Source organism: Amborella trichopoda, chromosome 3, assembly GCF_054954075.1.
Source record: "Amborella trichopoda isolate Santa Cruz 75 chromosome 3, AtrichopodaSantaCruz75HAP2 v2.0, whole genome shotgun sequence".
In the NCBI taxonomy this organism is placed as follows: domain Eukaryota; kingdom Viridiplantae; phylum Streptophyta; class Magnoliopsida; order Amborellales; family Amborellaceae; genus Amborella; species Amborella trichopoda.
Genome location: NC_142338.1, coordinates 39,836,417 through 39,896,688, shown reverse-complemented (window position 1 = coordinate 39,896,688; position 60,272 = coordinate 39,836,417). Strand labels below are relative to the sequence as shown.

The window sequence follows — 60,272 nt, the reverse complement described above, 5'->3', positions numbered from 1 at the left end:
CCAAAGAAACCCTGGAACAACAAATGCGAGAAATATTTGCTGAAGCAGGCCGCAAGCCAGTCTCCTCAGAAGAAACAGTCCAATAATCTCCCAACCGTGCCAATAGATATTTGCCGTTGGAAGAAACAGACCCAGAGGAAGAAGATGAAGAAGAAGACCCCAATGTTTTCAGCCAAAAACCATAACGAAGCCTGACCCGATGTAAAAAGAAGCCTGACCCAATAAAACAGGTTCTCATCGACATAAAGATTCTCAGCCGTACCATATCACTTCATAATCATATCAAGTTACTATTCCAGGATACTTCCCGTACTGGACCACTGTGCTGCCGACATAAAGTTACTATTCCAGGATACTCCCTGTACCAGATCACTGTGCTGCCGACATAAAAGAAAAATCCACTACTGTGCCACCGACATGTCACGACAAAGATGTCACTATTCCAGATGCTTCTTTAAATCAGATCAAGCATCTTTCTTTTCTTTTCTTTACTTTTCTTTTTCTTTATGCCTTATCCTTCTTTTAGTCTCATCCATGTCTCCTTGGCGTTTTCCCCTCCTTCGTCTATAAAAGGAGGTATCGCTCCTCCTAACCCTCAGGTATCGGAGCTCTCTTCTCCTCTCTGCTTCTTCTCTTCAAGTTCTCTACTCTCCTCTTCCCTTCAAGCTTTCTGCTTTCTTCTTCTAAAATCTTCTTGTCTCAGTCTTCAAGGTCTTTCCTTATAGGCCTTCACTTCTGCTCAACTGCTCCACCTCTGCTGTCTTGACCTCACAGCTCACCATGCCAGTTTGAACATATCTTATGTTTTCCAGGTCCTTTATTTTCCCTTTGCTTCATCATAACCAGGTTCTCTCTTATCCTCTTCTTTGATTTTCTCTGTTTTATTATGTGCAACTGTAACTTCCATTCACTCCCATCGTATTGTCCTCACAAATGGAAGTTGTTCTCCAGTTATTGTATATGTAAGATGTAAGTTTATGCTTTCTGTCTTTACTCTTGCTTGGCGTGTATTACTACAGTCTGTACTGTTTAGAAGTCTTTACTTTTTATACAGTTGGTTTGATATGTAATCAGTAATACAGTGAGTTTATTAATATGCAATTTAAAATTGTGTTCAATATTAAAATAGGAAATTACACACACACATCGTGGTTCGTAATCGATATTTCTATTATACCTTTTATTGTAATAATCCTATTTTGCTTAAATTATTATCGTATTTTACAATAATTAATTAAATATAATAATATGATCTTTGCTTACCTTTTATAAAATACAAGTATTACTGGCTCGTGAAAGAACACTGAAGATCTTATTTGTACTGACTGCAAAGCAGCCAAATATATTCTGCAAAAAGATGTTCAAAATCTTGTTTCCAAACAAATATTTGCTCGCTGGCAAGCGATTCTCTCTGCTTTTGATTTCACTATTGAATATCTCCACGGTTCTTCTAATTCCTTGCCTGATTTTCTTACCCGTGAAATATATATATATATATATATATATATATATATATATATATATATATATATATATATATATATGGGAAAAGATGAGATTAGCCCACTAGCTCATATGAGCATATGAGCCCAACGACCCATATTGAATCTGGGCCGATCTAACAATCACGAATGTCTGGTAGATTTGAATTTTATTTATTTTTTTACATATCAAAATTACTTGAAATTTTAGGTGTATACTCTTCTCATCAAGGTACACCTAATAAAAATATAAAACAAATTATCCATGAAACAAAATTATCAAAATACCCCACAAATATTTTCAAGGGTGTTTTGGTTAACTCATTTATTGTAAAATAATTTTTTAATATTTTTTGAAGATTCACTTATTTTTTATGAACACATGCCTAAATTTTCAAGTTATTTGGATTTGTAGAAAAAATCCTAAAATTTAAATACTATCAAACATCCGTGATCTTCAAATAGGCCCAGAATCAATCTGGGACGTTGGGCTCATATGTTCATATGAGCTAGTGGGCTAATCTCATCTTTGCCCATATATATATATATATATATATAGGAGTGGATTCGATACACCAACTAGCTGACTGCTACAGTAAACACCAATTGCCCAGATTGAAACTGGGCCGATCTAACGGTATAGATCTCTTTTCGTGTTTAAATTTTAATTTTTTTTTATAAATCCAAATCACATGAAATTTTAGGTATATGTTCTTCTCATCAAGGCGCATCTAATAAAAATATATATAAAAAATAATAATTCGCAAAAATAACATTGACCAAAATACCTCTAAAACTTTACAAAGGTATTTTGGTCAATTTTTTTTATGTAAAATATATTTTTTATATTTTTCAAAGATTACCTATTTTTTATGTACACGCGCTCCAAATTTCAAATCATTCAAATTTGTATAAGAAAATTAAAATTCAAACACTACAGGATATCCAGGATTGTCAGATTGACCCAAATTCGTTGGCCTTTACTGTAGCAATACGCCATTGGGCTGACAAGATCTTTTTTCTCTCTCTCTCTCTCTCTATATATATATATATGTATATCTAGGAAGATACTACAAAATGCCTATGGTGAAAATAAATGATGATTTCGCCTACCCTCATCATTGTTCAAAGTTCATCTCACGGTCATGATTGTCTGATAGTATTACATTTTTTTTTCTTCTAAAAATCAGAATGACTTGAAATTTATATTGTGTATTCATAAAAAATAGGATAATTTACAAAAAATATCAAAAAAATATTTTACATGAAAACATTGACCAAAATACCCCCAAAATGTTTTTGGGATATTTTGGTCAATTTTATTTTTACGAATTATTTTTTTTATATTTTTATTAGATGAGCCTCACTAAGATGTACACACACTTCAAATTTTAGGTCATTCTAATTTTTAGAAAAAAAAATGAAAAATGAAACACTACCGGACAATCGTGACCATACGATGAACTTTGAGCGGTGATGAGGGTAGGCAAAATCACTGTTTATTTTTTCTTAAAGGCGTTGGAAAGACTTATATATATATATATATATATATATATATATATATATATATATATATATATATATATATATATATATATATATATATGATATCATATCACCATGCCATTATAATATAATGAAACCACAATTTTAGAAAACCATATTTGTGATATTTGAGTGACCTAAAATTTTGCACACACACTCTTTTAATCTCAATAATCAATCTAAAACTAAATAAATTAATTTACCCTCTATATGTGGTCCAATGAGTCATCTCCAATAATAAATCTAGACCATCCATTTAGTGAATTTAAAGATCTATGCCTTTATGAATTCAAAATCAAGCTTTTATTTTTAACGTTGTTAATCTAATGATAACACAGGTATCTAAAAAAATTGGAAAGAAAAAGATCTTTCTAACGCCTAAATCTAAGTATCTCACCAAAATAGACGGCCTATATTAATTGGATTAAAAAACACTTTCTAGATTTTGTTTTCAAAAGTTTATTTTTTTTAACATAGTTTTTGAAGATTGTTTCATTATATTATTATACAATCATTGCGTGAAAGCACTATATATATATATATATATATATATATATATATATATATATATATATATATATATATATATAGAAAGAGAGAGAGAGGGAGAGAGAGAGAGAGGTTATGTTAGGGTGACCTAGGATGAGAAATCTCAAATATCCTACGGTATTTCATACACTTTTATCTTTCTCATTTTCACATATTTTATATCCATCCAATTTAGCTTTATGTAATTGTTGATATAATGAGACCTATATTGAATAAAAAAAGAATTAAAATCATTGCTAGACTAGATTTCTTTCTCACTAAGCACAATATCATCTAGATGCAGTGAATGCATAGAAAGGAAAATCTTAAAGTTTGCAAACATAACTGCTAAGATTTGCCTTCCCCAAAATATTTTTGGTTTTGATGTTCTCGAGTTGCTGTGGTAAAGATACGGTGGGCTTTACCAGCAGGTCTATCTTTTTCCTTACCACAAACTTTGCTTGCTTCTGAAATAGAATGCAATAAAGTTCGAGTGTGGATTCTATTATGATATTTTTGTTGCATTTATTTGATTGTCTAATTTTTGTAATTGAAGTGCTACAGACGTTTTTTCATTTATTTCCTTTGAGGCCTAAGATTTACAATTTTCTAGCACATGGACTCTAGAAATGATAGTTGTCTACTATATTTTTACTTATCTCTTCTTTGTCTCTCATGTTGGGAATGAAAGTTGGACAAGGTGATCTAGTACGGTGTATACAATTTTAATTTTTCTTCTTTTTTTTTCCATACCGTTTAAATCACTTACAAAGGTTCAAGTACAATAAAACTCACTAAAAAATATGTAAATAATTCTCACATGCTACCACTAATTACAATATTTTTATCAAATAAATAGAACCAATACGATGCTTATGGAATAAGAAAAGCACAAGAAAGAAATACTGTAAAACACAAAGTAAAAGATGTCAGAAATTACCTCATTCGAGTTTAGTACACTTATACCGGGTCTCCTCCTTCAATGGTGCACGGGATCAATGATCTATCTCAAGTCTACCAAGTATGGGAAAGCTTAAGGCTAAAACCCTTAATCATTATGAGAGCATGGAACAAGATGCTAGACTTCATTGTTTACGATCCCCCTTCTTGGCTTAGGTGGGGCATGACCCTTTCTCTTTCCTAACTAGTGGGAGATGAGAGAGGGATCTCAAGTTTAAAAACCTTAAGGGTGGCGTGCCACCCTTCTAGAGAGATAGAGACTAGAGAGAGAAGAGAGAGAGAGAGGTGTAGAGATATGGGGAGAGGGGACTCTTATTTATAGATTTTTCATGGGCTAGGCTTTCCTTAAGGTTAGCCATCCTTATACAGATTTAATCCAAACAATTGATCATACAAGCCTTATAGGGTGAAAGATCTGAGCTATCCAATCCTTTGATCAACCATCATAATTCAAATGAAGGTGCTAGATCCTTATCATCCAACTTCCTAAACCTAATCCCATAAAATATTGAAAATATAAAGTAATGTCACACTTTCCTTTCTTATGAACAAAATTTCCTATTCATTTCATCTTTGATTTTTCAAACTTCTTAAACATCCAATATTTTAAAATCAAAAGCAATTTGGTAGCCTTGATTAACATGGCAAAACAAAATGGAAAGAGCCCCCTTTATGTGGGGCGTGCCAACTATGGGGCCCTATGTGGGCTCCACACATATCAAGAGGGTGGTCCTGGCAGGCCCCCATAAATATTAAAAAATTTATAAAATCAATAAAATCATTTTTAGAAATATGGAAGTAAACTATATTTTCTTATGAATATTAAAATACTGAAAATTGAATATTCTTTATTTTATAAATCTATTTTGTAAAAATAAGATATCCAGATACTCATACAAATTCAAATAATCAATCTAAACATTATTTAATATCAAAATAATCTCAACTAAATAATTTTGATGGGAATCAGATCCGACAAGGTCTAGGAATTATAAAATCATTGGAGCACTACTGATTCACAAAATCGAACCGGAACGGTTAATTAAACATGGGCTCGGTGTTGTGTTTATGTGGCCTTTAAAGACCTTATGAGTATATAATGAAAAACATTTATTATAATGGAACATAAACTCAATGGGGGTGTGGTCCTTCGAGGATTATATTAAGCAAATGATGTTTGCTGATACCAGACTGTGCTTGACGATTTAAGTCATTCGGCTGGAAAACCTAAGGTACCTGGGTATAAAGATTAAACCGAGAAGGGTTAGCCCTTGATGAGATCGGAGCTTATGCCTAAATAAGTGAGCCGAGAGACTGTGTGACCCTTGTTTGATGGTAGGCCTACAGAGACGGGGGTCAAAACCTCATCCATGATCCATCACACGCCATACATATCGATAAATAGATCGGGAAAAAAGGTTATCCACCTTTTGGATGCAGCGTATGCGTGTGCGAGAGATACCCCTATGCACCATATAGCTATGGTCGCATCAAGTGGTGGTGACCTTGATTCGTCTCTAGGGGAGGACTTGTAATCCACAGACTGGGATTGCGACCCCTTGACTCATCGAGCAGACTTTGGTGACCCACTAGTGAGCCCCTGCTTTGACTGTGGGTCATGGAAAACACTGGGTCTGTTCGATAAAGCAGGTATGGTCTGTAGTCCGCAGTTGAAGGTGGAGTACCCCATAATTATAGATCGAATTCCTAAAACCATATGGATCATTTTCCCATCATATTAATTTAATTGTATTCATTTTATTATTGAAATGATTTTAGTTTTATTATTTGAATTTTTATGAATCTCTCATTATTTTATTTATGATTTTTTGACTTATAAAAATACAGTTATTGATTTTACAAAATTATAAAAAATTAAAATATATATTAAATTGTTTTTTATAAAATTTCATGAGGGCTCATAATGCACATGGATCTACCTTGTGGCATGTGGGTGGGGCCCACATGTGCCACATAAGGGTGGCACGCCCCACCCCTTTGGATTCCTTTTGATAGCTTTGTGTTCAAGTTATTTAAATATGGAAAGGGTATGTTATGACATATGGTCAATTTGTAATATAGTAAATATTGACCATATCTTATCTATTTAAGATAGTAAATATTAACTTAATATTTCTTGATATATTCTTATGGAGTATATGAGATGGATAATACAATTTTATGTAATGCATGATATCTTTAATGGATTTAATTTATTTATATATATTGATGAGAAAATAGTTTATGGAAAGGGGGATAATGGTTCATGTACCTTTTATAATGTTGATGGCATATCTATGGAATGGGTGGCTCAGATCTCTCACCACAACAGTTACCTTGATCAACGGTCCATATTCAATCTCATGAAAGAGGCAAACTATGGGAAACCCTAAAGAAACTTTTGACCTAAATTTCACTATAAATAAGGGTGCTCTCCCCCATCTCAACACACCTCTCTCTCTCTCTCATAAACTCTCACTCTTTTCTCCTTTAAGGCCATGCCCCTCTCTCTCCTCTCAAGCTTTCTTTCTTGAACCCTCTCTCTCTCTCTCCTAAGACACATAAGAGGCATGCCCAAACCCTAGGTCTCATTTTCTCTCTCTCTTGACTTAAAGATTTAACGGTTGGGAAAATTAGGGTTTAAGCTTAATTACTTTGGAGTTTGGGTCTTTTAGATATTTAAGGGTGGTTACCTTGTTTGGCCGAAATTCACTTTCTGGGTTCGAAATTGAAGCTAGACCGTTGATCCCACGTCATTGGATATGGTGACTCAGTGTGGGGTGTAATAAGCCCGGTTGAGGTAATCTCCGACATCTTCTCTTTTACTTTCTTGCTCTTTTATTTTATATTCTCAAGCATAGTATTAAGTTATAAAAATGGCATCCAGTGATTGAGTTTTATTTTTATTGTTGCCTTGTTTTATTTTGAAATATTTATTTATTGTAAAAGGACCATCTGTAAGTGATCGTTTTGCTAAAATAAAAAGGGGTGATTATTATAATTAAAAAAAATTTGTATTCCCTTGGGAAAGATCACATAAGTCTTTCTTTCATTGGTATCAAAGCTGGTTTTACTTGATTGCTATTAAGACTCTTTGCTTATTTTTCTTTGCTTGAGAATAGAAAGGTACGACTGCTCGTACTTTTATCTCAAAGATTCTGAAAGCTGAAAAGTTGGATGGGACCAACTTCATTTCATAGAAAAGAAAAATCAAATTTATGCTCTATGAAGAAAACTTCCATGAGGTACTATTTGAGGACCGACCTCATCGTCCAACTGACGATTCATCTCAGGAAATCAAAGATGAGTACGCCAATTAGAAGAGGAGGAATCTGAGATGCAAACACATTCTTTTATTTGCCATGGCTGACTCATTTGCTTCTGAGTATGAGTCAATCTATACTGCAAGTGACATTTATGATAAACTTGAGAGTGAGTATGTTGAATCCTCTCTTATGAAGATGATGTATAATGAGTCAAAGATGACAGAAGGTACCAAGTTTGCAGATCATGTGCACATCTTTTGCGCGCTAGTCAGAGAGCTAGAAGACACAGGCATGAAACCCAGTGAATCTATGCAAGCGATTCATCTTATGAATTCACTTCTTAATTCATGGGAGACTTTTATATCTTCTACTTCTGCTAGAAGAAATGCATAAAAAGTGGAGGAGCTCATCACGACAATCAAATTAGAATAAGAGAGGAGGAATTCAAGGCAAACTCCAAGGGATGTTGTACATATGGTAAAATCTTCACCCTCTTTTAAATTTAAGAAAAGAAATAGAAGAAATTATTTTGGAAAGAAAAGAGATTTCAAAAAGAGAGATTTTGAAAATAAGGGAGCAATGAGAGAGACTCGAACTTGCTTTATTTGTAAGAAGGTGGGCCACATAGTCAATAGTTGTCGGTTCAACAAATTTAGATGGACCAACAAGGAATTGGCATCTGTGATTTTTGAGTCTATGCTGACTGACCCCAAGGGAGCCTGTTAGCGTCTTGACTCGAGGGCTACGACCCATGTCACAAAGACCAATCATAGTTTTTGTTCTTTCACTCCCATGGGGCCAGGACAGTAGCATATTTACATAAGAGGAAATCAGAAGACTGATGTACTTGGAGTTGGAGATTTTGAGCTAAAACTGAAGAGTGCGAGCACGTTGATCGTAAAGCAAACACTTTGTGCTCCCGATATGAGGAAGTGCTTGGTTTCGGTTCCTAAGATGTCAATGATTGGATTCATAACCACTTTCATTGGGGAGAAAGTGGTGGTCAAGAAGGGGAAAGATGTGATCATGACTTGACAACTTGTAGATGGGCTATTTACTAATGAAATAAAAGAGAATGATACTTATGTATCGTTCCCTAATGAATTGGATGCTACCTTATGGCATATGAGGTTAGGACACATTAATATCAAACGAATGGAAAAATTAAATAGGGACGGGATTCTTTCAAATTATAAGGGAGATTTATCGAAAGTGTACGAGTCTTGTGTCCAAAGAAAATTAATAAGAAAAAATACCACCAGGGCAAAAGAGCTACTAACGTTTTGAAAATCATTCATAGTGACATATGTTGACCTATGAATGTGACTACCAAAAGTGAAAAAAGATATTTTATCTTTTTTATAGCTGATCACTCACGATATGGCCATGTGTACCTTATTCATGCAAAATCAAAAGCCCTAGAGAAATTCAAAGAATATAAGGCCCAAGTAGAGAATCAAACTAACCTAAAAATTAAAGTCCTTAGAACCGATAGAGGGGGGGAATATTCATCTAAAATTTTCTAAAGAATTGTGTATTAAAAATGGGATCATACATTAGTACATCATGCCTTATACTCTTGAACAAAATGGTGTAGCTGAGAGAAAGAATAAGACCTTAGTAGAAAATGTAAGGAGTATGATGGGGCATGCAAATCTTTCATTGGAGTTTTGGGGAGAAGCCGTATTAACGGCATGTTACATCTTTAACCGGACTCCTACAAATGCTGCCTCACTTACTCCTCACGAAATTTTTATAGGTCATACTACCTCTCTTGAACACTTGAGAGTTTGGGGTTGCTCAGCCCATGTCCTTATCCCACATCAAAATAGAACCAAATTGCAACCCAAAACTGTCTAAATCATTTTCATTGGTTATCCAGATCATGATAAGGGGTATCGATTCTACAACCTTGAAACATGTACGGTTATTGAAAGTCGTGATGCTCACTTCTTCGACGAAGAGTTCCTTGAAGCAAGGGTGAGTAGAAAACAAGTCGACTTTTATGAAGAGGCCAAAAACAAAGATGTAGTTCGAGACCTGAACTTGAAACTTCTAAACCAACCCAACCTATTTTTGAACTCCCTAAAGAAAGTCAACCTTTACCTGAACCATGATAAAGCAACCAAGTCAATAGACCACCTATTTACCTAGAACATTTTATCTACCTTAGAGAACTTTTTGGTAAGATTGGGGAAGATCCAGATTCAGAACTTAGAACTCACCGTGAAGCCTTGACCTGTTCTAAAAGAGAATACTGGGTAGAAGCCATGAAAGATGAGTATGTTTCCAATAATCAAAACCATGTATATGAATTAATACCACTAACTAATAAACATAAGGCCATTGATTGTAAGTGGATTTTCAAGAAAAAGTTGAACTCTGAAGGGAAAATAGAAAAATGCAAAGCTAGGATGGTTGCAAAGGGTTTCACTCAGAAAGAACGGATAGATTATGAGGAAACTTTTTTCCCTATTGCCAAATTTCCATCCATCCCAATCCTTTGTGGCTATAGCAGCCCATTTTGATTTTGAGGTTCATCAAATGGATGTCAAAACAACCTTTCTAAATGAGGATTTAGAAGAAGAAATTTAGATTTGAGGAGAAAGGGAAATAGAACCTAGCATGCAAACTTAATAAATCTCATATGGCTTGAAACAAGCATCGTGACAGTGGTACATAAAATTCCAAGAGACCCTTGCTCTTGCAGGGTTCTCTACAAATAATGATGATTATTATATATATTAAAAAGTCAGTGGGAGTGATGTGGTCTTTTTATTGTTATATTTGGATGATATGCTAATTGTTAGTAGCACAATTGCCCTAATAGTAGAGACGAAAACTTTCTTTTCACAACACTTTGATATAAAGGATCATGGAGAAGCTTCATATGTGTTGGGCATCAAAATAATAAGAAACAAGAGAGAAAAGACTATCCAACTTTTCCAGACAACCTACTTTAAGAGGATACTGAAAAAGTTTGATATGAGTATGTGTAAACCCATGCCAACCCCAATTGACAAAGGGACGAAGCTTAGTAATAAAATGAGTTCCACCGAAGACATGAATATAAGAGCCATGGAGAGAGTGCCATAGAGGAGCGCAGTTGGGTCCTCTATGTACGTCATAACGGGAACAAGGCCTGACTTGTCCTTTGTCATGAGTTTGGTGAGCCGTTTCTAAAGAAATCTAAGAGAGGAGCATTGGAAAGCAGTAAAAAGAATTCTCAGATATTTAGGGGGGACCATAAACTATGCGCTTACATATAATGGGGGAACTAAAATAGTAATATAGGAATATTCAGATGCAAGTTATCTCGTAGATCCAGATGATGCGAAGTCTACATCTAGGTATGTGTTTATGCTTGGAGGGGGTGCGGCTTCTTAGAAGTCAAAGAAACAAGATATTGTAGCTTTATCCACCATGGAATCCGAGTATGCGGCATGCTGTCTAGCAGCCAAGGAGGCCGTGTGGATTAAGAAGTTTCTTAATCAACTTAAATTCCATCATATATGTTATGAGGCAGTGCGAAATTTCTGCAACAACAAGGCGGCTATTTGTGTCTCTAAGGAGCCTCGGTTTCACAAGAATTCCAAGCATATCAAGCCATATTTCTATCACCTGAGAAATGAGGTAAGATAGAGATCGATATTAGCTATATATCTATAGATTTAATGATTGGAGACCCTCTGACTAAGGGAATTATCCCTAATGTTTTTGTAAGACATGTGAGAGAGATGGGGATAAGAGAAAGTGAGGAAGAGAGAATGTAAGGCCTCCAAAGGCCAAGTGAGAGATGTTGGGTTTATGTGGCCTTTAAATACCTTATGAGTGTGTAATGAAAAACATTTATTATAGTGGAACATAAACTCAGTGGGAGTGTGGTCCTTCGAAGACCATACTAAGCAAATGATGTTTGCTGATACCGGACTGTGCTTGACGATTTAAGCCAATAGGTTGGAAAACCCAAGGTACCTAGGCATAAAGAATAAACCAAAAAGGGTTTTTAGGTTAGCCCTTGATGAAGTTGGAGCATATGCTTAGATGACTAAACCGAGGGACTGTGTGACCCTTGTGTTTGATGATAGGCCTACAGAGACAGGGGTTAAAACCTCATCCATGATCCATCACACGGCATGCATATCGATAGATCATTTGGGAAAGCAAGTTATTCACCTTTTGGGTGAAGCGTATGCATGTACGAGAGATACCCCTATAGACCATAGAGCTATGGTCGCATCAGGTCGTGGTGACCTTGACTCGTCTCTAGGGGAGGACCTGTAATCCATTGACTGGGATTGCGACCCCTTGACTCATCGGGCAGACTTTGGTGACCCGCTAGTGAACCCCTGCTTGGACTGTGGGTCATGGAAAACACTGAGTCGGTTCGATAAAGTAAATGTGGTCTGTAGTCCACAGTTGAAGGTGGAGTACCTTATAATTACAGATCGAATTCTTAAAACCATATAGATCATTTTCCCATCATATTAATTTAGTTGTATTCATTTTATTATTGAAATGATTTTAGTTTTATTATTTGAATTTTTATGAATCTCTCATTATTTTATTTATGATTTTTTGCCTTATAAAAATACAGTTATTGATTTTACAAAGTTATAAAAAATTAAAATATATATTAAATTGTTTTTTATAAAATTTCATGGGGGCTCATAATGCACATAGACCCACCGTGTGGCATGTGGGTGGGGCCCACATGTGCCACATAGGGGTGGCACGCCCCACCCCTTTGGATTCCTTTTGATAGCTTTGTGTTCAAGTTATTTAAATATGGAAAGTGTATGTTATGACATATGGTCAATTTGTAATATAGTAAATATTGATCATATCTTATCTATTTAAGATAGTAAATATTAACTTAATATTTCTTGATATATTCTTATGGAATATATGAGATGGATAATACAATTTTATGTAATGCATGATATCTTTAATGGATTTAATTTATTTATATATATTGATGAGAAAATAGTTTATGGAAAGGGGGATAATGGTTCATGTACCTTCTATAATGTTGATGGCATATCTATGGAATGGGTGGCTCAGATCTCTCACCCCAACAGTTACCTTGATCAACGGTCCATATTCAATCTCACGAAAGAGGCAAACTATGAGAAACCCTAAAGAAACCTTTGACCTAAATTTCACTATAAATAGGGGTGCCCTCCCCCATCTCTACATACCTCTCTCTGTCTCTCTCATAAACTCACTCTCTCCTCCCTAGGGGCCACGCCCCTCTCTCTCCTCACTGGCTTTCTCTCTCTCTCCTAAGACCCATAGGGGGCACGCCCCAACCTTAGGTTTCTATTTCTCTCTCTCTTGACCTAAAGATTTAAGAGTTGGGAAAATTAGGGTTTGAGCTTAATTATTTTGGAGTTAGGGTTTTGTAGAGATTTAAGGGTGGTTACCTTGTTTGGCCGAAATTAGCTTTCCCGGTTCGAAATTGAAGCTGGACCGTTGATCCCGCTCCATTGGATATGGTGACTCGGTGTGGGGATAATATGCCTTGTTAAGGTAATCTCTGGCATCTTCTCTTTTACTTTCTTGTTATTTTTTTTTATGTTCTCAAGCATAGTATTAAGTTATAAAAATAGCATTCAGTGGTTGACTTTTATTTTTATTGTTGTCCTGTTTTATTTTGAAATATTTATTTATTGTAAAAGGACCATCTGTAAGTGATATTTTTGCAAAAATAAAAAGGGGTGATTATTACCATTAAAAAAAAAAAAAATTTATTCCCCTGGGAAAGATCATATAAGTCTTTCTTTCACTTAGAAGCGGTTTAATCGGCATAACCAGTAAACCAGCCGATTCAACCATTCTAACTGAGCAAGTCCCAAGTGGTCAAAAAAGTGTTAAATTTTTTAAAAAGATACAAAAAAAAAAAAAACTAAATTATGAAAAGCATATAAATAATGATTAAAAAAAAATACATTCAAATGACATTGAAAATTAATGATATGGATTTTAAAGAATCGATTTGTATCTAAGGGTATCTTTAAAATTTTATGAAAAAAATGGAAAAATATAAAAGTGGGTATTAATGACCAAAACAATATTTAATCTTTACCATAATGTAAATAATATTAAAAAATGTATTACAAACCAAATTCCTTATTTCTAAGAATTTATAGACCTTTTTTGAACTTTTTTATTTTTAAATACCAGTAGATCACCAAAATTGCCCGAAACCTAAACCGGCCAGTGGCCAATACCGATCTAACCATTACAGATTAGATCGCCTGGTTTTTCCAACAGTGACTCCACCTTCTACTGTGGACCGTAATCCATACTTATGTTCTCAAACCGTCCCAATAGTTCTCATGACCCACAAACCACTGCAGGGGTTCATGATTAGGCCATTAAAGTCAGCCAATAGGCAAGGGGACACAATCCTAATGTATGGACTACAGATTCTCCCTTAGAGACGAACCAATGTCACTTAGACCTGATTTAACTACAACTCTATGGTGTATAGGGGTAATCTCTCATACATGTATACGTTTGAAAGATGGTTCGCTTTCCCACTATGGCTATCATATGTACATGCTGTATAAAGGTTCAATGATGAGGCTTTGGCCCTCATTTTTAAAGGTCAACCATCACACAAAAGGTTACACAGTCCCTCGGCTCACTCATCCGGGCAACTCCAACCTCATCAAGAGATGACCTATCAAACCCTCATCAGCTTAATTCCATGCCCAGGTAACTTGAGTTTTCCAACTCAATTGGTCTAGTGCGTTAAGCCAAGTCTGAGTATCGGCAAATAATATTTGTGTATCATGGTACATAAAGATCACACTCCCACTAAGTTGATGTGCATTATATCAGGATATTAGTTACAAGCTCTCATAGAGTCTTTAATGGCCACATAAACCTAACATCTTCCATTTGGCCTTTGAAGGCCTTACAATATATTTTCCTCACATTCTCATTCCCCAATTGCAATCTCTCTCTTAAGCATTTCTCACTGATTCTCTCTCATTAGATTAACCTTGATGAACTCTTTCGCCATCAATCCCTTCACAAAGGATTTGTGGATGTCGCTTCTGAGGGAGTCATGATGCCTCTTTCTCGTTGCTGCTCGGATCACATCCCAAATATGGTCGTAGTCCATTTTTTCATGTAGCATAGCGAATCAATGACTCGTTATCTCTGGAGATCATCACACACCCTCATGGCATGGAGTCGTACCTCAGCAGTTCAATGGAGTTCTTCAATCAAGTTGTTCCCTTCTGTAGCCATACAACCAACACCACATATTCGAAGTCCATGGGTGAATAGCATTATAGTGTGTTGTTCCAGCTGCCCTGCCAAACGCAAGCAAGTACTCCCATTGGAATGTTAAGCTATATAGATCTTTCATAATAGGATACATGTATATATGAATATCCAAGTAGTTAAAAATAATCATGGAATTGTTAACAGCTCCCACTCAAACATAACACATAAAAATATAATCTTAGCATTCTCATGCCTGTGTCATGATGTAGTATAACAAGTTTCATACCAAATAGTAACTCAATGCATGTTTGGTTTTGCAAAATGCAAAACCCATTTTTTCGAACTACAAAGGTTCTAGTTGCTTGATTGTAAATTCATACAAACTAAGTTATCTTATCAACACAACATGTATCAAGGAAGCCTAGCAAGATGGCCATCTTATGACAAACCTTATGGTTCATGGTCTTAACCTTTTAGGTAATCGAGGATTTTAAAGAGCTCAAGAACATGTCACGTAATCGGTACTATGAAACATGAGCCAAGATATATGGGTATTTAAAAATATTGCATAGATAAATGATACTTTTTTACATGTACATAAAACACTTTCAAGACTTAATGTTTTTCTTTATATAAAAAACTCTTGACTTGGTATATTTCACAAATAATAATTCGAAAATAGCATTTTAAAATAATTTTCCATAAATACATTGTGGACATAGGCCTAAGTTTTTAAACATAAAAGATCCAATATGATTTCCAAAAAACATATTTAGCCTTTAAAAAAAACATTTTATCTCATACACTTTTAATTACTTATCAAGACATGTTATAGCCACAAAACAAGTCATAAAATCCATTTATGATTTTATCTAAAACGAAACACGACTAAAAAGGTGTTGATAAAAAACTGATAAATATCCTAACTACACATATTTTCTTGGCAAATATTTGGAGCCTTTAACATGAGATCCTCATCACATGCAACACACCATTATCATCGAACATATCGAGAGGATGGTCACCAAGACCGGTTCTATCCGTTCGTGCAATATATTTGAATGAGCCATACTCATCTTTTGTGTCTGATACTTAGATCCGTAGATCTTGATCAAACAACATCTCTATGTGTTTTGTTACCTTGAGCAGTTCACACACAAGCACATGGAGGCACAAAAACACGAAGTATTAAAAAATTGGCTCTTTCAAATTTGTTAGCACCTTCATACATATACATAAACAAATAGCCAAGATATAATCAAATAAATATAAATGAGATAAAAAAAACATAATGAATCCTCTTTCCTTGTATGACCTGACTATGTAAAAAATGAGATAGATTTCATACCTTAAAACCATGTAGTGTGGTACCTGAGCTTTCTTGATCGTTTCCCTTATTTGCTGTCGAACTTTTGTGATCTTGGAAGAGCATACAACTAATGGATAATTTCTTGGTCATCAATTTTACATGTCAACGAAGTATCCATTTATTCGACACATGGATTCTCCCTTTCTCATACCATGAAGAAATACTCTTCTTTATTCCATCATTTAAAAAATGACAATTTTGATTCTCCCACTGATCTTTAGAGTTTCTGTGCTATCCCCATGTCCCTTTTATACATCCCTTCATTACAAAGAGAAATTAATATGCTTATGACTAGAAACCAACATGCTTTTATATGTATTGTTGGTCTTCTATTTTATACAATTCTCATATTTAGTACGCTTCCCATAGAGTGTCGTATCTCCCCAAAAATATATTACCTCTATCTGAAGTTTTATTCTTATAAACCATACTTATGGCATACTATAAAACTTTGAATGAGTCTGAAAAAGGATCCATTATAAGGACAAAGATGTGTCTTAACATGACATGTCTTTTGCTTTAATGTAAAATAGAAGATGAGCATCCCATATAAAATTATGATATCTCTTAACTTACAAAGAGTTTATCTCATAAGCTTTTGAGTATAAAAATAGATTCAAAACTTCAAAATTAATACTCAATGGCATCCCCAAATCACACAATTTAGTGAGTTAATCAATAAGTGAAATACACATCGCAGTACAATTTTCAAAGCAGAAAATCAAGTTGCGCACCTCTAAATAAAGGATGTGGTTTGTATAGAGCCGAGGCTCTAAACAATCAAATTTGAGCCCACCTTCAAATAGTGTTGAGAAATATGGTTCAATGCGGGAAAGTTTTTTGATAGCCTTAAATTATATTTTCATCTTTAGCTATAAAATTTAAAGCTTTAAAATAAGTGTAGATCGATCAAATCTATGAAAACTTGAAAATCTAAAAACTTGACAGTTGAAAAATGCATTACAAGATGCACTATTTCCAAAACTTGAAATTCATTTTTTTCTAATATCCATGCATCTTGATATTGAGATGATCAATTTGATGATATTCAGACATCAAAACAACCTCTTCTAGTGAATGCTTTGAAGTGGGCTTCAATTTGCTTGTTTAGAGCCTAGGCTCTATATAAACTTTTCCCCTCAATAAAATAATTATTTATTTTAATCCTCAAAGAATTTCGTCTCGAAATCGTTTATGTTATAAAGTATACTCTAAACCAAAGCATAACATCATGATGTGAATTCCAAATAATATTTTTCTTCAAAGAAATAAATACGTGACATTCACGCTACAAAATACATCATACTACAGAATTCTAAGATGAACACTATCTAGGAAAATTTTATTTTCTCTCTACCCACATGGAATTTCCTATTCAAATCTTTTTTATATGAAAGACACAAAAGGGTAATAAATATCTTTCTGCATGCCTCATATTAATTTGTTAAATAGGCTTGACAAATATAGATATTCGCATCTCAATAAAATACATCAAACTACCGAAATTCAAGATGACACGTCTCTAATAACAATTTTTTTCTTTATTTCCCAAGGATTTTTCTCTCTCAAATAAATTTTTTTAGAAATTAGATTCTAGATGGAAACTTGAAAGCTCAGTGTGGATTCTAAGTAATTATGTTAAGAGTCTTGACATTCATGTCACAAAAATAGATTTCATTGTAAAAAGCAGCAGTTGTGCACCCTTAAATAAAATGACCATATTTTTCAAACCACAAGGGCTTTCTTTATGAAATTATTTTTGTTTGAAAGTAGAATCAATTTAATTAGTTAAAGTTAAATATTACCTAGAAATAAAATTATTTACTTGGTGGAAAAATTTATGGAACTCAATGTGCAGTTTTTAGATTTTGCAGGGTCAAAACTGACTTCTCTCAATAATGAGTCCAAAACTTTCAATTCCCTCAAAATCTCCCATTAATTTTTTTCAAGAAGCTCCTACTTTCAAAAAAACAAAAATACCACTGAAGTATGCATTGCAGAAATATCTCACATCTTGTTCATATCAGTGCTCCAAAACAACAAAGAATACTTGATTATGCAAAGTGCCTTTTCAGTGTAGGAGTCATGCCAATAAGCTTTCCGGAGGTTTGCCATATGACCACAAAGCCATTGGCTTTGGAATATTTGATTCTCAACTTACCAAAATAATGAAATGAAAGAGATATAGTAGCAAGTGTTCTAGCTTTGATACTAATGAAAGTTGGATAAGGTGATCTAGCACGGTATATACAATTTTAATTTTTGATATTATTTCACGCCGACTAGATCATTTACAATGGTCCAAGTACAATAAAACTCACTTGAAAATAAGTAAATAATTCTCACTTGCTACCACTAATTACAACATGCTTATTCAATAAATAGAACTGACATGATGCTTATGGGAATAAGAAAAACATAAATACTGCAAAGTACAAAGTAAAAGATGTTGGAAATTACTTCAACCGGGCTTGATACATCCCATATCGGGTTTCCTCCTCCAATGACACACAAGATCAATGATCTATCTCAGATCTACCAAGTATAGAAGAACTTAAGGCTAAAACCCTTAATTAATATGAGAGCATGGAACAATATGCTCTTCAATGTCTATGATATGGGGCGTACCCCCTTCTTGGCCTAGGTGGGGCGTGCCCCTTTATCTTTCCTAACAAGTGGGAGATGAGAGAGATTTCAAGTTTAAAAGGAGAGACAAAAATATTTAGGGTGGTGTGCACCCTTTTAGAGACAGAGAGTATAGAAAGAAGAGAGTGAGAGAGAGGTGTAAAGATATGGGGAGAGGGGACCCCTATTTATAGATTTTTATGGGCTAGGTTTTTTTTAGGGTTAGCTATCTTTATGCAGATTTAATCCAGATAATTAATCATAAGTGACTTATAGGGTGAGAGATCTGAGCCATCTAATCCTTAGATCAACCATCATGATTCAAAAAAAGGTCTTCAATCCTCTTCATCCAGTTTCCTAAACCTACTCCCAACAAATATTGAAAATATAAATATTGTCACACTTTTCTTTCTCATGAACAAAATTTATTATTCATTTCATCTTTGATTTTTCAAACTTCTTAAACATCAAATATTTTAAAATTAAAAGCAATGTGGCAACCTTGATTAACAAGGCAAAACAAAATGGAAAGAGCCCCCTCTATGTGGGGCATGCCACCTATGGGGCCTTATACATATCAACGGGGTGGTCTTGGTGGGCCTCCACAAATATTAAATTTTTTATAAAAGTAATAAAATTATTTTTAAAAAATATAGAAATAACTTTATTTTCTTATGAATATTAAAATAGTGAAAATTGAATATCTTGTATTTTATAAATCTATTTTGTAAAAATAAAATATCCAGAGACTCATAAAAATTCAAATAATCAATCTAAAAATCATTTAATATTAAAATAATCAAAACTAAATAATTTTGATAGGAATCAGATCTGACAAGTTCTAGGGATTATAAAATTGTTGAAGCACTCCTCATTCTACTGTGGACTATAATCCACACTTGTTTTCTCAAACCTATCCAGTAGTTCCCATGACCAACAAACCACTACAAGGGTTTATGATTGGGTCACCAAAGCTGCTAATAGGCAAAAGGATACAATCCCAGTCGATGGGCTACAAGTTCTCCCCTAGAGACTAACCGATGTCACCTAGACCTCATGCAACCATAGCTCTATGGTGCATAGGGATAATTGTTTGAGTGTATTTTTCAACACTTATATCCTCGATGCAAATAAGGAGAAGCAGTTTGCAACCTAGGTCTGCAGCTACCAAAATTCCTGTGGACTACATAAGCCATATGACAATAAAGCCTGATCCAGAAGTAAAATTTTCGATAATCTCAAAATGGAGTAAGAAGGTTCAAGATCGTGCCTAAGGATCTTCTAAAAATACCTGGCAAGTTTCGTCACGACCCGACAAGTTTAAGGCAGTGCAACTGTGAAAACAATTTTGGAAAATCGGCCTTTAGCGCACTGGAAATGGACCTTCTAACTACATCCCTATCATCGAAGTGTTAAATGACTATAGGACCACCGCCATTGAATCCGAAACGTTCAGAAACCCCAGGAGACCAAGTTTCGGCTTGATGAGACATTTTTGGACCAAGTTATTACCAAATTACCCAAAACGGGTAGTCAGGCACTATTACGGTGTACCCTCATTGAACCAGTTTCAGGCTGAAATTTGGAAGGTCATATCTCTCTCGTCCTAGGTTGGATCAAGCCCAAATTTTGAGAGCATGTTCATCTCGTCGGCCCGAATGTTTCGATATATGGCATGGCTCATGTTGTGGCTAGAGTCAGGAGAAAATCTAGAGAGAAGATCGTGATCGGAAGCATGCTTGCAGAATTTTACAATAAGATGTATCGTCCATCGAACCGCCACATCACTACGCTCGCGTATTGGATCGGTCTCAAACTAGATCCATTACGACCATAGTGTTAGACGCTTCATCTGGGCCGAACATCACGGATGATGGACGGTCAGATTCACTGTAAAAAGGTGACAAAATCACTACAAATTCTAACCACCAGAAATCAAATTCTAGCCAAAAGACCTAATTTGGAAAATGGTCGTTTGGGCATTAAATTGAGCCACGTTCGTTGCCAAATGTTCATGATGACATGCTCGTCAAAATACAACAAAGAAATCATGGAAAAATAGCGAGAAATGGACGTGATCTTGAATCAAAGATTGCACGTTGCTTATAATTTTCACACCTCATGATCGTGGCCCAAAAACCCGATCCATGGCTCAAAATGAGTATCAAAACGACCGTCTCCTCGAGCTGATCAAGGAAGCAATAATCTTTTAGCCTGATAGAGACTGGAGAGACCCCAAACGGGCCCCAGAAGATCACAACGGTTCCTTGACCATGACAGGGATTGAATTGGAAATTTAGGATTTGTTGGAAAAGGGGCAAAATCGTCATTTTGTCCCTATTTTTTTATTTTTATTTAATTCAATTAAATATTATTTTTCAGCAATTAGGCTATGATTTGGGCATTCACCCATGTTTAGATTCAAACTATATATAAGCACGTGATCCTCTCATATAATGGATCCCTCTTGGATCAATTAAAAATTTGGCTTATTCCTCAGTTTTGGGTCACATTTGTCTTTCTTTGGAGAGACAGAGAGATGATAAAGAAGACTTTGAGGAAGTATTCTTCCCCCCATCGAGGTAAAATTTCTCTCTCCTCTCTTCTTTCCTTTCTCTCTCTTCTTCTTTCTTTTTCCTCTTTTCTTTCCTTTCTCTCTCTTCACTTTCCTAGACAGCAGCATGTCTCTCTCTTCACTCTCCTGACAGCAGCACACGCCGTTGTCCATGCTTCTCTCTCTTTATCACTTCTATCTGGCATGGCAGGGTCACCCGCCGTGCTTGACTTTTCTCTTTGCTATTTTTTCTCTCTCCTCTATTTGGCACGATAGGGTCACCCGCCGTGACTAACTTTTCTCTTTGCTCTCTTTTTTCTCTCCTTTGTATGGCACGACAAGGTTACCTGCCATGCCTAACTTTTCTCTGTCCTCTATCTCACTCGCCATGCTTGACTCTTCTCTCTGTTCTCTTTTCTCTCTCTTCTGTCTGATATGATAGGGTCAACTTGCCGTGCTTGACTTTTCTCACTGCTCCTCTTTCTCTCTTTTCTTTGTCCGGCATAGCAGGGTCACCCCGCTATGTATGACATCTCTTCTCCCTCTTCTCTTTTTTCTCTATCTGGCATGGTAGGGCCAAGCTGCCATGCACACCATCTATTCTCTCTTTTCTCTCTCCTCCCTCTTCTCTCTTCACCCTGGCACAATAGTCAACCCGTCGTGCCTACTTTTCTTCTCTCTCTTCTTTTCTCTCTCTTTTCTCTCTCCTCTTCTCTCTTCTTTTATTGTCTCTTTCTCTTTTCTCTTCTTTCTTCTTTTCTCCCTTTGCTATTCTTCCCTCTTTCTCCTCTTCTCTTCTCTTCTTCTCATTTTTTTTTGGCCTCTTCTCCCTTTTGGAAGGTTTAGCGAGAGCCAAGCTAACATTCACCATCTTTTTCTCAATCCATTCCTTCTCTCTCTACTTGTTTCTTCTCCCTTCCTTCTCTCTTCTTTCTTCTCCTTTCTCTCTTACTTCATAATCGTCTTTTAGCCCTTTTGGAAGGTTTAATAAGAGCCAAGCAAACCATCACCCTCTTTCTCATTCCTTTTCTTCTTCATCTCTTTGAAGAGCTAGGTGAAAGCCAGACTAGCCTTCATTTCCCTTTTTCCTCTCTATAAAAATATATTTTTTCTTTACCTCTGAAGAGCTAGGTGAAAATCAAACTAGCCTTCATTTCTATTTTCTTTCTGTACTCTTTTTCTCTAAAGAACTAGGTGAAAGACAAACTGGTCTTTGTTCCTTCATTTCTCTATTCTCTCTCTATTTTCTCCTCTTTCTGTCCCTTCTTTTTCCCTCCTTACTTTATTCATCTCATCCCTTTACCACTAAAGAATGATGTCTGAGTCCCCTGTTATGAAGCGCCGGAAGGCTGTCCAATTGACATGGACTCAATGACACCATTCCCCATTTTCCCTTTTGAATGTACATGCTTGTGTGCATTCACCTAAAGACAAGGTGGGGTCTTCTGACTCACTTGCCTGTATCTCTAATGTGTGCGTGTGTGGTTACATAAAAGAAGAAACATGTTAAGGGAGGCGATTCTGAACCGACTACAGGCCAGGGGGCATTCCACATGATCTAAGAGGGTGCCTACGAGAGCAGCCCGAGTGTGTCACAGACCCATGTGATGTGAGTCCCGACTCACGACTCAAATTCCTCTCTCATCGGTTGATATTCCTGCATGAGTCTTTTTTACGCGGTTCCTGAGAGAGCGATCTCAGGTCCTGGGCATGTCTCGAACCCATAACCACACCACCAGGTCATCCCGACCCGGAGGGCGAGATTGAGGCACCTAACCAATAATCTCTCGCATATGTATATGTTTTATTCTAAAAGATGGTTCACTTTCCCGATATGGCTATCATATATACAATGCCGTGCCAACTATCACACACAAGGGTCACAAAGTCCATCAGCGCATTCATCTGGGTAACTTTGACCTCATTAAGGGATGACTTATCAAAGCTTCATCGGTTTAATTCCATGCCCAGTCAACTTGGGTTTTCCAACTCGACTGACTCAGCATGCCAAGTCTGAATATCGACAAATAGCATTTACCTATCGTGGTCCATGAAGGACCACACTTCCACTCAATTTATGTTCCACTATATGAGGATATTAGTTACCAGCTCTCATAAAGCCTTTAATGGTTACATAAACCCTATAGGGAATGCTATAACTTTTCTTAGTTTTGCTTGTTGCACCGTTTCTCTCTTTGTTTACTAGCATCAATGAAGTATGAATTTATTTTTGCTGAATTTAGTTGCCTTTGTTTTATTTCTTAGTTTTATATTTTTACTGTATGACTGTAACTGTTTATTTTGTGGGCTTTTTGATGAAAGTGAAATTTCTTTCTCATCATGTGGTTTGAATTTCTTTGGTTTATCAAGATTCTGATTTTTGTTGTTTAAACTGGTGTTCTCGTAATCATAATTCTCCATTTGGTGTGGTACTCTACAGTTCATCATCTCTTGTTTATTGTACCGAAGTACATACATGAACAAGAAATTCATTGGGATTGTAACACTAATCCCTTTAATTGTTCGCCTATTTTGTTTCTCAATCTTTTGTGGGAGTTACAGAAGCAAGCATTGAATCAACAGTCTGGTACTTGCATTTCTATTGTACCTTCAAACTATTGGCTCTTGAGTATTTTGAGGTATTCAGATCAATAATTTGATTATACTTGTATTTCTGTTGTACTTATGAACTATTGGCTCTTGAGTTTATTGAGGTATTCAGATCAATGATTTGAATCATTGACATTTTCACCAAAAATGAGACACTATTGGTTCTTGTTCTAGTGAGAATAAATTTGGCAGTCAAGCTCCTTTCTTTTTTTTTTTTTTTTTTTTTAAATGTAACCTGTCAGAGTGGCACCCATAATTATGGGGGTGGGATTTTATTTTATTTTATTATTTTTTTCATTTATTTTTTTAAGCTCAACATATTGTGTTTGGTTGGAGCGGGATCATGTTTGGTAAATAAGTTATGAAGTGAGGCTTTAATTATTTTGATAGGGTTGCAATATTAAACAATTCAATTTAGATGTTCCTCCAAATTTTATCATAGCACGTAACTTTGGTATAAAAAATTCATAGGATTATCTGAAATTTATTGTCATATCTAATTATAAAATTTTAAACTCCAGAAATAGTTAAAATCAAGTAGATCTATAAATATATAAAAATCTTGAAAAACGACAATCTAGATGATGGGTTGCAAGATGCACTATTTATGGGATTGAAAATCTTTTTTTTTCCATATGCATACATCTTGATGATGAGATCAATTAAAAGATTTTTTAACATTAAAACAACCTTTCGGATGCATTTTTGAGGAGCATAATTAATTCTGCAATTTAAGGTTGCAACCTTATATAAACTTTTTCCTAAGATAAATACGTTTGTAAGGCTAAATGCAGTCTGACCGGAAGGTTGTCACCTTTAGGTGGATTAAGCCCATGAGCGAAACTCAATGCCCGCAAAATTTGTGTGTGAGAGAGATTCCTGCTCGCGGACTTAGGAAACTAGAGAGAGCGAGAAAGCTCGTCTGCAACTGAAAAGAAAAAGAGAGTGGACCCAGATTCGTCGTCTTTCAAAACATGGCCAAAGCATTTCATTCTCTTTTGTCCCGCCAAGAAAAGTTCACCACGTGGAACGATCATGACAGTACGATTCACGCAAGGTTACTGTCTGGACCGTTGATGAAGCCCGTAGCCCGACACCCGTACTCTTTAAAGGCCTCGAAGAGCTCCCAGTGTCTGCAACTCCTCTTCGTCTCTGCTTCTAGGTATTTATCTTGTTTTTCTTTTGGTGAATGAACTATTTAATCCTTTTTTTTTTTTTGAAAGCAACAAAACTCAGAAGTAATCTATTCAGCTGTTTCATATTTTATATTTATCGTGAATTATTCTAGCTCACTTGATCAAATTATGTTGAAAAATTTGGCGTTTTACCCAATTTTATTGTTTTACTTAGTCTAAAGTCATCAGTGTATGTGTTTTAGCTGGGAGAAATTCGTTTCATCGTGTATTTATTGGCATCCGGTGAATAGAATATTTCATGTGGAGTTGATTGGGCTTCTTTTTTTGAAGATACATAACAACTGTAAAAGGTGCTCTGTTTTCACTTGATTGGTAAAATATGTAAGAAGTTTATACTCTTGATAAATGTTTTGAGAATTCGATTTCCCTACATGACATATCAAGACATATACAGTTAGACCACTCTTTTATTCTCTTAGTTCAAGTCTATTCTTATGAAAATTAAATTTTATTATCTTTTGGAATACATTAAAGGTGTCTTTGGCTATCCATGATAATATTGTGCCTTGATTCTTTGGAACTGTTTCCAGTAATTTTACATTTGGGTTTTTTCTTTAACTTCTATCTCCTTTAAAATCTGGGGTTTCTTCTCGATACAGACCATGGATCAGCTGATTTTGTTATGTGTCATTTTGGCCTCGCTCTTTCTGGATTTTGCTGATTTTTCTTTGGAATTTGGTTCTTTAAACAGACTTGTGTGAGTATCCGGAGGATATAAATGGCGAGTGAAGATGGGCAGGGAGAGGGAAGCAATCGTTCGTGTTTCCCCCATGTTAAGCTCAATGAACGTATTCTCTCATCCATGTCTAGGCGCTCTGTTGCTGCACATCCATGGCATGATCTAGAAATTGGTAATTTTTGGTTGAACTGATTTGTGAAAATATTATGTTATTAATTTTCATTTTGTTTGACTATGTGGTACTATTGACTGTTTATCATTTCATTTGTTTCGTTCTAAGCACTTTGCGTACCAAATTGTATTTCATTATCTCTTTTTATGCTAGTGTTGATTATTTTGTTTCTTTGATTTCTCTCTTGGCAGTGGATGTACGATATTGAAGCATGGCGTATGGTTTACTTTGTCTTTAACTTGCTACATGAAGCTGCAGTAATTGTTGAAATTTAGGAGTGGAAATGCTTGTTTACTAACATGGAATTTAACATACATACCTAGGCAAATTAAATCAAACATGTAATTAGACATATTGAATCAATGCAATGCATACTTGAAGAATGAATTAGAGATGTGGACGACCACTTTTGTTTATATTGGTCATTTCATGCCAAAAAGATGACTACACCTTATAGCTTGAGATTGGGTGTCCAGCTCGAGTCGTTTGATGGCTTGAAAACTTCTAAATGTCACTCTTTAGAGAAAAGCAAAAAGAAAAAAAAGGAAGGGAGTGGTAGAATTCTGGTAAATGTGGAAACCAATTTCAATAAATGTAGAATCGAGATTCACCAATTGCAGAATCGAGAATTTGTAAATATTGGAAACGAGATTCAATAAGTGTTGGAATTGAGATTCTTAAAATAAGGAATCGAGATTCCAAATTCCTAGTCGAAATCGCCAAATTGGGTTTCCAGATCTAAATTGCGACCTTTGGTGAGAGATTCGAGTAAATATGAGCCCGACCCTAAAAAACTAGGCCCTGGGCTTGGCCAAGGCTAGGCAACCATAGCCCGAGGATAGGGCCGGGCCTTGCTGAGCCCGGGCCAGCTCAGCTCGGCCTTTATAGGGCTAGAGCTGGGTTGGGTCAGGATCCGTTTAGCTCGGTTAGGGCGGGGCCAGGCAGGGTCGGGTCGGGTCGGGCCTTGCTGAGCCCGAGCCATCCCAGCTCGACCCTTATAGGGCTAGGGCTGGCTTCGGTCAGGGTCCGTTTAGCTCGGTCAGGGCTGGGCCAGGTCGGGCCGGGCAGGCCTATGGGGACTAGGGCCGGGCTAGGGCCATGGGTGGCCCTGCTTAGGCCCGGCATGTTGCCACCCCTACTAGCTGTGCTGCACTTCAATATGATATGAAGTTGTGGGTGACATCTATGTCCACCATTGCTCGAGTCTCCTACCCATTTAGGGTGATCCTCAGGTAGATAAGGCCACCTCTAGATGATGCCTCCTTTGCCATCTTTTGCATTGCATGCAGCGGGATTGCATTAGTGTGGAGCAGTTGGCGGGGATTGGCCTTGACAACTTTTGCATCCTCCTCAATGATCGTTTGAACCGCGTTTAAGGACTGCTTCTGTTGACAATCTTTGGCTCTATGGGACCCCTTGCAGATGAAGAACCGAAGAAGCCTTTCAGACACCCGTTTTTGCAAGGTTGTGCACCTTCCGATGAGGCATTGAGCTTGATATCTACAAGCCTCTCTGCCACAGCCACTGCTGCGGGGAGATTCTTCACTCCTTGTCTCCTTAGCTTGACTTGAGCCCATGACTGCAGGCCAGCCATAAAGTTGAAGAGATTATCTTCCTTTGACATATTTATGTCGAGCATGAGGTTTGAGAACTGTTTGACGTGCTCTTGCACAGTTGCAGTGTGCTTGAGCTTTCTCCAAGCCTCACAAGCCATCCAGGCAGCAATTCCTAGTAGGAATTGCTCTGTCAGGTCCCTCTTGACGTCCTCCCAATTGGCTCAAGGAAGCCTCGATTCATCAGCTGCACGTGTCCTCTGCCAGAGCTTGGCATCTCTGGTGGTGGTGGTTAGGGTCACTCCTTCTTCCTCTCAAGCATGAGCAGCCTGGAAGTGGTGCTCCATGCCCTAGAGGAAGTTCTCTAGCTCCTTGGTTCTATGAGCTGCACCAAAGGGCTTGGGCTGAGGTACTCGAACCCTGACTAGTTTACGGTGCTTGTGGGACTAGTCAGAGCCCTCTTAACCAAGGTTAGATCCTCAGTCAGTGTCTTAAGATTTTCCTTGAACATATCTGTTAAGGCAGCGACATCAGCCTCAAGGTCCCCCATATGGGTTTCCCAAGCACTGGTGTGCTCCTCATGGGTCGCAACCATCCATTCGAGCCCGGTGGAGAGGGCCTCTGCGCTTTCCTCAAGAGAAGTGACCCGAGCCACCACTAGGTTGTTTTGCTCGAGCCGCCTCTCGAACTCCACCACTCGTTAGGTCACTGTAGGGGTCATCTTGTGGAGTGATGAGCTTCTACTTTGATACCAACTGTCACGGGTGCTACCCTTTTTTTCCTAGCCACACCATGCGGCCTTGGCTCACGAGCTCGGTCTAAATGGAGCACAGGTTCAGCTCCATACCTAGCATCACCACCCTCACAAGTGTACACACACTAGCACACAAGCATACACATACACAGGGGCAAGGGTGCAAAGGGCTAGACCCCAACTTTATTCAGCTCTTTACATTTACAAGGTATATTGCCATAGATGCCCACCGAGTGTTTGGTGCCTTATATAGGTCCCGGTTACAACATTTGAATTTTAAATTACAAGTGACATGTGGCTGCCAGCACCTACTGCGCCATGCCATAATTGGAAGTGGGGGCTTCCACCCTTGGAGAATAGTATGGCTTCTAAGGTCCTTATCAAAATTTCTTGCATCTGGTCTCATTTATATTATTAAAGAGATAACTTATTGTTTATGCTTGGATTTGCGTCGATCTCTGAGCGAGATTAACTCAAATATCTTCTGAAACGAGTTAATTTTAAAAATCACTAGAGAGAGTGGGATTGCTCAAATTATAGGTTTAGGGGCATCGTAGATCTTTACAGATTCGGTTCTCCTTTAAACCTATTGGCAACTCTAGCTCCGGAATCCATTTACTAGACCTTAAAAAGATTTTGAAATTTAACTAAATTTAAGAAATAACCAAAAAATAAAAATAAGACAGAAAAATATTAAATAAAAGAGAGAAGAATCACATACCTGGAAGACCTGGAGTTGGGGCTTGTATTAGGGTCGCGGGTTGATTTATTAGACCTCTTGATGCATTCTAGTAGTTTATTGAAGCATGGCTCTATGGTTTGGGGTCTAGGAGATCTTCTTTCTAGGTTTTGATTTTGATTTTGTAGAGATTTTGAGAGGATCTGGGCTTTAGCCTAAGGCTTTCTAGGGATTTTCCCTAATTTTCTAGGGATTTTAGGATTTTTCCTATTTTCTTAGGTATTTTGGATGAATTTCCTAATTTTCTAGGATTTCTAATATTTTTCTTAATTTTCTAGATGGTTTTCCTAATTTGTTGGGGATTTTGGGTTTTCCCTAATTTTCTAAGGATTTTTGGACGAATTTCTGAGTGATTTTCTAATGGGGATCAAGGGGGTTTATATAGGCTTGAGTACTAGGCATTTTTTGAGGAATATTCCCTCAAATCCTAGGGTTTTACGTCTCAAAATGTGTCCAAGAACCGATTTAAGCCATTCCAAAAGTCTCAAGAAGCTTCCAGAAAAATTTGGGGTTTTTCTAGACAAAAAATAGCTGAAAAAGTGCGTGACTCGTAGTGAGTTGCACTGAGGACTAAAATGTCATTTCTGTGAACAATTTTCCCCGGGCTATAACTTTCCAACCCCAAGTTAGATTCAAGCGATTCTTGGACTTTTGGAAAGCTTGCGACCTCCTCGATAATTTGGGACCAAATTGGGTCAAATTTGAGCTACTTTTGAGGCGCTGCAAGGTTAGGAATCTAGGGTCTTTGTTTCAAGCCTTTGGGTGTCGGATCGATGTTCGGGTCAATTTTATGGTTTCACATGGGTCATGGTCGAAGATGACCATTTTAGGGTATTAGGATATGTTTTGGGTGACTTTGGGACAATTCTAAGTGGTCTAGGTTCGCTATGGCTCACTAGGGTTATTGTGGTCTTTAGAATTTAGAATCAAGGCTTCTGGGAATTCTATTAGCCAGAATTTCTTGGGCGGGGGTGGCGGGGGGTGTCTACACTCAAAATGTCTGATGTGAATTCCTTCACTTTTATTTTTAAAGGATTTTTTATTTATTTTTCTTATTAAGTTGAGTTCTTGTTCTCAATTTTTTAAAGAATGACGGGCACTGCTCAGGCGGCCCGGGCGGTTAAGGTACTTAGGAGCTAGGTGGACACCCATGTTTTGAGGTCCCTTAGACACACACGGCCCGGGCGGTTAAGGTACTTAGGAGCTAGGTGGACACCCATGTTTTGAGGTCCCTTAGACACACACACACACACACACACACACACGCACACACAGACAGACACAGACACACACAGACACACACACACACACGTGTGTGTGTGTGTGCACTCCAAACAAGAGCTTATAACAACAAACACCTACCAATGGCAAATACCTACTCTAACAAGAGAGATGAACATTTAATAACTTGCAAAAGTGGATCATATAAAAGCCAAATAGATTTTTTTTTAGTTAAGAAGGCAGAATGACCATCATGGAAAGACTTTAAGGTTATCCTTGGAGAGAGTTTGACCATGCAACATAGGCTCATGGTTATCGATGTTTGCAAATAGATGGAAGAAAAGAGTGAAATTAATAGGTATCAAAGAACTTTGTGTTGCAATTTAAAAAGAGAGAAAATAGACTTATTTAGGAATAAATTGGTAAAAGGGAAAATGAAAATTTGAGGACGAAGTTAACATTAGGTGGAATGAGATTGTTGATTGTATTAAGAAAGTGGAAAAAGAAGATTTAGGGGAATCTAGAGGGAAAATGTATTCAGATAAGGAAACTTGGTGGTGAAATGATGATGTTCAAAAGGTTATTAACAAAAAATGACCATGTTACAAAGCCTAGTACTAGAATAGAAATAATCAAAGCTTAGAAAATATAAAAATGCTAAGAACGATAAGAAAATAGTAAGTAAAACTAAGCTTAAGGTATATCATGATCTATACAATAAATTGGGAGCAAGAGAAGGTGAAAAAGATGTTGTCAAAGTAGTAAAAATGAGAGAAGGAAGAATAGGGATCTAGATTTTGTTAAATGCATTAAGAGTGAGGATTAGAGGGTCTGGGTGAAGGATGATGAGGTCAATGAAACGTGGAGAATTTATTTTCAAAAATTGTTTAATGGCAACTGCTCTGGGAGCCCAATGTTAGGAGAAACTTTGGATATAATGGAGGTTGGAGGTCATAGATATACTCAAGGGATTAGGATATCTGAAGTGATACAGGCTTTGAGAAAGATGAAGATATGAAAGACCTTAGGACCAGATTGTATACCAATAGAGGTTTTGAAGTGTATGAGAGAGATTGGCATATTCTTATTGATCGAGTTGTTCAACATGACTTTGATAATAAAGAAAAATGCTAGACAAATGGAGAGAAAGTATTGTGGTATCTATTTACAAGAGCAAATGAGATATACTAAGCTGTACGAACAATCGAGGGATCAAACTTTTGAGCCACACTATGAAGTTATGGGAGAAAATGATTGAGCAACGACTATGACATGAAACGAGTGTATTAGAAAACCAGTTCGGTTCTATGCCAGGGAGGTCAATATTAAAACTAATTTTCTACTTGGGCAATTCATTGAGAAGTTTAAGGAGAAGAGAAACGACCTCCACATGGTCTTTATTGATTTAGAGTAGCATACGACAGGGCATCTAGGGAGTTGATTTGGTGGGGGTTGTAAAAGATAGGAGTCTTTAGAGGATATATTGACATTGTGATGGATAAGTATGAGGGAGCGCTAGCTAGTGTGAGGACAACTAGTGGGGAGATAAGCCAGTTTTCAATGATAGTAGGCTTATGTTAGGGGTCAGCATGAGCCCATTTCTCTTTGCTTTGGCTATGGACGAGTTAACTATGCATCTATAGGATGAGATATTGTGGAGTATTTTCTTTGCAAATGACATAGCTTTCATTGATGAGACTAGAGAGGATGTCAACACAAAGTTAGAGCTTTGGAGGGGTTCCCTAGAATTTAAGGGTTTTAAAGTAGTCGGGCTAATACAAAACATATGGAATGCAAGTTTAGAAATAGTCGTAGTAACGAAGAATTAGTTAAGATTGATGGCTAAGAAGTACCTAAAATAGATAATTTTCTGTATCTTGGGTCGATAATCCATGAGAATGAAGAGATTGAGGAAGCTGTCGTGCATAGAATTAGAGTTGGGTGGACGAAATAGAGATGTGCTTCTGGGTTCTATGCGATCATTGCTTACCAATGAAACTGAACGGGAAGTTCTATATGACTGCAGTAAGATTAGCCATACTTTATGGAACCAAATGTTGGGCGGTCTAGAAACCAACATATCCATAGAGTGAGTGTAGCTGAGACGAGGAGGTTAAGATGGATGAGTCATAAGACAAGAAAGCGTAGAATTCAGAAAAAATCATCCGAGGTAACTTAGAGGTAGCTTCAATAGGCGATAAGAAGAGGAAAAGTAGACTTAGGTGGTCTGGCCATGTGTAGCGTTGACCTAGAACAATACCAGAGGGGATGATTTGGTTCAAGTGGAAGGTTTTAAAGAGGCAAGGGGAAGGCCCAAAAGGACATGGATGGAAGTAGTGAGAAGATACAATGACATATGGTCTGACTGAGGGTATTTCCTTTGATAGAATTGAAGGGTGGAACATGATTCGTGTAGCCAACCCCAAATAGTTGGGATAAAGGTCAAATGATTATGAAATATAAAACTCACTAAATGAGTCAAGTCAAGCAATTTTTTCCAACTCAATCGAGTTTTGATTCACTAGGTATAGGGGACATATGTAAGGAAAAGGATCATTCTTGCCAAAGATCATTTGAGAAAATGAAAATCTATAAATCTTAAACTTATGATACTGTATTTAATAGAGAATGCGGAGAACTAATGTATTGAGCACTGGAATAAGTTTTAAAAGAGAAGTTTTAATTGATTGAAAAGTACCGAATGATTTCTATTTTTTTTATGTATTAAATAATATTAATTCATATGCATTATAATTTTTATTAATGAAATATCCAAAATATTACATTTAATTTAGTTTATTAAATACATACAAAGAATTGTTATTTGTACCCATGTTTTTGCTATAAGCCCTTATGTATATGGGTGCAATCATATTTGTGATAATCCTACTTATGTTTGGGAATAGCCAAAATATGGGGTAGCAAGAAAACTTGCATGTAAAAAGCAATTCCCTAGGTATTATGTTTCTATATTACTTAAGTTAAACCACAATCAAGGACAAGACGCGTATCTTTCTTTTTTTTTTTTTTTTTTTTCCTTTTTTTTTTCTTTTTGGTGAGAAATGTATCTCCAACTAGACAGAAGCCTATTAAAGAAAAAAAGTTTAGTTTATCGAACATGGTAGGGGGCCTTTGGGACTAGGAAGGAGACATGTTGAGAGAGAGTTGAGGGTAAGCCTCTATTATTCTACTTCTTTTGGCAGGATGGATATATCTTTAAGTATTGTAAATAATCTAAATACATTTCCTATTGCCAATCTAAGAACGTACTTTCTTAATGACTTCTTATAAACTCTCTTTGTCTTGGTTCCATGGGGTTTTCTTCTTCTTGCAGATCTGTCTCCCAAATTGAAAGGACCGAAATAAATCTCCTCAACCCATGCAATTATTGAGTGACCAAATTGAAAAAGCTTTTCTCTTTTCATGATATATCTCTCTCTCTCTCTCTATCTATTTCTCTCTATCTATCTATTAATATATCTCCCCATAGGCTTCAAGAACATTATTTTATTCTCTCTTGTAAATCTAGCACCCCCTATCTATTTATCTCCCTGTATCTATTTATCTCCCTGTAGGCTTCAAGGATATTCTTTTATCCTCTCTTGTAAATCTACCACCTGAATCTCGTCAACTCAATCCATATTGAAATCTTCAGGTTTATAAAACTTGACATGCAAAGGAGATGCATTTGGGTAGCCAACATCAGCTAAACCCAATCAAACATTGGGTAGCCAAATGAAACTACAACATAGTGTTACAACCCATGTCATGGGTAGAAGAATCACATAAATGAGGCACATACCAAAAATGTTTCCCTCTACAAATCAATCTATCTCTTTCTCTAGGCTCTACATATACATCCTGTGACTCCTCCAAGATGCGTAATACTCTCAACTCAAAACAAAGTTCTCCTTCCTAATTCAAAGCTAAGTCTAAAGCACCAGAAGAGCCATACCATGCGTTTCTTCTAATAAAGCTCCTCTCTCTCTCTCTCTCTCTCTCTCTCTCGGAATGCCTATAGCGAGATAAACTCTCTATAAACTTGACATGCAAAGGAGATGCAATTGTTGATTTGGCCGCCAAAAAGTTGGATTGAGTTAAGGGGATTTATTTCGATTCCTTTCAATGTGTAAGGTAGATTTCAGTGAGGAGAGAATCACATGGAGCCAATAGAAAGAGTGCGTATAGGAACAGGGAGAAGAATTAACATAGGTTTCCCTTGGATTGGCTTTAGGAATTTATATTTAGACCCTTTTTGGGAGTCAGAGATATCTATCCTATGTAAGGTTAAGGCACAATAAAGCATCTCTCTCTCTCTCTCTCTACGTGTGTGTGTGTGTGCATGTGTGTTGAAATATTCCCTTTAGTAGGTTTGAGATTGTAAGTTCTCTCTTTTAATTGTTCTTTTTCCTGGTTGGATGACATGTGCCCTGCCCTTAGCTGTGGCTTAACATATGTTGTATAGATATCCTAATTCCAACAAGTTAAGTAGCTTTTTTATGTGCACATAGCCTAGTCTTTATTCTCTCTATCACCTTTCTTTGAATCTAATGTTAATGAGAGAGAATTATCCCTCCTTTCTCTTCTAACTTGTCTCCTTTTGTCTCGGAATTTAATGATAACTATCTCTTTTTACGATCTCTCTCTCTCTATTTCTCTGTCTCTCTCTCTCTCTCTTTCTCTCTCTTTCTCCTTCTCTTTATCTATCTATCTACCTGTAGGCTTCAAGTGCATTATTTTATTTTCTCTTGTAAATCTACCACCCCATATCTATTTTCATACCTATTTTTCTCCTTGTAGGCTTCAAGTGTATTCTTTTATCGTCTCTTGTAAAGCGACCACCTGAATCTCGTCAACTCAATTCAAGTGCTGAGTGGACAAATAGATAATGTATTTATCCGTATTGAAATCTTCAGGTAACAAAATAGAAAGCAACAACATAATAGTGTGACCTGGTAAATTTTTCTGCCCACTTGGATGAGGACACAAACATATAACTTTCAATTGTTGAAGTACTTAAAAATAAAAAAGCAATGATTCATGTTTCATGAAAACACAAAAGATGCTACGCATAAACATAATCAGTGAAGTATGTAATTCCATGAGAGAGAGAGAGAGAGAGAGAGAGAGAGAGAGAGAGAGAGAGGAACTTTACCAAGAAGAAACCCATGGTATGGCTCTTGTGGTGCTCTAGACTTAGCTCTGAATTAGGAAGGAGAACTTTGTTTTGAGTTGAGGAGGCTTAAATATTATGCATCATGGAGGAGTCAAAGGATGTCTATGTAGAGCCTATAGAAAGAGATGGATTGATTTGCAGAGGGAAACATTTTTAGTATATGCCTCATTTATGTGATTCTTCTACCTATGACATGGGTTGCAACACTATGTTGTAGTTTCATTTGGCTACCCAATGTTTTCAATATGGATCAATAATGTCTTATGTTTGTCGACAGTTCGATTGGGTTTAGGTGATTTTTGTGGATAGATCTTAAGGACAGATAAAAATATCCATATATAGTCTATAGAGAGATAAACTTGGCGTGCAAAGAAGATGCTTTTTTTTATTTTGCCACCAAAAAGGAGGATTGTGTTAAGAAAATTTATTTAGACTCCTTTTGACATGTGAGGCAGACTTCAATGAGGAGAGAATCACATGGAGAAAGAGTGTATAGGAGGAGAGAGAAGAATTAAGAGAGGTTTCCCTTGGATTGGCTTCATGAATTTATGATAGTCAGAGATATCTATCCTATTAGGATTAAGGCACAATAAAGCTCTCTCTCTCTCTCTCTCTCTCTCTATTCGTGCTTGTGTGTGTGTGTGGAAATCTCTCTTAGTCTTAAAGTTCCCTTCAGTAGGTTTGAGACCGTAAGCTCTCTCTCTCTTAATTGATCTTTTTCCTGGTTGGATGACATGTGCCTTACCCTTAGCTGTGGCTTAACATATGTTGTATAAATATCCTAATTCCATCAAGTTAAACAGCTTTTTATGTGCACATAGCCTAGTCTTTATTCTCTCCATCGCCTTTTGAGTCTAATGTTAATGTAAGAGAGAATTCTCTTGTTTCTCTTCTAACTTGTCTCCTTTTTTCTCGGATTTTAATGATAACTATCCCTTTAAAAAGAATATTCATATGAGTCTATGACAATATAAAATTTATTGTATTATTAATTATTTTCTCTAAGATATGAGTTAGAAGAAGATTTTCCAATTTTCTAAGAATGCAATCACGTGTTGCACATTTCTGCATCTAGCATGTACATAAATTAGTGAAATTAATAGAAAATACAGGAATTAAGAAAATAAAAATAAGAAAACAGTGGAAATTGTAAAATGATCAAGGATAACAAAAGAAAGAGGTTAGCCAAATCAAACACGAACTCTAGGTGCTTGGTTGACTTGCTGAGCTGTCTAAGTTAGTCAACTTATTTGCTCAACCACATTTTGTCCAGATGATTAATATTCTTCACCTATCTAAGTTTAAGGATTGGTTCAATCTGTGCATAGATTTGGCATAATACATTAATCTGTGTCCTTGGTTAGTTTCTACACCTCATGTCCTCGCATGCCCTTGTTTAAGATATCTCCATGTTGTTACTGAGGGTCTCTCAATGAGAAATTAGTTTTTTCAATGTTGCTTCTTCACCTAGCAAATATGTTATTTACATTGCATCTTCTCATGCCATGCAGGCCCTGGAGCTCCAGCAGTATTTAATTGCGTAAGTTTAGCTCATAAAGTTTTCATTGTCTCACACTTTTTGATGGGTTATATGTGTTTGTTTAACTTGCATTACCCTCAATATGTGTTATCTTAGTTTTTGGTTCCAAGAAATCATGGAGTCCTATTTTTTTCTATGGTGACAATTACTTCTCAATAACTAATTGATATTTTGTTTCTCATGTCAAGGATTTGTTTCAAAGAAGATAGTATAGTGTGATTACATATTATCAAGCATTAGATTAAATCTTGAAACTGTGTTAAATTTTAGGTACTTAAATAGCATGAATTTGTGGTTACATTTGAGGTGTGTATCTACCTTGGAATTAAGGTTGGAGTACTACTAAGATCTATGCAATTGAAAAGTTTAAGCATGACTTTGAAATAACGCTCAATAAGGGGAGAACATTATCGAATTTTTCATTAAGTTGTACTTCATTGTGATTGACTTCATGAAGTCTTTTGGATTATCAGATGCAAGAGAGCTGTTTGTTTCTCTCTGTATTTTTGGCTTTTTTCCCCTTTCTTGCATTGTTTATCATATGGGTACATGGCTATAGTGCAATTGGTGATTGTAAATGAGCACAAAGCTTTCAGCCATGCCTTTGACCCTGGGATATAGGACTAACTATTTGTAGATATGAAATTAATGAATGCCAATATCAGATGAAGAACAAATATGTAGATATTAAGACATGGCTACCACTGATACTGCAAATTTGGTGAGTTCTGCTAATAAATCTCTTGTAGCATACATTATCGAGGTTTTAGTTACATTCTATTTCTTTGCAATATTAGATATTGCATCCAATTTGCCTCTTCGTTTGATTCTACCCCTGTGGAACGTGGAATCGGATGCCCACGTCCCCTCACCTTCCGGCCCCCCCTTCGCTTCTCATCGGTGGCACGCATCCGCCTCTGGACCCTCCCTGCCTCCAGATCATTCCCCCTATTGATATCACCCCTCCCGTCCTCTCCTCTCCTCCTTTTCCCGTCGTCTGCTTGCCTCTGTCCCCCTTCCCTTCGGCTACCCATCTCCCTGTGCTATCCCCCTCAACTGACCCTTAGCCTCCTACTCTCCCCACCCCACCTCTTCTAGTAGCTGCTCCTAACCCACTCGTCCCCAACCCTCCCCAGTTGCAGCCCCCGTTTGACTTATTACCCCTCACTGTCTTGCTTCCTTCGGACCCGTTCCCTTCCCCTTAACCCCCCTTTCAGGAAGCCTCCCCTGACGCCGCCCCTTTCTCTCCTCCCCCTATCCCAAACCTTATGGACTGGTCCTAGTACCCTTTCGGAGACTTGGACCCCTCTACCTTGGACCTAGACCTCCTCTCCTTGATCCTTGTCTCGCTATCCCCCTTCATCCCCCACTTGGTACCTGTCTGCCGAGTGAGGACCTCTCACTTACCGCTTTTCCGCCACTACGGGCACCCTCTGCTACCCCACTTGCCCATTCCTGTTTTCGACCACCTCGAACCCTACATTCACCTTTCTTTTAACCCATCCTTCTTCCCTGGGATGTCTCAGGTCTTCAGCCCTGTTCCCTACTCCTCGGTGTCTCTTTCGACCTCTCCTCTTCCCCCCCCCCCCCCCGTGGTTCCAAGGCTTTCTCTTCCTATGGAAGGTCCTTCAATTCCTCCCTCCCTGGCACCGAGTTCTTCCTTGGACGGGTCCACCACTCCCCTTTTGACCTTCACGCCCTCCTCCTACCTTGTTCCTTGCTCCTTGGCTCTTGTCTCTGTCCTCTCGAAACCCTGTCCTTTCCCCTTAACCCCTGAGCCTCTTCCCTCTTCCCCCTCTGACCCTTACTCCTCCTTTTCTTCTGTTATCCTTGAGCCTCCCCCCGCGAGGAGCTGCAATTGCCTAACCCAACCTCTTCTACGCCTACAGGCGATCACTTGACGCCTGATCGCTAGCTAGGCTCAACCAGTGAGAAGGTGGACAGCCAAGTAGAAACGACGAAGGAAGTTTTTAGAGTCATGGGCTTTCCTTTTGATGGATCGAAAGGACCCTTCCATCATTTCTTAACTTCGGATGCAGAACGCTGTATGAAGGTGATCTTAGAGGCTAAAGAGAGATCCTTAATCTATTCTCATCGGTCAACTATGATAAACAATCCTCTCTGGCCTCTCCCTCGTTTTCTCACCCTACTTCCCCCTCGCGGGATGCCAGCACTAGGAGGTCTCATAGGATGGCCTCCTCCGCCCCTCCCCTGGTGTTGCCATGAAAATCCTTCCTGGAACGTCCGCGACTTGGGACAAGCTCTCAAACGTTATGCCGCGAGGGACTTGTGTGCTAAACACTATCCCACTATCCTTGCCCTTATCGAGACCAAACAACTGGATCCCTCTCTCCAGTTGATTCGGCAAGTCTGGGGAAGGAAACCCTATCAGTGGCTTTCTCTGCTTGCGACAGGGGCTTTAGGTGGTATTTGGGTCATCTGGAACCCGTCTGAGCACAACCTGCTTTCTTCCCATATAGGGGAATTCTCGGTAACAGTGCTACTATCAAGACTGTCAGACGGGTTTCCGTGGAAATTTTCCGCAATCTACGGCCACAACTTAGTTTAGCTCAAAACTCTTCTTTGGGCTGAACTCGACTTCTTAGCAACCCTCCCTCACCCTTCATGGTGTCTGGGCGGGGACTTTAACATAACCAAATGGTCATTCGAGAGGAACTCCAACTCCAACATTTCCCAAGGATTGTTGGATTTCTCGGACTTCATTTCTTGCAATGAGCTGATAGATATCCCGCTCCAAGGGAACCTGTTCACCTGGTCGGACCATGGTTCCCAACCAACTCTGTCAAAACTGGATAGGTTCCTGATTTTCCCCTCCTAGGATGAGAACTTCTCTGGCTCTCATGCTTTAGCTCTGCCAAAACCTACTACCGACCACTGTCCTATCCTCGTGGACACTCTAGCAGTTCCTTGGGGCCCCAAACCTTTTAGGTTTGAACTCGCCTAGCTCGAACACGAAGCTCTGTCTTCGCTCATTCTGGTCTGATGGAACTCCTTCTCAACCAGAGTCTTGCGTAGAGCTGGCTTTACGCTGCAAAAAAAGATCCAATTACTTAAAGCCTCCCTTAAACCTGGAGTTCCTCTCTTTCAAGAAATTTCTCTCATACTAAGCAAATCCCGTTGAATGCCATCCAAGCCTTATATTTGATTGAGGAATCGAGGCCTTTATCGACGTCTGTGGCCAGCCTAAGGTCAAAATCGAAGTTGGACTATTTCTCTACTTTGAAAAAAGAAGAGTTGTTCTAGTACCAGAGATCCATAGTTACTTGGCTTAAATCAGGGAATCAGAACACTTGCTTCTTCCACAGGATAGCAAACTGTTGTAGACGAGATAATCCATATCCACTATTAAGGAAGGTAACATGATCCTGGACATTGCCCCGGACATCGAATGAGCCATCGTCACGTTCTTTCAGAATCTGTACTCCACCCCTTTGAATCCTAGACCTAGCATGGGCAACCTTCCTTTTCGATCTCTCCCCTCTCATTGGGTTGATTGGTTGGAATGCCCTTTCTCTGAGTTTGAAATCTTTAAAGCATTGGAGGACCTGGGTGCAGACAGGGCCCTCGGCCCAGACGGGTTCCCAATCGCCCCTTTTAAAGTTTTATGGGATACTTTCAAAAATGACTTCCTTCTCTTCGTCGAGGAATTTTTCCATCGTGGAAGACTCCATAAAGCCATCAATGCAACCTTCATTGCGCTTGTACCTAAGGTAAAAGGGGCAAAGGAATTGAAGAATTTCCAACCCATAAGTCTGGTCAGTTCCTCCTATAAAATTCTGTCCAAAGTCTTGGCTTCCAGGCTCAAACAGGTTCTTTCTCTTGTCATAACCTCCTCATAATAGGACCGGCAAATACTAGACGGAGTGTTGGTGGCTCCTGAGTGTTTACACTCCCGCCACCACAACAAAAAACTGGGCTTAATCTTTAAGATAGACGGGGAGAAGGCGTATGACTACTTGGATTGGCCCATTCTCGACCAAACCATGTTTAGGATGGGGTTCGGCGAACGCTGGAGGACGTGGATGAGGGGTTGCTACTCCAAACCTTTATTCCATGTCGACAACCGAAAGGGTACTTCCCGTCTTCAAGGGGCCTTCGCCAAGGAGACCCTCTCTCTCCTTTTCTCTTCGCCGTTGCTGCGAAAGTCTTTTGCTAGTCTATCTTCTGCCTGTATTGGGCCGGACTACTCTCTGGCTTCAAAAGTAGTAGAAATGGCCTGTGCATATCCCATCTGCAGTAGGCAGATGATATGCTAGTTTTCTTAGATGCAATACTGGAGGAAATAAAAAACCTTAGGTTGTTCTTGATTTTCATTGAGTACATTGCAGGATTCAAAGTAAACATGGCTAACTCTAAAATGATAGGTGTAGGCTTATCTAATCTCCAAACTAGGAACCTCATCCCCAGTTGGGAATGCTCAGTGGAGGACCTACCCATGTTGTATCTTGGCTTGCCTCTAGGGTTGGGTAAGCCAAAGAAAGCTCAGTGGTCTCATGTAATCGACAAAGTAGATCGAAGGTTGGCAAGATGGAAAGGCAGATACTTGTCCTTTGCAGGGAGAACTATGCTTATCAAAGAAACCCTAGCCAACTCTCCGGTTTACCTCATGTCCTTATTTCACATGCCAGCCTCGGTTGCTAAGCGCCTAGACCAACTTATGAGGAACTTCCTCTGGTCAGGTTATGCTGCGTCAAATAAGATCCACCTCATCTCATGGGACAAAGTCTGTCTCCCGAAACATCATGGTGGTCTTGGGATCAGAGTTCTAAGGAAACACAACCTCGCGCTCTTGAGTAAATGGTGGTGGAGACTGGCCACCCAGAATAGCCAGCTTTGGGCCCAGGTTATCCATTGCAAATACAACATCCCACCATATCATTAGCTGCCTGAGGACAATCCAACGACCAGGGGCTCGAGTGCCTGGAAATCTTTGTTCTCCTCCCTCCACTTGTTCAAACAACTTATATGTTTTCACGCTTGAGGAGGGGCTAGAGTGTGCTTTTGGTCCGATCTCTGGTTATGCCACACCCCGCTAAGAGATCTCTTCCCTTCTCTCTACTTTGCGGCGGTTAACAAAGCCTTTCTGGTCTCGAAGGAAATGGTTCTCTCCAGTAATTGCAGGGTTTGGAATCCATCCTTTAGGCGAACCCTCACAGAAGAAGAAACCATGGATTTCATGTCTCTCTTGGAATCCCTCCACTCCACTTTTCGTACTATTTCGGGGATAGACACAATGATCTGGACTCTTATGCCCACCGGCTCTTTTACGGTGGCCTCTTTCTATAAGAGACTGTTGCAGCCTACATTCCCCCTCAACCCGAACCCAGTATTATCCAAAGTGTGTTCCTCCATCGCACCTCCAAAAGTGCAAGCCTTTCACTGGATCGCTTGCTCTGAACGTGCTCTTACCGTCGACTTACTTCAAAGAAGAGGTATCCAAACTCCCAATAGGTGTGTCGTATGCCTTTGCGAGGAAGAAACAAACCCTCACTTGTTCATTCATTGCCACCTTGCCCTTCAACTCTAGAGTCGTATTATCCAACTCTTTGGAGTATCTTGGGTTACTCCTCCTTCTATTCCGACGTTGACATCCTGCTTTTTCGATTCTAGCCGAAGTGGCAGAATCCTTTGGAAAGCCTCTTTAGCTGCAACATTATGGACAATTTGGCTCGAAAGAAATTCAAGAATTTTCTGTCGAATTAAAAGTGAACTCCCATCTCTGTTTCATGAGGTTATTTCGCAGGTAATCTTTTGGGCATCCAATCACAGACTTTTTGCCGAGACTTCGGCTGCCACTTTCCTTTGCGACTGGGAGAATCTTATTCACCTTGCTCCTCATCGCACCTCGAGAGCATCCAATTGGACGCCTCCCCCGGTGGGATCCATTAAGCTAAATTTTGATGGATGCTCCCTAGGAAACCCAGGCCCAGCTAGAGCCGAAGGGGTTTTCCGTGCAGAACACCTTGGCCTTGCTTCTCACATCTTACTCAGAACACCTTGGCCTCGCAGACTCACAGTTTGCAGATGCTACAACCTTGTTGATGGGTATCAAGAAATACAACCCTTCCTGGGGTTCACAGTTGCACATTGAGGGAGACGCAAAAAACATCATCTCCTGGGCCTCTCCTCCTTGGTACCTAGCTCGCATTTTTGACGAGATTGAGCATAATTACAGGGTTATAAACGTTTCATGGATGCATATTTGGAGGACGTCGAACGACTTCGCAGATTGTCTTGCTAAGGAAGCCGCTCGGAATCCGACTTTAGCCCTCATTTAGCTGCGACTTGGATGCATTCGTAAGTTTGGTCGCAGGTTTTGCTCTGGACCTTAGTGGGTGGCCTTTTTCTTCCTCTTTTGCACAACTTGCTTTTTTGTAAATGGCCGTATTCTATAAGCCCCTCTCTCTGAACAGCTCTTAATTTTTGCTTCCCGACTTTTTTGTACAGGTCTACTTCTTTGTGATCTTTGTTTGGTTGAGAGACCCGGTCTGTGGGTCCTCTCGACCCATACTTTTGTACTCCTTTGATAATAATATTAACCGTTGACATTCTCAACAAAAAAAAAAAAAAACGAGCAAATACTCCAATCATATGAAATTATGTTTATTTTACCACTTGCAATAGAAATTGCTGAAACAGTAGAGCTTCTATTCAAATCGAACCCAATATTCTTTCAATGTTTTAGTGCCTTTCGTAATAAATGGCGATGTATAATGAAGTCCCACTATTGATATACACACACAATAAATCTTAATCTTTAGAAATCTTCGGCCTTTGCTCTATGTTAAATATGTGTTTATTATAAACAAAGTTGTAATGGTTTTACATATGTGTGCGTCTCTTCTGTTTTTTCTGCTTTATATCTAATGAGGTTTCACCAAATCATGTATTTGAGTTATTGTTAAGATTCGTCCAGTGTATGCCTTTTGCTTCTTTTCTTTAGATTGTGCCAAAGATAAATTAAAAATCTGGTGCTAATTATTTTATTATTTATCAATTATTTTTTAATTTTGAGACCTTCCGTCATGATTAAAGTAAATGCTGAAAATGTCATTAACTATGAAATTTCAAAACTACCCAAAAGCAAATTCTTTTAATCATTTCTTTCTCAATTTACCAGACATTCATGGGAAAATAGCTTTTCCTGTCTGATTCTTACATGTCCAGAATAAATCTTTATAAATGAAAAAAGAACATGATGTTTTTTGACAATGTTATGCAACATTCTTAAAGGTTAATCAAGATTGAAGCAGACTTTCCAAACAACACCGACTTAGGCAGGTGGTATGTCATCCTTTTGGCATGTCTGTTACCTAGTCTTCTCCTGGATTGGTTGGTGGATAAGTAAGAGAGAAGAAATTGCATAGAATCATAAATTTTTTCTAATTTGTCTTATATTTCTTAGAAAAGCAACAAATATTGTGTTCGACTAATGGCAAAAAAATTGGCCTGTTCAGGCTTTCCACTTTTTTGGTAGAATTTGACCACCAGTGGAGCCAATTGATCCTTCTCTCTCATTATTTTTTGACAATATTCAGTTGCAACCTTGAATATCTCTTCATTGGGTTTAAGTGAGGAATCTATGTAGAATATGTGGCTTTTTGTTATTCTGCCTACAGAATTACAAAGTCAGATCCTTGACAAAGATATTCATACCCTCGTCAATAATGGATTAATGGTACTAATCTGATAATTGAATTCCATTCAGTAGGTCTAATATGAGCCAACACGTGCTGTAATATTGGATTTCATAAATGAGGCATGGATCTCTAGGTCCCATTGACAAATCCGGTACCTTTGTGGCTCCAAGTCCACAATTTTGTGAGGAAGCAATGCTCGCACTCTTGGGAGTTCTAGTTGCTAAGATGAGGCATGTATGTACATACATGACAGCTTTTTGATGGAAAAAATGTCAATCTTTTTCTTAATGTCTGTTTTACGTGTATTATTGTGTCACTGCCCTTTGCAAATGATGCATAATAAACAAATGTGATGATGTTTTGCCACTCATGGTTAAGTGCTCTTCTTGAAAAAATTGTGGAGTATACTTCGCATAGTTAAGAATTATAGTCTTGTTTGTCAGACCTCTGAAAATGCACACATTTTTGAAATTCAGACTTAGGTTTGATAATGTACAGACGTATCAAAAGCATCAAGTATAAAAGAAGGGTTAAAGAAGAAAAATAACAACAACAACAACAAAGAAGGAAAGAGAGATTTTGAAATCTTCTTTTGAGGGTTTCTTGCACCCTCCACCTTTCCCCTCTCACCCTTCCCATTTCTTTCTTCCTCTTCTCTCTCTCTATCTTCACTCTCCTTATCCATTCTACCACCCTAGACCCTGTTTCTCCCTCATCCCTATCCTCTCTATAACCCCTTTCATCTCCCTCTGATTTCTCACCCACCCCCAACCCTATAGCTCTCCTTCTTCTCTAATCTTTTCTCTAACCCTCATTACCTCTGTTTACCTTTTTGCCCTTCTCCTTCATCTTTTCTTCACCTCTTCATTCAAGCTCACTCTTTCCCGCCTCCTCCATCCTCTACCTTCTCCCATGCATTCTCTCCCCTCTTGCAGGGCCTCTTTCAACAGCTGACAATTGGACCAGTACAACAACGAATTCTTGCAGCCTTGACATTTTCTTTCAACCTCTCTTTATTCTTGTTGACTCTTTGTCAATTGTACCTTGTTTACCCCACTTGTGGGTTACATATTTACCTCTTCTTGTGGTCTCGTTTTGTTTTGTTTTACCCTCTCTTTGCCTCTCTTTATTTCTCTTATTCTGGTTTTGTACTCTGAGCACCCAACCTGTGGGGTGCCTCTTCACGTATTGCGTTGATTTGTATTTTGTTTGTTTATATTTATAAATATACCATTTTATTCAAAAAAATAAATATAAAAAGCATTTTAGTTCAAACTCGTAATAAATATAAATAGCATTAAGTTCCTCCATAAACAAGAAAGGTGACCATTGAGGTGTGGTTATTGTGGGTTTTTAGAGGGAGTTGTCGAGTGACCACTACTTCTTGGCGATATTCATCCATGATTCGTTTTGTCTAAAGGATATCTAACAGCTTGAGTTCAGCTCTTTGCACAAGCCAAGTTCTCCATTTTCTGGCATATTCTGCATTTGAGATGTGGCTGTGAGTTGTTTTATATAAGTTATTCTTTTCTTATCCAGCTCATGCTTTATAACACATAGTCTTTGTCACAATTGATCCAATAGTGCAATTAGGTCGTTGTCTGCTTTTAGGAAACTCTGATTGGAGGAACAGTTAAAGGAGAGCTGTGTTTTTTGGTTAAAATCCAAAAATGTAGTCAAGTGATTCAACTCAAGTTCCTTAATGTTGACCATAAACTAATTTGTTTGGCCTTTAATTGGTTCTTGAAATACCTCATAGCAGATAAATAAAGTCTCCTATTATTGGACTTGTCGCTTGTGAGCTCCTACCTACACTCCATGAGACTTAGTAGATAGTCCTTAGGTGTGAGCACTGTTGTCAGATTCTCTTTGGAGGCCTTGATGGTTTGGGTAGGGAAGGGAAGCTTTTTGGTGCTTCAGCTGATTCAAGGGTAGACCTCTGGATTATTTTTATAATATTTATTAGAAAATAAAGAAATTAAAAAATATTGCAATCAAGATATCTTTCTTTCCTTTTTTTTTTTTTGTTGCAATCAAGATATCAGGAATATCAATAAGCATCATTCTGTTAAAACACTAGCGATTTGCATCAGCTAATGTTATTAGTAATAGAATCAGAACTTTACATTTTACAGCTGCATGAAATTTCTTTCTGAATTGTGGAAAAACTACAAGTCGATTTTCACAAATAGTGTATCAAGACTCAAGACAGCCTGACCAACATTCAACAGCAAAGAAGCTCACATACATCAGTAACCAACAACCTTCAAGCATTGAGCTCAATAAAGTGTTGTTCAGGGCCACATGATCATTCTACACTTCCATCAAAAACACAACAATGGTGGTAGTGATGGACCAATGCTCGTTGTGCATTTTAAAATTTCTAGCATAGGCTACTCAATACATATGCGCATCTAACATTTAGAGAAAGGGAAAGAGAGATTGATTTAAAAACCAATAGAAATTAGAAAATGTCAGGGCCTCAGCAAGTTTGCAACAATGGATTTGATTACAAATTTCAAATTTGAAAGAAAGAGAAGTGAAGAAGAGCAGAACTGAGAAGTGAGAAGTGAAAAACGAAAGTAACCTCAACCTTGGTGAGAAAACCAAAAAGAAAGGACTTTTTCGTCTTCTATGAATCAGGGGCAAATTTGATATTTATCATAACTTTCTAGGTAGTATTTTAATACTCTACAAAATAATGTTCTACCCTTAAAGTTTTCAACCAAAATTTTTTTATGCATGATGAAAATATTGATTCCGCGGTCCATTAATGGCCCTGAAAATGTTTTAGAAACTTACCTTCAACTAATGTGGCCGATGTGGTCCTCTTTAGCCATAGAAACCTAATCAAACTAGAGAGGGCCAAATCGGGATGAAGAATTAGTCCCATTCTTCGCTTCACATTGGCCTGGATGAAAAATATTAAGTCTTCAGCTGAAGCAAAGCGAATGGGACTACATTGGATATGAATACCTGTCAAATATTTCTTACATCCATAGATAAAATTTATGTGATGGTGGTTTGGGACAAAATTCATGCATATTTGATTAGGAGTTTGTCATTTTTATGAGTATTCTAAAATATTCATATTAGCATGCACGCCATCTTTTAAGATACATCAAATTTAATTTAGTCTTTTTTAAAGAAGATGCAGAATTGAAAATTTAGCAAATCTTTTTATACGAATTTCTATCTATCCCAGTATATGTTGTGAAAAATACATACTTAAAATCATTGTAACAAACTCTCGAAAGATATCATACACCAACATAAAGTGTATCCAATAATCATGTTTTGATACATGTGCTGCCTTATATTATCAGTTATACTAAAATATGAGTATTGATAATCTAATTTTGGGAATATCAGTTTGTAAATAGGATAATTATTTTTGCTTTGCAATCTTTGAAGAAGAGTCTCTCTATCGTTCCATTTAAATGACTTGTGAAATGTCTATAATGTTGGATGACAACCTGTCCCTTTTTGTTTAAATTTGTTACATTCTAGACAACAAAGTTCATGTGGTTCTCATTTTTTGAAATTTTGTTGCAGGTTGTGGAAATTGGAAAGGGTAGCAAAGTTAAATATGAACTGGATAAAATTAGTGGCCTCATAAAAGTAAGTCTATTTTATGGTCTCAGTTTATTTTATGGTCTCAGTTTAGTTTTTCTCCTGTCTTGATTCATAGACAGAGTCTGTTGATTTTTGATCTGGCAGATATAATAAATATCATGCAGGTGTAGTTCAGATACTTATGTAGATTTGTATGATTGCCAATTTTGTGAATTTCCATAATGACAAATGTTAAAGTTTTGGTAGTGGTTGTAACTCTAGCTATATAAATTCTTATCATCTTTTAATCCTTTCTCTTGTCCAGCAACCATAGAAACACCCTAATCACATAAAATGGTTTCACAATTCATATAAATGTAACTGACCAACCTCTATGACCAACCTCTATAATATTGTCTTTTTTAGATACTTTCCGGACTGTTATATGGTATCCCACATCCTTCTCTGAAACTTCTAAATAGTTTATTTATTTATTTTTTAGTTATTTCAAAATATGGTGCAAGAATTTACATGACTTGTCAAATATCAGCTGTACATCCAAATTTCCATTTTTATCTTCATGTTTTTTATTTGTTTTCATCGTTTCCCTTACTTTGTCCATAATCCATATCATTCTCTAAATCATCACATTATTCGATTATTTCTGTCTTTCCTGAAGTGCCAATGCTGAAAACTAGTATAAATCTCTTGTGTGGAAACACATATATCTCATCTTCAAGAGAAGTATCCATCATCTCGCTTATCCAAGAAGTGAAAAGGTTTCCTATGATGTTATTCATGTTTCCACGCAAACACGCCTGAGGAAGACATTGGGACATTGTTTTTCTAACTGTGGTATAAATCCAGATTGATCGGGTTCTTTATTCATCTGTTGTTTATCCCCACAACTATGGTTTCATCCCTCGAACAATCTGTGAAGACAGTGATCCCATGGATGTGCTAGTCTTGATGCAGGTATTTCTCTTTAGCCTAGTATATGTTATAGGATCTATTTATGGTTTTTATCTTTTTGAAATATTTCGATCATTTTGATCTTATGTGCAATCATTTCTTGGTTTACAGGAACCAGTGCTACCTGGTTGTTTTCTGCGGGCCCGAGCTATTGGCTTGATGCCCATGATTGATCAGGTCATTCTGGCTTTCTTGTTATTCAGTTTGGTCCTTTTTTTTTTTTGAATAAAACATCCATTAACCTAAAAGAAATGCAAATTGTACTAAGAGAAGAGTGCAAAAGGAACAGTATGATTCTAGAGCTACAATGATCTCACTTGAATGACACGCACACTATGAGTATTGGCTGAAGCATTATCATGGGAACCAGTGTTTGAATTTTGAGATTGGCATCTCCTTCGAAATTTTTCTTCTCTGTGTTTATGATATCTTCCCAAGGATTTTGTGTCTTCAGTTCATTGCTTGGTATTTGTAGCTCTGTTCCTTATTTTGAGGATCCCTACACTACGATTACTTGGGGATGCACTCAATTTAAAAAGGACAGAAACTTTCACATTAAAAAGATGGTGAAAAAATAACACAAAGTAGAAAGTCTTAGCCTTAGCTGTCTATAGTTAGAGCCTAAGAACCTTTTGTGATTCTTTTAGACAATGTTCTTTTGATATTGGTTCCTAAATCATTTGCAGGGCGAGAAGGATGATAAGATAATTGCAGTATGCGCTGATGATCCTGAGTTTCGCCATTATCAGGATATCAAGGAGCTTCCTCCACATCGCCTTGCTGAGATACGGCGCTTCTTTGAAGATTGTAACCTCGAACTCTTTATTTAATTGCAATAGTTGCCAGCTTTGCGGATTTCTTCCATACATTTCAATAGTCTTACAACTTATTTACTGAATTATTATCGAGGAAAATGACTTAATTATGCCCTTGTATTTTCTTATATAAAGAATACGATTTCCTCCATTTTGTCTATTCTTTTTGTTCTTCTTGAAAATTATTTTAGCACCAAAATCATTCACAAGTTTGTTTGGAATCCCCGAAATGAATTAAGTGGTTCGGAAGTTTTCAAGTAACAGAAAACTTTTGATTTTTTTTTTTTTTGGGAAGTACACTAGTGGTATTTTTGTTGTTCTGATCTTTCAAAGGACAGAGATGCACATGGTTTTAATATGAAAAACTCTGAGCTGCTATACCAAAAATTTCTGCCACATCATAGCTTTCAGTGTTTTCCTTTCCTTTTTCATTCATGCCCTGAATTTACTTGTTTTGGCATATTATATTAAAAAGGGAAATTTATCAACCTACCATTTGAACTGTTTAACATTTTACCCTAGGTGTACTTCGATAATTTCAAAGCCCATTTTGATGTGTGATTTGATGGCCTATTTGAGTTTTGATCAAAAGCAAGATGGGCAAAATTAGATAAAACATTATGGGTAAAATGTTAAATAGTTCAAATCATAGGTGTAGTTTGATAAATTTCCCTATTTTGAATGTTGCCTTTGACAGTGTACTTTACCTATAGTTTTTGGAAGATTCATTCTTTTTTGGAAATATAGTTTCAGCAAAATGGATGTGGCATCTACTATTTGGCATTATTGCATCCCATACCATAACTTTGTTTACCAATGATACAAATTATGCTTTCTCTTTTGATGGGTCATTGCAGTTCATGCTAAATGAATGAGTTTGTGGTATGACTTTTGGTAATGGATATCTGACTGGTGTATTTGATTCTGTTGATTTTATTAGTGTTATTTGATTCATTTGATACGATTGTGTTATTTGGCCTTGCACTTTTTTTGAGTAAATACTTTGGCCATTAACTTGCATAAACCACAGATAAGAAGAATGAGAACAAGTCGGTTGCTGTGAATGACTTCCTTCCAGCTGAAGCTGCCATAAAAGCGATTAAGTATTCCATGTGAGTTGAATTTTATTCCTCGTCATCTGTACAATATTATGGCTACATTAATTGGGAATGAACGATTAAGGTTTTCCAAAGGCAAACATGGATTTCTATCTTTCCTTTGCTGATGCATCCTGATCTAACCATCCATTTAATTAGGATAGATTTATTCAAGTCTTGATTTTATTTTTCTTATTTTTTTATACTGTCTGACACTTGTGGCGCAGGGATCTGTATGCCTCTTATATCATAGAATGCTTAAGGCAGTGAGTTAATTCTAGTTTAGCATCACAAAATGGGTAATAAAATGGCTTTTGTTAACCCCCAGACATTTCCTATGTGTACTGAACAGCTTTGATACAACAAGAAAGACTTGAACATGTTCTCGATTGTGAATCTTCAGCGTGTATTATAACCACTTGGTTGAAGCAAAGGGATTATTAAATTGAAAGGTATGCTAATGGGCTCTCTTTGCGTATTGTGTAACCCTAAAAATCCATTGTATGCATCAAAACAAGGAAAATGAAAAAAGAGAAAAAAAAAGAAAAGAAAGAAAAAGTGGCATGGAAATTGGGTTTTTTGGATTTTTATCGATATTTTGCAACAGAGGGTTGGTTCAGTCATTTTTTATGTTACATAGATGCCAATACATGTATCAGCATTTGAGACGGGCAAGAGTATTAAGAATGTTAATCTCAAAATTGGCTTGTTAGATAGGGTATATTCATACACCATTAAAAGAAATTTTAGGTCATATTAAATGTTTTCATGAGTGAATTTGAAGAACAAGAGAATTAGTGTCCAGGTTTCTAAAGTGTCATTCTATGGATAGCTCACTTATTTATGTGCACGAGTTCAAAACAAGGATTTTGAGCTTCCGCCGGGTTAAATTTGGCAAAATTTGCTCCAATCGGCTGGACAATTTGGCCAAGTTATCACATAGGCATGTACAAATTTGTTGCAATTGGGGAAAATAGCATTACTCAGTTATGCAAAAGTAAAAGAGGAAAAAATCAATAGTATCCACAATTAGTCAAATATGGATCATGCTTACAGGACTCGGTTTTATTCATTGTCCAGGGTGTCATTTCTTTATTGCCATTCTATGAATAGCTCCACCAAACAAACAGGAACGACTTCAATGTCATGAAACAAACAAGAATGGTATTGAACAAATATGATGAGGGAAAACTCAACATAATATTATATATGTAAGGTGCACCTCAAAAATCCATTGATAAAAGTTATTTCAATGCAATAAAATGATTATTTTGATATCAAGATATATGGATATGGAAAGACAACTTTCAAATCTTAAAAATACTGCATATTTTGTAATATATTATCAAAACCATCAATTTTCAAGATATTTAAATGTTTATAGATTTTCAGACTATCGTAAGGGTTTCATTACTTAAATTGCATCTAGAGATAGAATTTGGAAATGCGTTTCACTTTGATTGTTTAAGGTTTACACCGTATATAACTACACCCATATAATAATATTTTTTAAAATAAATAAACAGCTTTTGGTGTAGGAAAAAGTTTATATAGAGTTTAGGATCTAACAATCAAATTACGGCCCGCCTTAAAAATTTCACAAGAAGAGGTGGTTTTGATGTCTAAATATCTTCAAATTGATCATCTCGACATCAAGATGCATGGACAGGAGAAAAATAAATAAATTTCAAGCTTTGGAAATAGTGTATCTTGTAACTCATTTTGGACAAGTCAATTTTCAAGAATTTCATGTTTCATAGATCTCCTTGGTCTACACAATTTTTGAAGGTTTATTTTATAATTAAAGTTGAAAATGTATTTTAAGGTTATCACTAAGATTTATAGTATTGCAACCACATTTCTCAATACTATTTAAAGGTGTGGTTTAGTTTGATTGTTTAGATCCTCCGCTCTATACAAACCGCACCCTTTGGTATATACCTCTCCAAACTGCTCCAGAGTCCAGACTACTCCAAACTGGTACCGTTGGCGTGCACGTTGAGAGATTCTTGGCTTTGAGAAAATTTAAAGTTTTTATGCCACTAAAAGCAATTTGGTCATGTGGCTTATAATCTAAGCAACGGCTTTGATTATCTCATAGTCCTAGCTCTCTTTATTTACCTTTCACTTAATTTTTCAAGGAAAAAGTTTATATAAGGTTTCAACTGGAGAATTACAGATGCACTTAAAAAATCTATCAAAAAATTTTGTTTTAATGTTGAAAAACCTTCTAATTGATCTTGACATCGAGATGAATAAATATATATATAAAAAACGATTTTGAGTTCAAAAAATAGTGCATCTTACAACACATTATCTAGATCGTCTATTTTCAAGATTTTCATATGTTTATAGATCTATTTGATTTTAACCATTTTTTGAGTTTAAAATTGTATGATTGGATATGAAAATAGATTTTCAGAATATCTTTATAATGTTTTAAACAAAAATTATATATTATGATAAAATTTGGAGGTGGGCCTTAATTGGATTATTTAAGATTGCAACCTTATATAAACCACACCCATATTTCAATGATATATGTGTAACAAATGTTCAACAAAATTTCCCTAAAAATTAGTGCATATATATTTTTTCTTTTCTTATGATTTAACATGGATGATGAAAATTGAGAGTTTATATGTGCCAATAAGATGTAAAGACTTATATTGAATTGAGAGGATTCTTATTGAGAGAATCTATTTAAGAAGTTCATCTACACAACAGTGGATGGTTTTGTGTAGATGGTTTAGGATATGATAGATTATATATATATATATATTTCTTCTTTTTTTTTTTGGAAAAATTTCTTATAAAACTCTAATTCTTCGTATTATTTCATGGTAGACCCTCTTTCTGTTTTATTTCAACCGGTGTAAGGAAACTCTTAAAGATTTCACTATTCTCCCCATATCTTTTCTCCTTATTTATTGACCTTTGATCATAAAAATTAACCCCAAAAGGTCTTTTTATACTATTTCAACCCAAAAACTTTTTTATGGGTGGAAAACAAAAAAAAAGATTAAAAATTTTTTTGGGTTGAAATGGTATAAAAAGATTTATTGGGACTAATTTTTAAGGTAAAAAGTCAATCAAAGAGGGAGATCAGAGATGAGGGGGTGGAGTGAAATCTTTAGAAGTTTTCTTATGTGGCTTGGAAGAAAAACGGAAAGAAAGTCTACCATGAAATAATATAATAAATTAAAGTTCTAAATAAAATTTCCCCTTTTTTTCCCTTTTCGTAATTAGATTGTTTGGTTTTAGAACCGCTTTGGTAAACGGTTGGTACAACAGCGCATAAAATCTATGCTATGGCCAAATATCCATTAAAGTAAACAAATTTGGAATTAGACTAACTTTAATTAGGTTAATAGTCGCAAACGGACTCACCGTTATTTTTAAGCAAACTTTGCTAATATTTTCCTCCACTTTGTTTAGCACGAGAAGACATAAAATCTCCAACAAATTGTATTAGAAAGAAGGGTGTGGTTTGCCCAAGGCTTCATCCTTAATCAGTCAAAGTAAGCGGCACCTATAGACTTTGTCATAAAATGCAATTTTGGTATCGAAAATGTTTAGGTTGGCCTGAAAATATATTTTTATTTGAAATTATAAAATTTTAAATTCCCAAAATGGTTTAAATCAAGTAGATCTATAAACGCATGAAAATCTTGAAAATGAATGGTCCAGGTATTATTTTGCAAGATGTATTATTTTTTAGACTTAAAAACATCTTTTTATCCCCATATTTATACTTCTTGACTTCAAGCTGATCAACTTAAATAGTTTTCCAACATCAAAACAAACTTTGTAAAATTGCACAAGAATAGGAGCTCTGCGTCCTTCTATGCAAGCACTGGTATGAGATAGCGAGGTGGAGTAGAACCAGTGTTTTCATTGAGAATTGCTACTCTCTTTCTCCTGAAATCTTAGTCAAGAGGTTCCCGAACATTTGAAGCATAACATTGAAGGGGAGGCCCCGTTTCTATGATTTCAATATTGTTCCTCCTGATTGGGGTGCGGATGTTCACTCGTGGTTTGTTGTTGGTCATGATGGTCCCGACCTAGGGGGTTCAGCCATGATGGTCCCGGGAATCTATAGAGGGCACAAATTTTCTACTTGTCCGGTGAATTTTTCGGTGGAGCACGGAAATTTTTCAGTGGGAAAGAGAGAAGGTGGCTAGAGAGAGAAAGAGAGAGGGTGGCTAGAGAGACATAGAGAGAGAGCGGCTAGAGAGAGAAAGAGAGGGCGGCTAGAGAGAGAGAGAGAGGGCGGCTAGAGAGACATAAAGAAAAAAGATTTCACAATCATAATATCCAACAAGTGTCTAGAGAGAGAATTCCCATTGTCTCAATCTTGACCCAACTATCCCTAGGTAAGGAGGGATCAATGGCCCAAAGTGAGGGGGGAGGGAAGCTTGAAGAGGCACGCGGCGGGACAAAGAGGTTTGTCTTCTTCCCTTTCTTCGAACAAGGTAACCCTTGATATTGTGCCCTTTCACCAAAAAAAGCTCATTCTATAAATAACACCAGGGAGGATATAGACAAACAAGTATTTTTTGGTTTTCCTTCTTATTGTTGCTTGTAACCTTCTTGTCAGATCTCATTATAGAGTTGGTGGTCCCAATAACCTAGCCATGTCTACCGAAAGGATTACCATTACTGAAACTCAAAGGCTACCCCCGTTGATATCCCAAAATTCGGCTGCCATAGAAGCACTTCCAGACAATGTAGTGAAGAGAACCTTTCTCAATAGGAATAGGATTTCGCATGACGTTACATTTAAGTGAGATTGCCTTCTATCAAGCGAAAACTATAGCACCTGCTCAGGACCATAGTAGTGGCAAACAGACCTAATTCCCTTTCTATTTTTGTAATTGATTCATCTGAGTCCCTTATTTAATAATTATCTCTTAGAACAAAGAAGTGGTTTATGTTGGGATGTGATGCAAAGATCGCACCCTATGGCCCTATGGTATTCTCCCTCTTGTCAAAGGGTATTTTTGTCACTAAAAATATACGTTTTTAGTGGAGGTGGTCGGATGCTTCAATCTTGCTTCCCCGGATCTAGGTGATCGGGTGTCACGTGTATCGAGTTTGGAAGACTCGGGACCGGAGATCGCTCCCTCGAGAACCTTGTTCACAGAACAAGGGCAGGTGCCCAATTAGTGAGAGAGAAATTTTATTCATGAGGTGGAGATTAACCTCACCTGGGTCCGTGACTTATTTGGGCTGATTCGCCCGGGCGCTCTCTTAGATTACAACGGAAAGCCCCCCAAATGCTTCAGCTGGTTCAGAATCGCCTCATTTGACCTGCATTCTCGTTATTTTCTGCACAACACTATCATGATTAACTTGTAAGACAAGTGGGTCGAAGGACCCACTCTTGTCTTAGGGCCATGCACATTCATATGGCAGAGAAGATGAAAAGTTATGGTGATGAAGAAGAAGGTTTGAATGAAGAAAGGAAAGAGAAGATGATTTGATAAGGGGACGAGACTAGCACGATAGCTGGATCAATACAGTGATCGACTCGGAGTGGTAGCAAGACGGGCATAGTAACTCAAACCGGCAAGAACGACATTACTACTCAAAACTAAGCTCGATATGCTTGTCCTAATTTGGTGTGGCAGCAAGACGGGCATGGTACTCAGGACCAGCACAACGGCACTACTGCTCGACAGCCATACCACTATGACAGTGCTAGATTGAGTCTGTCCTTTAGTAAAGCAAGAATGAGGAGCAAAGAGAAGAAAAGAGAATGAAGAGAAGGTGCAAGACGATGGATAGGGAGGATCCGACAACGTTAAGATCGCTACCCACGGCAGCGGAGTAACAGTGTCATGGCCCTTGGACGGTGCTGGACACTGCTGCTCACGGTGAAAGGGGGCAGGTAGCAAACTTCAGACAACATTAGGCATTGCCGTTGGCAACACGAGAAGACAACACATCCCTCCATAGGCGACGATAGCTTTCTTGTGAAGCGCATGGTGATAGGAGTGGGACGCGAGAGAAGCTTGCGGATGACGATAGGCACTGAATGCACGAAAGAAGCTTGCGGACGGTGATATGCACCGAGCGCACAAAAGAAGCCTGCCGACGATGATAGGAATCGTTGCGACCCTTCGTGGGTGGCGATAAGTATCGCCATTTGCGATAGGCACAGGGCGTAAGACAAAAGCTCGCGGACAGCGATAGGCATCGCTGTGACCCTTTGCTGGCGGCTATAAACATCTTCGTCTGCGGTAGGCGCGGGACGCACGAGAAGCTTGCGGATGCGATAGCTATTGCTGCAACCCTTCGCAGGAGGCGATAGTCATTGCCATTTTCGATAGGCGCGCAACAGGATGAGACCCCTGCGGGTGGCAATAGACATCGCCGTCTACGCTTATGTGGGACGCCGAGGATATGCATGCGGACATTGATGAGCAGTGCCGTCTGTGAACTTTGTTGAGAGATAGAGGCGAATGAAGAGAGGGGGAAAGAAACTCGCGCATGACGCTGTCATTGCCATGCACGACCTGCGAAACCATAGGAAAGGAAAGAAAGGAAGAGGCATGTGCGGCACTGCCGTTGCCGTGCATGGCCTCTGAGAAAAACTCATACGAAGGAGAAGAAAGAGAAGAAGAGAGGAAATAAGAAAAGAGAGAGAAAGAGAGGACTAGATGAAAAGGAGGATGTTAAGGAAGAGGTTAGACGACAAAGGCCACACAATTTACTCCTCCAAGAAACGAAAGTGGCCACCCCTGATGTTGCTTTGTTAGATCTTTTTGGGGCTTAGGCCCTATAAATTTTATTTTCTCTTGTTCGGTTGGCCATTCAGGTGGCATGTTAGTGGTTTTAGACCCCTTTGTAGATAGTTGATGTAAGGTTTATGATTGGGTCAGTGGTTTTGTATGCTTTGAGGTCTTTCGTCCTTCAGTATATAATTAGTGTGTATGTATCAAACAAGATAAATGAAAAAGATGAATTTTTTTGATGAATTGTTAAGAGTTATCCTCAGTCCCAATTACCATGGTGTGGATTATAATCAAATTAGTAGTATCGAAGAATCAAAGAATGCAAATCATTTTCTCCCAACTATGACAACCTCTAAAAACTTCATTGTTTCTAATGCTTTATTGGATCTTAATATAGTTGGATTATAATCAAATTAGTAGTATCAAACAATCAAAGAATGCAAATCATTTCCTCCCAACTATGACAACCTCTAAAAACTTCATTGTTTATAATGCTTTATTGGATCTTAATATAGTTGGAACCACTTTTAAGTGTACCAACAACTCTACAATGAGTTTGGAGATGTCTTGGATAGATAGGTTTCTAGTCACAAATCAGTGGGAGGATTTATTTTCAAAAGCAATTATAAGAGCTTTACTTGTAGGGCCTCAGACCACATACCCCTATTTCTAGACATAAAGGGTGTGGACTCAGTCCCTTTCAATTTGAGCTGATGTGCTTGGGGGATCCTACCCTAAGGAATGAGGTTATGTCGTTTTAGCAGAATACTTAAGTAGAAGGGTGGAAAGGACATGTGATGGCTCAGAAGCTGAAAATATAACCATAGACTCAAGGAATGGAAAAGGGCAAACTTTGGTGACATCAACAACAAAATTCATAATGTTGATAAACAATTGAGCAACTTAATCAATTGGAACAACTATTTGGGGGGCCTAACAAAGTCACGGAAATGTAACTGATATAATCTTAGAGTAAGGATGGAGAAATTAAGGTTGGATGATGTTCTTTTACGTCAAAGGTCAAGATCAGGATGGATCAATAAAGGAGATAATAACACCAAGTATTTTCACCCTATAGCTAATTCGAAATGGAGATCGAATAATGTAAGTGGAATTTTGATTCAAGGAGTGGGAGATGAAGATTGGATACACAAATAAGAAGTAATCGTTGACTATTTCTCAGTTGCCTTTCTCATTAAAAGGTTTACCCTTCAAAAAACTTTGGGTGAGCAGTGCTAAGGCTTTCGAGAAATAATTCTCTTTAGAGGAGATCAAAGAGGCAGTTTTTGAGTTGTGAAGGTATAAAGCACTAGGCCCAGATGAATTTCAGATAAGTTTTTTTTTCAAGAAGTTTAGGAGGTTATCTTGAAGAACTTTATGGTTTTTTGTTTTTAGCATTTTTCACAAACATGACTACTAGTAAAGCTCTAAACTCCACCGCCATAGTCCTAGTCCCTAAAAAACAAAACTTAGAATCCCTTCAAGACCTTCGACACCTAGCTCTCCTCCACTTATAAAATACTTATAAAGGTTCTTGCAAATTGACTGAAAAGATCAATATTGAGGTAATAGAGGGACCACAAACTGCATTCATTAAAGGAAGGCAGGTCACATATGGCATTTTGGTGGCATAAAAGGTTATCCATTCCACTAGAAAACTTAACCACAAAGGCATCCTGTGCAAATTTGATTGTGAAAATTTTTTTGGCAAGGTCAAATGGGACTATCTGGATGAAGTAACGAGGTTAATAGGTTTGGGCATAGATGGAGGGAATAGAAAAAATGTTATCTCACATTTGCCCACTTTGAGAAGTCTTGTGGGTACTTCACGGCTAAAAGAGGTTTATGTTAGGGAGAGATAAAACCATTCTTTTATACATTAGTAGGGGGATCTTTTAGCCAAATGCTCAAGGGAGTGGTTAGCAAATGTCTTATTCAAGGATTGGCCACATATGACTCAGGTCCCATGATATGTCACCTTCAATATGTATATCAAACTTTTCTCTTAACCCAAGCCCAACAGGCAAAAATATAGAATCTCTGGCTATTGATCAACTTCCTCCCAAATTTATTCCATTTACAAATGGTTGCCTCCATCAACACGGAATCCAATTCTATATAAATTACAATATAAGTTGGATGGATGGAAAAGCAGATGCGATCTTTGAGAAGTAGAATAACTTTATAAGTCTATGCTTGCTAACATTATTGGTTACTACTAA

General features: G+C 37.4%; 1 protein-coding gene across 9 annotated transcripts; it reads left to right on the top strand.

Moving 5' to 3' along the window:
* The first annotated feature begins 24,943 nt into the window (after positions 1-24,943).
* Positions 24,944-51,761, top strand: LOC18422625 (soluble inorganic pyrophosphatase). Of its 9 annotated transcripts, none has more exons than XM_088860550.1 (10): positions 24,955-25,342; positions 26,068-26,227; positions 35,295-35,410; positions 37,182-37,210; positions 48,427-48,492; positions 49,294-49,401; positions 49,510-49,575; positions 50,085-50,205; positions 51,244-51,325; positions 51,538-51,761. In XM_088860550.1, exons 3-10 carry the CDS (start codon positions 35,383-35,385, stop codon positions 51,578-51,580), a joined length of 543 nt encoding a protein of 180 aa, XP_088716676.1. In that variant the 5' UTR covers positions 24,955-25,342; positions 26,068-26,227; positions 35,295-35,382; the 3' UTR covers positions 51,581-51,761. The 9 variants fall into 9 exon arrangements, with proteins under 9 accessions (XP_088716675.1, XP_006878535.1, XP_088716676.1 ...); XM_088860551.1 differs by lacking the exon at positions 24,955-25,342 and adding an exon at positions 25,372-25,666; XM_088860545.1 differs by lacking the exons at positions 24,955-25,342; positions 35,295-35,410 and adding exons at positions 25,377-25,418; positions 25,559-25,666.
* Positions 51,762-60,272: the final 8,511 nt, after the last annotated feature.

Excerpts from the sequence above, each read along its gene's own strand:
- LOC18422625 (XM_006878473.4), top strand. The coding sequence starts at position 26,095 with ATGGCGAGTGAAGATGGGCAGGGAGAGGGAAGCAATCGTTCGTGTTTC. Across the intron at positions 49,576-50,084 it reads TGATGCCCATGATTGATCAG|GGCGAGAAGGATGATAAGAT; the intron begins GTCATTCTGGCT and ends AATCATTTGCAG. Across the intron at positions 50,206-51,243 it reads ACGGCGCTTCTTTGAAGATT|ATAAGAAGAATGAGAACAAG; the intron begins GTAACCTCGAAC and ends CATAAACCACAG.